General features: G+C 39.2%; 1 protein-coding gene across 1 annotated transcript; it reads left to right on the top strand.

Annotated features, from left to right (window-relative positions):
• Positions 1 to 42442: 42442 nt before the first annotated feature.
• Positions 42443 to 68210, top strand: cdh10a (cadherin 10, type 2a (T2-cadherin)). Its single transcript, XM_073875256.1, has 12 exons — positions 42443 to 42607; positions 49070 to 49426; positions 53017 to 53311; positions 56629 to 56748; positions 58769 to 58936; positions 59129 to 59314; positions 59392 to 59647; positions 60617 to 60753; positions 60870 to 60991; positions 64632 to 64740; positions 64928 to 65179; positions 66389 to 68210. The coding sequence occupies exons 2-12, from the start codon at positions 49205 to 49207 to the stop codon at positions 66877 to 66879; spliced, it is 2358 nt and encodes a 785-aa protein (XP_073731357.1). The 5' UTR covers positions 42443 to 42607; positions 49070 to 49204; the 3' UTR covers positions 66880 to 68210.
• The last annotated feature ends 1291 nt before the right edge of the window (positions 68211 to 69501 follow it).

Raw genomic sequence — 69501 nt, 5'->3', positions numbered from 1 at the left:
GCCTGCATATGCGACCTCCGCAGGCTACAGCCTTCAGATTGAGAAACGGCCAAAGTGAAGTTGATGTGGACATCAGAGATGGAGGATCAGCTTGTTGATTTGTGGCAACAGCACGAATGTTTATACGTGTCTTGTAAAAATTTTTCCAAGCACTATCATTCTAATGTCTTCCTGCATATCGTCCGCCATGCTTATTCTTAAATCTCGTGAGATTTCCTGTGTTCACAGTCGAGACTCTGGTTAAAAATCTGTTTGATTGTGTGTGGTGTGCTGTCTTTGACACATCATGGCAAACCACACACTATAGGAGCAAAACGGTTAAATCTAAGATTTTGTATCCTCATGTTTGTGGTCTATCACATTTTTTAAATCTTATAAGATGTAAAAAATCTTTTGGTGTGTACCCAGCATTAGAGAGAATGGTACTCATGAACTGGAGATATAATAAGGTTTTCTATTACCATTGTGAGGATTGTGGTGTGGAGCAGAGCACTTAACCCCGGGATGCTGCTCATGCAATTAGTGTAATGTAAGTCACTTTAAATGAAAATGTCCTGCTAACAAAGTAATTACGTCACGGCGAGAGTTGTTGGAACGGTTGAGGACAATTCAATGGCTCCAAATTCCTTATAGTTAATAAACATAAAGTAAATAAAAACCAACAAATGGTACGATAATCTCAGACAATTAATTTTTATTGAACTCCAAATGCTTCGCTATCACTAGGGTGCACCTAAAATACATGACTGCCAAAGATCACACTGCATGATGTAAACTTTAATCTAGGGAGACTGAATTGAATAACAATGGAACAATGATGTGAATTATTTGTTGTGTGACCAACCGTTTGCAACCGTATACTATTCTACCGGTATACATTATGTCACAAACAGCAATATGGACTCTTGTTATTGCAATCCTGCCAGACTTCTCAGTATGCCTGCACAGGTCCCTCTGAGCTCCACATATTTTATGTTTGGCTTTTATTATGTTGAAACAGTAAAACTACTTTACATTCACATAATACTTCTTAACATAAGACGGCATTCATCATAAAGGTTTAAATGTTACATTATGATTCCTTGAATAACACACTAACCTTGAGATATACACTGTTTTAAGGAAGCAAGCCATTCATCATCCAGTCTAACCTTGTGTCTCCATGAAGTGAAAAAATCTCATATTTTAGTAAAAATAAATTTAGAGGGTAAAGCAATTGTATTCTCAGCTGAAGTAAGACTGAAATTGTGCGGTTATTGCCGGGGTCATTATGTATCTCGCAATTTGACACAGCATGCGTTATGTGAAACACTGCTGCATCCATGTGCATTAACTGATCTGAATTTGACAGCTCAAATAGGAACAAGAGCAATTTTTAGAGACTCAAGTCATTGTTTAAAGACTGTCTTTCAACCCCTAGTAAGACATTCGGTGTGTCACTTTGATCAGAATGGTGATAATAGCACAGGAATAAGCAGGCATAAGCTATGTCCCAATTCGAAGACTGGGTTCCAAAGCGAGAACTCATTCTTTTGAAGTCGCAGCCTCCGAAGTACGCAAATGAGCCTTAAAGGATTAGTCAAAAATCCAGATAATTTACTTACCACCATGTCATCAAAAATGTTGATGTCTTTCTTTGTTCAGTCCAGAAGAAATTATGTTTTTTGAGGAAAACATTCCAGGATTTTTCTCAATTTAATGGACTTTAATGGACCCCAACACGTAACAGTTTTAATGCAGTTTAAAATTGCAATTTCAACAGAGTTTCAAAGGACTCTAAACAATCCCAAACGAGACATAAGGGTCTTATCTAGCGAAATGATTGTCATTTTTGACAAGAAAAATAAAAAATATGCACTTTTAAACCACAACTTTTCGTCGATCTCCGGTCATGTGACCCGCCAGCGTGACCTCAGGCAATACGTCATCACGTCAAGAGGTCACGGAGGACGTATGCGAAACTACACCCCAGTGTTTACAAGTGTGGAGAAAGAGGACCGTGCGACGTTGTTGTATGTGGAATGATACTAATTAGTATCTTTGTGTCAGTTTATTGTTTAAAATGGTCCGCGAATGTGCGTTTCATATATGTAACACGTGACCTTTCCACAGCATTACACAATTACGTGAGGTCGCCCTGGCGTGTCAAAGGACCGGAGGAAGACGAGAAGTTGTGGTTTAAAAGTGAATTTATTTATTTTTCTTGTCAAAAATGACAATCGTTTCGCTAGATAAGACCCTTATGCCTTGTTTGGGATCGTTTAGAGTCCTTTGAAACTCTGTTGAAGCTGCAATTTAAACTACATTAAAACGTTACGTAACATTATTATGTTACATGTTTCTGTCCATTAAAGTCCATTAAAAGGAGAAAAAATCCTGGAATGTTTTCCTCAAAAAACATAATTTCTTCTGGACTGAACAAAGAAAGACATCATTATTTGGGATGACATGGTGGAGAGTAAATTATCTTGATTTATTAATCCTCTATACTAATCCTTTAAATCGTGCTACTATGATGCAATCGGTCTTAGAATACGTCCTTCAAGGGTCGCAGCCTTTGAATTCGGACACAGCTTTATTTGTCATCTGGCTTAGATTTTAAATTGCCAACCTCTAAGATTCTCTGTAAATGGGGTTTATATGTTGCTAAAGATAAAGGCCCATAAATTACAGCCTCGTAGAATATAACCTGGCTCTACGTCCTGATCCCCAACAACTCGGTTAACCCTGAAGCGTCTCCAAGAAAACATTACAACATTGCAAACATTACAGAACATTTTGAGACTGAAAAGGTCAATAACGAAAGATTTTATTTTATCTCTAAGGAATCACTTATAATAATGGGGCCAAGAATTGCTGGCAGAGCCAGTGGTTCACTTTAAGTAAGGTCAGGCTTTTTATCATCGTACGCAATGACTGACAAAATAACTGAGTATAGCTTTGCAGAAGATCTCTTTCACGGTCAAAGACAATCAGTGTTTATGTTCAAATGAAGAGTATCTTCCCTTCTGTAAAGGTGGGTCCGACCCTGTGACCCTTGTCATAATTGCACAGGGGCAAGTAGTAGGCCCTTTCACGTTCTTCAACTTTCAGGTCAAGTTGTACTTCCTACTGGACAACCACCGTATCTTACACAAGGCACTGTCAGAGCATGGGAAATGAGCAGATGTGCACAATATCCCCTAGAGCTCCTAATGTAAGTGGGCTATACTGTTATCTCCTGGCTGTACCACCCCAGCTTCAACTGAAAGAACAAGAAAATTCCAAAGACTCCTCTATAGATTAAAAGATTGTTCATGGTATTGCGATGAGGGATCTGAGAGAGACCACAGAAGGATTATCCACCTTAGTGCCCTTGGAAGCCTCACAAATATCACCTGTTTACACATGAGCCTTTTTTATACCTCCATATGTGGCCCACCTTAACCTTAAGATGTAACTCAAACCATAATCCCTGACTGTGTAACAACAGCCAGAATTCTGTAAGATCTCACATCAGCATAAGCTTTTAAATGGTTTGTATGCTGGCTCCTGTCTGCCTTCTTATAGATGGTTACTTCGGACGCACGTGATACACGTCTGTATCCGAACCTTACTTCCGGTTTCGTTTTTTTAATGGTCTGACTAGTTGCTAAACTTATCTCTTGAACAAATGCCTCTTCGAAAATAACAAATGTTTTGGTTTCCTAGGTAGTCTATGTGTTTTTTTGCTTGTTATATAAATAAACTATGTTTAAAGAACTTTGTTGTTACGTGCGGACCGCGACAGCCGCTTGTTTATGTCGTTACTGCTGAAACGGTCTATAATTGTACTTATAGATGAAAATCAGTCATGTGACCTTTTACGTCATGCCGCCATCTTGAGTACCTACCGAGTAACAAAGTAACAGTAGGCCACTGATTAGCATTGGCTAGCTTGCTATGATTTACAGATTTCTTATCTTTTACTGTCTATGATTGTAACGGATAGGCTACAGGAAATGGCTATGAAAGACAACATTTCGCACCTCGACTGTCATAAAAAGAAACGCAACTTTAAAATATATATATATATATATTGGTTAGGGTGTGATGCCAACTCAATCCCTGATGCGTTCTTCCAGCCGTTGTCCGCTGCTACCGAACTACGACTATTTTACAACACTAAGGCGCCATGACACAACATAAAACTTTGCTCGAAGTATCACCTGGATCTCTACACATGAACGCGAGCATTGAAAACATTGTTTGTGTACACAGAGTTTACTAAAAGAGATGTTTTGAACAACTGACTTTGGCTGTTATGGTGTCGCTCGTCATCTTTGCCAGACATAAAGAATCGATTTTCGAAATGCGAATGAATGAATCTCATATGAGGCTCCTTTTTCAACTAGATTGTCAAAATTGTATTTCAATTGCGACAAAACAACAAATTATCCGTGCATTTATATGGGACTATGCTTTAGGAGCTATCCATCTTTACTCTCCTCCTTCCTTACGTTGCATTCAGCAAGATAGCAGCGAGCGGACACTAAAACAACCAAAGTAAGTTGTTTAAAACCTTCTTTTTAGTAAACTCTGTGTACACAAACAATGTTCTCAATGCTCGAGTTCATGTGTAGAGACTCAGATGATACTTTAAGCAAAGTATCATGTTGTGTTGAGCCTTCTTAGTGTTGTAAAAATAGCAATTTTGATGCTCACAATATATTGAAGGCATAGCTTCTAGTTTGCGACCACTTCAGGTACTCAAAATGGCGGAAGACAAGTGAGTGACGTCTGCTGATATTCATGTATAGCAAGTGAAATCTTCCCTAAATTTCGAATTAGTCATAAATATGCTAAACATTTTCTTTATTTAACCGTAGCTCTGTAAAAGAACAAATATTTTTGAGCGTATTCTCCCGAGAGTATTTTTCCCAACCAAATTTAATTCCAGCTACAACATTTATTATTTTACCAGGCGTTCTTGTTTAATCAAATGAGTGTCTTTAAAGTTTTATATTCACTTAATGCTCTTCGACAGTGTTTTGCAAAAGAGCTTTGTTCAAGTGGTTCATTTGATAACTAACATAACTAATATATTTCTCAATAAAGGGCATTTTAACATACTGGCCTTGCACAGTCATAAAGTACCTGTAGCTGTAAAAGAAAAATAGAATGTGGAGAGTGAGCAAAATCAATGGACAAAATAAACCATCAGCCTTGTACTATATGATAACAGCTGTCGACATTATCTTCCAAAAATAGCCATTAGCATCAGATTCAAGGATGGATGAAAAAGAGGATTGATCGCCAGCAAGAATAGAATAGAAATGCTTGATTTAATCACTCACATTTTATCACTACACGCAGCTCATATTACCCTATAACACCAGTGCAAAAAAACTACCTTGAAACACTACTTTTACATTTTATTGCACCCTGCTTGAATACAGTACCTTCAGTCACAATACTTTACGTTGGTGGGAATGCTTTTGCAATTAACCTCATTAAATACCACACAAAAGTCTCATACAAATTTTGCTTCTGTATTAAATCCTAATAAGCTCCAGACAGTATTCATTTTTTTTTATACCGCACTTATGCTACTAGTCTCTGAACTGTCATATACTGTATTTTAATGCAATCTCTTTGACATATAAGTTCTGTTTCTGTTGCCAGACATTAAAACAAGTAAAAAAAGAAGCAATTAAACGCAACTGAATTTAACTTCCATATTTTCTGATCATCAGCATCGTTGTCTAAGGCAGCCCATCCAGCGCCTCTGTCTGGATAACAAACTATTGTGCATATTTTTACAGAAGTATGTTTTTATGTTTAAACAGTGATTTTGGGAAAGCTATTTGTACTCTTAAAGTCAGATACGGTGAATTGAAGGCGCTGTTTCTCGCTACTGGCATAAACAATTAAGATAAAAAATCTACTGATAAAGAAATGCTTTTTGCAGTTACAAATAATTTTGAGTAGACCTACTAAAATAAAAATTAAACATATACAAATTACACTTCCATTATTTCAACGAGACACTTCTGAACTGCAACTGTGTTTAAGCATGGGGTACAATAATAAGACAGGATACACTGTAAAAAAATTGCTGTAATTATGCAGCTGGTTGCCAGTAGCTTACTGTAAAAGATAAATACTGAAAATATGTCATGTTTATTTAACTTTGAACAAACTGTTGCCAGTAAATAACATAAATGTAAAATCTACAGTAAGTTACTGACAGCTAGTTGCCAGTAATACCCAGGAATACTGTAATTTCTACAGACATTTTTACAGTGTATTCATTTAACTTATTGTGTAATGTTATGCAGCAATGCACTTGCTGTCAACAGCACACCTCCGTGGTACGATAGTATATGTCATACGGCCAATTTAGATGTTGACTGAAATATCCTAATGGTCAATATGACTACCGAACATGCCTGACAATATCTTTATATCATTATCAAGAGTTGCTTGTTCTTGTTCAGTTTGCTCGTGCTAAATTATGTGTTTTCAAGGTCAAGAGGGTGCACACATATACTCTAACTACCCGGCTCCATTCTGGTACGTAAAAACCCATTTTCAAACAAGCCAATAAATGCCAGATGTATAAAAGTCATTAAAAGAATACTCCAATTTTATAATAAAATCCTGATAATTTACTCACCCCATGTCACCCAAGATGTTAATGTCTTTCTGTGTTAAGTCTAGAAGAAATTAGGTTTTTTTTGTTGAGAAAAAACATTAGTTTTTTTGCATATAATAGACTTTAGTGGACCTCAACAATTTACAGTTTCAATGCAGTTTAAATTGCAGTTAAATGCAGCTCCATAGGGCTCTAAATGACCCCAATCGATGCATAAGGGTCTTATCTAGCGAAACATTGTCATTTTTGCCAAAAAAAGTACTTTTACATATTTCATAATCACGCCGAAAGGTCACAGTCACATAAACGCACACGTGCGGACCATTTAAAGGGGACATTCCATGAAAATCAGACTTTTTCCATGTTTAAGTGCTATAATCAGGTCCCCAGTGCTTCTACCATCCCAGAAAACATGAAAAATAGCAATCAGGTCCCCAGTGCTTCTACCAACCCAGAAAACATGAAAAATAGCAACCCTGTAACTTTGTTTTGGTAAGGCTCTCTCTGCAAGCATGTGAATAAATAGGTCATGCGGATTTCGCTCCCCGCATGACGTAGCTAAGGGATCTTATTATAATGATACCGCCCCTTCAACTGCGCTATCCAACCATGAACGGCCTCACGAGTGCGATAGACAGAGAGAAAGAATGACTGACAGCACGACGCGTTTGTATTCCATCAAACACAAACAGTAGCATACAATCTTATAACTTGTTGTTTTAATAATCTTTCTAAAGATTGAATTAACGTTCTAAAGGATTAACATTACCTTAGTGCAAGAGAGAGAGAGAGAGCGAGTGGGCGATCGAACGAGAGATAGAGCAACGCGACGGTTCGCTTTCAAGTAAGTTATGTTGTTTAATATGTTTCTCTGAAGTTTATATAAATGAACACGAGGATTAATGCACTGCACGAGACAGAGTGAGTGAACAACGCGTATTCACTATCATACACAATAAGTAAATATGTTGTTTAATGTTTCTCTGAAGTTTCAAATGAATGAGGAGTTACAAAATAGATGAGAGACTGACAGAAACGCGAATGTGTGCAATATGTGTACACAATAAACTTAAACATGTCATTTGATCTGTTTCTCTAAAGTTTAAGCATTAAACGTGTTGTTTTATTACAGATCATTTAAATGTGCTCGTGTGGTTTGGTCAAAAAGTAAACTTCTGAGTGTTTGTGGAAGTGTAATTTATTGTAACATGCTGAAAATCATTGTGCCTGTTTAAAAGCAGCATGAGAGCTAAAAGTCTTTATTTTTATTCTACAATGTTTCCCATCTGCTGATAAACATGTATTTAGTATGCATAAAACAGATAATTGACTTTTTAAACATGTTCAGATATATAATGCTTAACATCGCTCACTAACTTCTTTCGTGAGAGAATCTTCCTCGATGTTCCGTCTTCTCTACACCGGGAGCGCTTGAGACTCCGCCCACCTGAGCAGCTCGTTTGGATTTAAAGGGATACACACAAAAACGGTGCATTTTTGCTCAGCCCCATAAAGTGCCTATTTTAACATGCCACAATAAGTTACCTATATGGTATTTGAGCTAAAACTTCACAAATGTCAGGGCTAGTGCAAGATAAGTTGTGGTTAAAAATGACAATCGTTTCGCGATATAAGACGCCTATGCCTTGGATGGGATCATTTAGAGGTCTTTGAAGCTGCGTTGAAACTGCAATTTTAAACTGCATTAAAACTGTAAACTGTTAAGGTCCACTAAAGTCCATTATATAGAGAAAAATCCTGGAATGTTTTCCTTAATTTCTTCTGGACTGAACAAAAACAGACAAACATCTTGGATGACATAGGGGTGAGTAAAATATCAGAATTTTTATAATTAAAGAGAAACATTCTATTCTATTTCTTAGAGAAATATTTATATTCTATACGTTTTATTTTGTATTATATATTTGATTGATTGATTGATTGATTGATATATTTATTTAAGTGTCAAACACCATATGGTGCCCAGCCCTCATCGGATTATTAGACACTACAGTATTAATTTCACCATTATCTCCAGATGGCCATAACATAACACAAAACGCATCCCAACACAATTACACCACTAAAAATAAAAACTACACATACAAACAAAGTTGGCTTTTCATATGGGATACAAAATAGTTTGCCGCCGATACCAGGCCTTTTCTATAAATTTTGCCAAAGAAAAGACATCATTTTCAAACAGCCAACATAACATATTTCCAAAATATATCAATTTTTTTTAACTGAGCTGATTCAAACAGAGAGTCCCTTAAATCACAGTATAAAGGACAATAAAAAATTAAATGAAATTCATCTTCCACCACCTGAAGAGCACAAAATTCACATAAACGTAAATGTTCAGATATACCTTGAAATCGACCCACTTCCACTGCCAAAGGTAAAGTACTAGTTCTCAATTGGGCACAGAGAGACCTTTGCCTTCTCTTTAAATTAAGGGAAATATAAGGTTCTGTGACATATTCTTTCTTAAACTGAACATAATTTCTAAGTTCTGGCTACTTCCATATATCCTGCCTCCATTGCTTTTCATATTTACTTAACAATCTTTGTCTGACGACATTTATATTATATTGAAGATTATTTTGATACACTATATGCAAGTCAGACGCAGATAGTTTTAATGAAACCTCTCCTGCCCAAGGATTATACTTTGCTCTGTCCCAATTAAAAAAAAATCTAGTTAACCTTTCCTCTGGCAGACTAACAAGACGATTCCATAATCGCATTATTTCACACCTTTGCTTTTTAATACATAGATCCCAACCTGCATCCCCATTAACAGCCACCTTTGCTTTGTTTTAACCCAACTGCCGGGTTATTGTCAATCAACCATGAGTTAAAACAACCCAGCAGTTGGGTAATTTTCACCCAGCAGTGTCTTCTGTCTAATGGTAACCCAACTCTGGGTAAAAACAACCCAGCATTTGTAGAGTGTGCACCATTTAGGTACAGATATGTGCATTTGAGCTACTAATATGCAACCTTTACATTCAAAGGTGTATGTTTTAATATGGTACAGCCCGAGTGACAGCTTTATTTCCTTTATTTCTATGCTGTGCACTCTTAGAAATTAAAGAATGCATGGTCACCTAACACAAGACCTAATCTGTTGTTGTCGCACCATTACACCGTTTTCAACAATATCAACATGTGTTCGTTTTGGGGTAATATCAAATTGCAGCTAACTACTGTATCCCTCACCAATATCTCCAGACAAAACTGTTTCCTAGAAAGCCACCACTCACGGCACAGTGAGAATTCCTCCAAAGCCCTCCCAATTGGAGGATCCATGATGGCCACTCAGCCTGTGTGGAGGCCAAAGCCATCTGTTGCTCAAGTGTTAGTAATTTCCTCACCAGGTCTGTCAGCTGGAGCTCTGGATTGATTGGGCGATTCCGATGCTCATGGAAAACCAGCAGAATGGCAGAGCACCTGGGCTCTTTCTGTAAACAGACAATTATCATTTCAATCAATGAGGTATTAGGCGCTTAGCGGGGGTCCCTCTATAGTGAAAGAATTGCCTCATATACTTATATGATTAAGCCCCTGTGCAAAATGTCACATTTAAGCGTTATCCGTAAAGCAGCCCGTAGCTCATTAGCCTTATTTATGAATTTACATCTATAATTGGCTGTTCACGCCAAAAATTAAAAAAGCTTTCAAATGGCATACATAACGGCGGCAGAGCATTCAGAATTAGTGTTGGAAAGCCACGGATAGGAGAATCAAGCAAAGGTTTTCCTTCATTCCGTCTATGCACAGCCGCACGTGAAGCCCTGCAGGAGGGAGACACAGGTTGAGACAGACAGAGCCACGGATTCACTGCTAATGTTGTGTTCTGGGGAGAAAGAGGTGCTGTCAGCAAGATACTACAGTGCTGGTGATAAATTGTGATGCGTGACTGAAATTCACTAATAATACCAATCCGTCAACATCTTCTGCAACTATTGCCAGACACAGCACCGCCTTTGTCTTTGCACGTATAACCGAAGGCCTCTTAATTTGCTTATCAATTGGCCATGTCTGTTGAGCTCGGCAATTTATTATGCAAAGCCGGTGCGACCTGTTGAGGAGAAAAATTTGTCGCAAGGGAGCATTCATTTTCATATCTGCTTAAATTTAAATATAAATCAAATTTTAATTTTTAGAAATAGAATAGCAGGAAGATAGATGTACTCCGTTGGTCCTCGGGGGGAAATCAGGGTCCAAAACAACACTGTACCTCCATAGCATCATGAATGACTGATTACCAAGTGAATAAATTATGCTCATCCTTCATGTTCGCAACCGTTCAGCAAAACATCTGGAATGGGTCAGACTGGTAAATGAACAGAGTAATTGCAGAGTTAACAACTCGCCCATTCAGACATCGCTACCTTCAGTCACGTCTGAATCGGAATTACCTTGAAATTATTTATTAATGATCTGCGAGTGAGACGGTTTTCATACCATCATTAGACCCGCAGTGACCTTCATTAGACCTGCATTGTTTACTAAGCACTTGTTGAGCAACGGTTTAGAAAAGAGTGACTATTAATAATGATAGAAAGATAAAGAAGCTGTTAAATATGTTTTATATTAATACTGTACATTTATTAGTTTGGAAAATGAGCTTATTCAAAGCAACATTTGCATTTAAGCATAACAATTTATCAGTACATGCTTTTCCTGGCACTATGGGGCCCAGACACATCTTATCCTAGTTCCAGACCAAATGCATGTTTAGGCTGCCTTAAAGGACAAGTTTGGTATTTTAGCCTTAAAGCCCTGTTTTCAGATTGTTTATGATAAAATAGAACGGTTTTGACTGAAATTTGGACATATGATGCTGACCCAAGAATTTTCTGTTCCTGTTGTATTACCCACTACCTCTGCATTAAACTTTCGTTTACAGAGACGTGAAACTCACCGAGTGGTCAGGGGTGTTCACTGATATGCTCACACAAAAATCGCTGCAAAAGGTGCTTTCCAACAGGTGTTTTAGCATTCGTTGTAACTTGTGGACCTATTTTTCCAAACGCCTCACACCCGTATATTCTTCCGTTGAGAGCTTGAATAATAGACACTCTTGCCCAGTTGGTGGTGATAATCCACCTGCCAATTGCAAGAATACAAACGGGTTCCCGGCGCAGAGTAATACTGTACCTCACAGCACATGTAATACAAGTCAATGGAGTTGGACAAAAACTATGATAAATCCTGCTGGAAAGCATCTTTTGCAGCGATTTTTGTGTGAGCATATCAGTGAACACCCCTGACCACTCGGTGAGTTTCACGTCTTTGTAAACGAAAGTTTAATGCATTTTAGGAAAGATTGTTCCAGTGCACCTATACAGCCATTGTAGAGGTGGGGGCTGATACCACAAACACCCGAAAATTCTTGGGCCAGCATCATATGTCCAAATTACAGTAAAACTGTTCTATTTTATCAAAAACAATCTGAAAACAGGGCTTTAAGTGTAAAATACCGAACTTGTCCTTTAATTAAAAAATATCTTGCACTGATGCATCTTAAGGGGGCCATGTCACAACACTTTTTAAAGATGTAAAATAAATCTTTGGTGTCCCCAGAGTACACATGTTCGCAAACACTGATCGCAATGATGGCGGTTTGCTGCAATTGAAACTTAATTGGTGTTAATTGTTTTCTCTCTCTTTTTATCTGCACTAAATGGCTGTGGCATGGTTGGATAGCGCAGATTAAGGGGCGGTATTATTATAATATGATATCCTTATGACATCATAAGGAGAGCCACATTTCAATTACCTATTTTTTCACGTGCTTGCAGAGAATAGTTTACCAAAACTAAGTTACTGGGTTGATCTTTTTCACATTTTAGGTTGATAGAAGCACTGAGAACCCAAATATAGCACTTAAACATGGAAAAAGTTAGAATTTCATGACATGGCCCGTTAAGAAACTGTATCCGTGCCATTGTTTTGTCAACAACTTAAATTATTTTTGGATTAATCCATATCCTGTCTGGGAAACTGCCCCTAAATATTTACCAAATCAGGTATGAGCAGAAAAGAAAATGCTCAGATGCGGAAGCCACTAAACCGTGCCTCCATCAAATATTACAACAGAATGCTTTCAGCAGGTATTATACATTCCTCAAATACTTTTGCTTTAAATTTTCCTAATCCCAGCCTCAGGCCATTCAGAAATACCTGTTGTTGGCAGAATCTGTAAAAAGCCACATCGGTTTGTCAGCAAACTCCTCAAAGTGCATGAAAGATGACTGTGAAACGACCATGGATCACACTGAAGCTTGGGTTCTTTGTGAATACTTGACACAAATACAACACGAATGTGGCAGCCACCTCACAGAGCCCACTAATGTGTGGTTCAGTTAGTGGTCATTTTTACTTTTTGAATTTTGACTTTTAACATGTGTACTGTTACAAGTTGCATCTTTAGTGATTTTGCTGTTTACTTTGTTTAGGATTTTTTTAGAAGTTGAGGTTTTGCAAAAAAAAACTGCACTTAGAGGGTTTTGCAGCAAAAACAGTCAAATTTGTTAAAAAGTAATGAAATGGTATTATTGACTAATAACATTTTCATTGTCATTAAAGTAGAATTACTGAATATAACATGAGCCTGATAAAAAAGCTAATTTACAAGAAAACATGTCAGACACACTTAGAGAGTTTTGCATTTGAAATGTTTATATAGACGGTTTTATCGGACGCACATGCTTTGTTGTGGTTACGCGTCTGGTCGGAACTTTACTTCAGGTTTTTGTTTGTTTAATGGTCTGACTAGTGGCTAAATGAACTCTGGAGCAAATATCACATCAAAAATAACAAATGTTTGGTTTCCTAAAGACAAGGGGAGACGGCGATCATGAATCATCACTATGTGAAGGGAAGTTTGGCAGCCGGTTTATAGTTTACATTGTACATTATAGTACACATTTTACACAGCAACACTAGCTCTGTGTCATCTTTTATATGCATTAGCTATGAAATATGAACTAAGGTAATCTGATGGTTATCATAAGTAAACTACTCTAAAATTACTTTTTTGTTATTAATTCTTAGAGGAGTTGATCGGAAGTTACGTTTGTTCCACGAAAACTTTGTTGTTACTTTTAAACCGTCTATATATATATATATATTACACAAATTTTTATGTAATTATTTTAAAATATACATTTACATTGTACTTTAAAATCTTACACCCAGAAAGAAAACTTTGAAAATCTACCATACGACTGAACTATGCCTGCATTAGAGAGTACTGATATAAGGTAACAGTTACAGGCATTGCCAGTGAAGCCATTTGCAGACAACACTGTGGTTTCAATAGGCATTGCAGAGCCTTACACAGGGCACAAGAAACAAAAATCACATCCTACAAGTAGCAGCTGAGGAAACTCTTGGAAAAAATCTTTTCTTTTCTACTTCTGCTCTTACACTTACTAGCTAACTCTTGAAACTTGGCAGTGCAACATAATGAAAACTGTTGCTAGTGATCCTCATCACATCATCATGTATAGATACGACCAGGGTATATTTAAGCATTGGCTAGAAAAGCTAACAGGTTTACAAATGTAAAAATGGCCATGTGCAGTGTCGTCAATTTTGGCACGAGTAATGTAAGGGAAGGCATGGAGGATGAGGAGGTGGAGGTGTGTTACTGTCTGGGGAAAAGGAGGCGTTTGTGCAAAATAACACATGCTCCTGTGGAGCTATGCCAAGTGCCAAAATAAGCAGGGATAGTTTTGTTTGTTTTCTCTTACAAACATTTTGTCTTAACTTTGCCTTTTTACTGTGACATTCAATCATCTTTGCAGTTGATGCTTTCACTTTGCTATCTCTGCAATGATGCCCAGACGTGTGGTAAGGAGTTTGAATCCATTAACATTTCATTTACCATCCATCTGTCATCAGTTCTTGGTACCATGTTTCTACTTTGCGATGTTCCAAGTGCAATGAACTAGCTGGAACAAACGCATTAAAAAATGAATTGGCATTTCAATAAATGTGGTATAAATTGAAGGATTAAGGATTAGGACTGTATTGAACTTTAGATTGAATCTATAAATGCAGTTATTTTACAGATTTCGGTTAGACAAGAACATTCGATGCATTATGGTAACATTTCACAGCAGTAGTGTATGCCTTGAGTAGTTGTATTCTCAATTAATAAAAAATATTTTATATATCAGACTGAACTACATACAAATGTGAACTTCAAGTATGTAAACAAGTTCTACAACGTTAATTTTTTTTTTTTTTCAATTCAATTTTATTTATATAGCGCTTTTCACAATACTCAATTGTTTCAAAGCAGCTTTACATTAATAGAAGCAGTAAAAGCACAGAAAAATGACAGATAGCACAACATAATACACAATAGCATAAGCTGTCAAATTTGCTGAGGCTATGACTCGACATTATGAACGAGCGTATTACTATTGTAACGTATAGGAGAAGATGCTAAATTAAGCCCAAGCAGGCTACCTCCCCGGGGTAAAAAACCCCCTAGGATAAAAAAAAACAAAAACCCCGGGTTGTTGAGCCGAGGAAAAAAATAAAAAGTCCTAGGAGGGAAAAACCCTTGGGAGATATATATGTATATAAACACATATAAACGGATAAGGAGATTAAGCGGGGATTAAGCGGGGTTTAAGCGGGTTCTGCCGGTGGTCGTTGGTCAGGCATCAGCTGGGCATCACAGTGATGGACGACCAGTAGATCAGAGGTGAGTCGACTTTCACATCTACCGGAACTGGGTCTGTTTGTCCCATTGTCCTCAGGGTCGAGGACAGGACAGGGAGAGAAAAACAAAATCATATTAGCGTAGGGGCCGTTCACATGTAATGCAAGTGTCACACAGTGTTGTGGTTTAATCAGCTTAGTTTCAGACAGACTAACTATTGCGGCATAATTATATTATACACAGTTGAGGATTTTGCAAATTGGGGGCCCACTGCGACGGTATATATGGTAACTAAGGGTCACCTTCTGATTTTTAAGAGAAAGAGAAAATGAAACCTGTAGACCCGTTTGACTAAGGCCTGTAACCCCACTGTCGTCGTTAATGCAGGTTCAGTGGCAAACGGGTCTATATTGCATGCTATTTACAAGATCATGAGAAAACGCCAACATCGCAACCTGACCATACGTGCCAACCCGTTTGACTAAGGCTGGAGGCCCCACTGTCGTCGTTAATGCAGGTTCAGTGGCAAACGGGTCTGTATGGCATACTATTCACAAGACACAAAAAAGCGCTAAAATCGCAACCCGACCATACGTGCCAACCCGTTTGACTAAGGCCTGTAGCCCCACTGTCGTCGTTAATGCAGGTTCAGTGGCAAACGGGTCTGTATGGCATAGTATTTGCAATATAAAGAAAGCGCCAAAAGCCCAACCCAACCGTACGTGCCAACCCGTTTGACTAAGGCCGGATGCCCCACTGTCGTCGTTAATGCAGGTTCAGTGGCAAACGGGTTTGTATGGCATACTATTCACAAGAACACGAAAGTTCCAAAATCGCAATCCGACTATACGTTAAGATAAGGTTTTTATTTATTTATTTGGTTGGTCTGTTTTATGACCGCGAGTGCTTTGTTCGGTACAAATAACTATTTCGAGTTAAGTACTTTTACTAGACAAATTATGCGAATGCTTTGTTTAAGAGAAAATTTTTAAGTCTAGATTTAAAATTATCGACTGTGTCTGATTCTCGGACATCGGTTGGTAAATCATTCCAGAGCTTAGGGGCTAAGTAGGAAAATGACCTTCCACTTTTAGACACTTTTGATAGTCTAGGGATAATCAAGAGACCAGAATTTTGTGACCGTAGTGTGCGTGATGGATTGTATTCTGATAGTAATTCTCTAAGGTATGAGGGTGCTAGGCCATTTAAAGCTTTGTAGGTGAGTAGTGATATTTTAAATTGTATGCGATATTTAACTGGTAGCCAGTGTAAAGATGCCAGAATTGGGCTTATGTGGTCGTACTTTTTAGATCGAGTAAGTACCCTTGCGGAAGCGTTTTGAACTAGCTGAAGCTTGTTTACTTGATTTGCATGGCATCCCCCGAGTAGCGAGTTACAATAGTCTATTCTAGAGGTCATAAAAGCATGGATAAGCTTCTCTGCGTCAGATGTAGACAGTATATGGCGTATTTTCGAGATATTTCTAAGGTGGAAGAAAGCTGTACGGCAGACGTTGGCGATATGACTATCGAAGGATAAGTTGCTGTCGAACATCACACCTAAGTTCCTTACCGTGGAAGATGGCACCACAGTGCAGCCATCTATGTGCAACGTGTAATCTGACATATTATGTTTGTAGCGATTCGGTTCAATAATAAGTATCTCTGTCTTATTGGAGTTCAGCTTAAGAAAGTTATGTGCCATCCAGTCACTAACATCGCTAAGGCAGTCTGTTAGCTTAGAAAACGTGTGTGTTTCGCTGGGATGTGAGGAGATGTAAAGCTGGGTATCATCCGCATAGCAGTGAAAACTTATGTTATGTTTCCTGATAATGTCTCCTAGAGGTAACATGTATAACGAGAACAGGATAGGACCTAAAACCGATCCCTGCGGTACACCGTATTCAACCAGGGAGTGATATGACTCTTCCTCGTTTACATAAACAAAGTGATAGCGATTGGTTAGATACGACCTAAACCATGCTAGCGCCTGACCACTGATACCAACATAGTTTTCTAGTCTATTGAGTAAGATTGTATGATCTATTGTGTCAAAGGCTGCACTAAGGTCTAATAATATAAGAATTGAGATTTCACCACGATCGGATGTTAATAGGAGGTCATTTGTAACTCTAAGCAACGCTGTCTCTGTGCTATGGTGGGGCCTGAATCCTGATTGGAACTTTTCATATGTACTATTATTTGTCAAAAATGTGCGTAACTGGCTTGCCACTACCTTTTCTAATATTTTCGAAAGAAAAGGGAGATTTGAGATTGGTCTAAAGTTATTAAGCTCTCCCTGATCAAGCTGTGGTTTTTTAATCAGCGGTTTAATAACTGCTAGTTTGAAAGATGTTGGAACGTATCCTATTTCTAGCGATGAGTTAAAGATATTTAGAACCGGGGTTGACACTACAGGAAATACCTCTTTAAGTAGTTTTGTGGGAACGGGGTCTAATATACAGGACGATGATTTGGATGACGTTACTAGTTTAGAGAGCTCTTCTATTGTAGTAGGTTTAAATGAATCAAGATGTTCGTGTGGTAGTCTAGTGTTAAGTGAACTAACGGGTAGAGTGGTGGCTGCCTGTGTAGCTACGATGTTTTCCCTTATAGCCGTAATTTTGTTAGAAAAGAAGTTCATGAAGTCGTTACTATTGTGTTGGAGTTTACTATTGGTTTCTGTTTGTTCTTTGTTTCTAGTCAGTTTTGCAACGGTGCCAAAGAGGAAACGAGGGTTATTATGATTCTCATTTATAAGCTTGCTAAGATAGGTAGATCTGGCGGTTTTAATAGCCTGTCTGTAGTGTTTAACACTATCTTTCTGCTCGGACTCTCGCTTGCTCGCTTGCATGCCTATGTCACTTCCGGTTTCACGCTGAACAGATCGTGCATCGGAGCTCGGAGCTCCGTCGAGTTCTTCATCTAAAAGCCTTTTTTACTATCTTATTCCTATTTATATATTAAGTTTTACCTAGGAATACTTTACCGTGAGGATTATTGAGCAGTACTACCACGTGAAACTATTTATCACTAATAAACACCCACAGTGTTAGCATATAGCCCGCTAGCTTCAACAAACGCTGCCGACTGAAGCTAGCATTTTCCGATCTAATGGCCGATTCATCTGATATATGCTTTTCTGACCTGTCCTCGCCTGAGCGGGAAGCTGCGAAGGAGTTGATCGGTTTGAGCAGATCCAACGCGAGCTACAGCGCCCACTTCACCATGTCTCCGGACGTCCACACGCGACCGAGGAATGCGACAAACGAGTGCTCCACGCGATGCAGCTTTACGGACCGTAAGCGAGTGAACGGAGACGCCATTGCCCAACATGAAAGCGATCGGGAAGCTGTGGAGGAGCCGCTGCCCGGCCTTCGCAGATTCAGCATGCCCAACATCACCCTGGACCCAGACGTTCGCAGGCGACTGAGGCGTACCACAACCAAACCCCCAACGCGATGCAGCTCCGCGGAGCGCGTTCGGGTAAACAAAGACGCCATCGCCCAGCATGAAAGCGGTAAGACTCCGCTTGTTATTGTAACATGTACTACTTGCTACATGTATAGTTTAGCTTCTGCCGTTAGCATAGATGGGTTTACATGCACTAAGTGTATTGAAGTATTAAGATTAACTGAGAAGGTTGCTGAACTAGAATCGCGCATCCGAACGCTAGTTGAGGATAGCAAAACCGCTAATGTTACTGTTGTAAATACTGTATCGAGCGAAAAGACTAATGGCTCGGTTCCGACATCAGATGCTAATGTAAACATTACAAACAATGTATCGAGCGCACATAGTGTTCCGACATCAGATGCTAATGTAAACATTACAAATACTGTATCGAGCGCGCATAGTGTTTATCATAATACACATGGCTCGGTTCCGACATCAGAGTCAAGTCGGCGGTCTAACTGGGTGACTGTCAGGCGGCATAGTCATATACGGCGTCCATCTAAGACCCATAACGTTACGGTACTTTCTAACAGATTCGATCCCCTAAGGAATACACTAGCTGAAACACCTGTTAAAAGTGCCCTGGTCATTGGAGATTCTATACTCAGGAACACTAACATTGAGGCACCAAACACCCTAGTCGACTGTATACCGGGAGCCAGAACGTCTGACATTAGATCCAAACTTAAAGTGCTGGCTAATGCTAAACGGAAGTTTTCTAAGATTGTTATTCACGCCGGAACAAATGACACCAGACTCCGACAGTCGGAAATCACCAAAGATAATATTAAGGAGATGTGTGAAATTGCAAAAACAATGTCAGACAATGTAATATGCTCTGGTCCCCTCCCCGCCTACCGGGGAGATGAAACACATAGTAGATTAGTGTCTCTCAATGGCTGGATGTCAAAGTGGTGCCCTCAGCATAATGTAGGGTTTATAGACAATTGGAAGCATTTCTGGGGTAGACCATTTCTCCTAACCCGAGATGGCCTTCATCCGACATCAGAAGGAAGTGCTATACTCACCAGAAATCTGATTAATATTCTTAATTCTGATATAGTATGACTATCCAGGGCCCAGGTCAGGAAACAGACGGATCAGCTTAACTGTCCGTCTGTTAGCTGGCATGATATGTCTAGATCACATATATCCCAGAACTTCGAGTCGATCTTACCAGAATATCAACACATTTCAACTGTATCTGTTCCCCGAACAAGCAAATACAGAGCACCGCTTGCCACATCACGTACAAATTTGACCAACATAAAATTAGAAAACAATACATTACAAGATGAACCTCGAATGTTAAAATTCGGCCTTCTTAACATTAGATCGCTTACCAATAAAGAACCTATTGTTAATGAAATAATTAATGACCAAAACTTAGATGCACTCTGTTTAACAGAAACCTGGCTTAAAGCAGACGACTACATTAGTTTAAACGAATCCACCCCACAAGACTATTATTATAAACACGAACCTAGGTTAAAGGGGAGAGGGGGTGGTGTAGCTACAATATACAACAAAATTTTTAAAGTAAACCAAAAATCTGAACTAAAATTTAAATCATTTGAACTAATGCTGTTAAATATGGAAATAACTGATCGTAACCACAAACAGCTCTCTTTTGCCTTAGCTACAATCTATAGACCTCCGGGCCACCATGCAGATTTCCTTAAAGAAATAGCAGATTTTCTGTCTGAGCTTGTAGTCACTGTAGATAAAGCTCTTATCGTTGGTGATTTTAATATTCATGTGGATAACCATAAAGATGCATTAGGACGTGCGTTTATGGATGTTCTAAATTCTCTCAATATTAGACAAAACGTGACAGGGCCAACGCATACTCGTAAGCACACATTAGACTTAATTCTGTCACTCGGGCTTAATATTAATGACATCAAAATATCACCTCAGAGTGATGCAGTTTCTGACCATTACCTTGTGTCATACACTGTACTTCTAGATAGGATCACTCAATCCACAACATGCTACAGATTAGCCAGAACAATAATTTCCACCACTAAAGATAGCTTTATTAGCACTCTTCCAGACCTGTCCCAAATTAAACATGCAGATAACTGTGATGATCTAGATATTGTAATAGAAAACCTAAACAATGTCTGTTCTAACACATTGGATGCCGTTGCTCCCATTCGAAAAAAGAGAATCAAAGAAAAACCGCCAGCTCCATGGTATGATCATCACACCGCAGCACTTAAAAAGGCAACTAGGAAAATGGAAAGAAATTATAGAAGCACAAAATTAGAAGTATGGCGTGCAGCATGGAAAGATAGTGTTAAACACTACAGACAGGCTATTAAAACCGCCAGATCTACCTATCTTAGCAAGCTTATAAATGAGAATCATAATAACCCTCGTTTCCTCTTTAGCACCGTTGCAAAACTGACTAGAAACAAAGAACAAACAGAAACCAATAGTAAACTCCAACACAATAGTAACGACTTCATGAACTTCTTTTCTAACAAAATTACGGCTATAAGGGAAAACATCGTAGCTACACAGGCAGCCACCACTCTACCCGTTAGTTCACTTAACACTAGACTACCACACGAACATCTTGATTCATTTAAACCTACTACAATAGAAGAGCTCTCTAAATTAGTAACGTCATCCAAATCATCGTCCTGTATATTAGACCCCGTTCCCACAAAACTACTTAAAGAGGTATTTCCTGTAGTGTCAACCCCGGTTCTAAATATCCTTAACTCATCGCTAGAAATAGGATACGTTCCAACATCTTTCAAACTAGCAGTTATTAAACCGCTGATTAAAAAACCACAGCTTGATCAGGGAGAGCTTAATAACTTTAGACCAATCTCAAATCTCCCTTTTCTTTCGAAAATATTAGAAAAGGTAGTGGCAAGCCAGTTACGCACATTTTTGACAAATAATAGTACATATGAAAAGTTCCAATCAGGATTCAGGCCCCACCATAGCACAGAGACAGCGTTGCTTAGAGTTACAAATGACCTCCTATTAACATCCGATCGTGGTGAAATCTCAATTCTTATATTATTAGACCTTAGTGCAGCCTTTGACACAATAGATCATACAATCTTACTCAATAGACTAGAAAACTATGTTGGTATCAGTGGTCAGGCGCTAGCATGGTTTAGGTCGTATCTAACCAATCGCTATCACTTTGTTTATGTAAACGAGGAAGAGTCATATCACTCCCTGGTTAAATACGGTGTACCGCAGGGATCGGTTTTAGGTCCTATCCTGTTCTCGTTATACATGTTACCTCTAGGAGACATTATCAGGAAACATAACATAAGTTTTCACTGCTATGCGGATGATACCCAGCTTTACATCTCCTCACATCCCAGCGAAACACACACGTTTTCTAAGCTAACAGACTGCCTTAGCGATGTTAGTGACTGGATGGCACATAACTTTCTTAAGCTGAACTCCAATAAGACAGAGATACTTATTATTGAACCGAATCGCTACAAACATAATATGTCAGATTACACGTTGCACATAGATGGCTGCACTGTGGTGCCATCTTCCACGGTAAGGAACTTAGGTGTGATGTTCGACAGCAACTTATCCTTCGATAGTCATATCGCCAACGTCTGCCGTACAGCTTTCTTCCACCTTAGAAATATCTCGAAAATACGCCATATACTGTCTACATCTGACGCAGAGAAGCTTATCCATGCTTTTATGACCTCTAGAATAGACTATTGTAACTCGCTACTCGGGGGATGCCATGCAAATCAAGTAAACAAGCTTCAGCTAGTTCAAAACGCTTCCGCAAGGGTACTTACTCGATCTAAAAAGTACGACCACATAAGCCCAATTCTGGCATCTTTACACTGGCTACCAGTTAAATATCGCATACAATTTAAAATATCACTACTCACCTACAAAGCTTTAAATGGCCTAGCACCCTCATATCTTAGAGAATTACTATCAGAATACAATCCATCACGCACACTACGGTCACAAAATTCTGGTCTCTTGATTATCCCTAGACTATCAAAAGTGTCTAAAAGTGGAAGGTCATTTTCCTACTTAGCCCCTAAGCTCTGGAATGATTTACCAACCGATGTCCGAGAATCAGACACAGTCGATAATTTTAAATCTAGACTTAAAACTTTTCTCTTCAACAAAGCATTCGCATAATTTGTCTAGTAAAAGTACTTAACTCGAAATAGTTATTTGTACCGAACAAAGCACTCGCGGTCATAAAACAGACCAACCAAATAAATAAATAAAAACCTTATCTTAACGTATAGCCGGATTGCGATTTTGGAACTTTCGTGTTCTTGTGAATAGTATGCCATACAAACCCGTTTGCCACTGAACCTGCATTAACGACGACAGTGGGGCATCCGGCCTTAGTCAAACGGGTTGGCACGTACGGTTGGGTTGCGCTTTTGGCGCTTTCTTTATATTGCAAATACTATGCCATACAGACCCGTTTGCCACTGAACCTGCATTAACGACGACAGTGGGGCTTCCAGCCTTAGTCAAACGGGTTGGCACGTATGGTCGGGTTGCGATTTTGGCGCTTTTTTGTGTCTTGTGAATAGTATGCCATACAGACCCGTTTGCCACTGAACCTGCATTAACGACGACAGTGGGGCCTCCAGCCTTAGTCAAACGGGTTGGCACGTATGGTCAGGTTGCGATGTTGGCGTTTTCTCGTGATCTTGTAAATAGCATGCAATAGACCCGTTTGCCACTGAACCTGCATTAACGACGACAGTGGGGTTACAGGCCTTAGTCAAACGGGTCGATAGGTTCCATTTTCTCTTTATATTAAAAATCAGAAGGTGACCCTTAGTTACCATATATACCGTCGCAGTGGGCCCCCAATTTGCAAAGTCCTCAACTGTGGATAATATAATTATGCCGCAATAGTTAGTCTGTCTGAAACTAAGCTGATTAAACCACATCACTGTGTGACACTTGCATTACATGTGAACGGCCCCTACGCTAATATGATTTTGTTTTTCTCTTCCTGTCCTGTCCTCGACCCTGAGGACAATGGGACAAACAGACCCAGTTCCGGTAGATGTGAAAGTCGACTCACCTCTGATCTACTGGTCGTCCATCACTGTGATGCCCAGCTGATGCCTGACCAACGACCACCGGGGCAGAACCCGCTTAATCTCCGCTTAATCCCCGCTTAATCTCCTTATCCGTTTATATGTGTTTATATACATATATATCTCCCAAGGGTTTTTCCCTCCTAGGACTTTTTATTTTTTATTTTTCCTCGGCTAAACAACCAGGGGGTTTTGTTTTTTTTTATCCTATGGGGTTTTTTACCCCCGGGAGGTAGCCTGCTTGGGCTTAATTTAGCTTCTTATACAAGAAGTTACATTAGTAATACGCTCGTTCATAATGTCGAGTCATAGCCTCAGCAAATTTGACAGCTTATGCTATTGTGTATTATGTTGTGCTATCTGTCATTTTTCTGTGCTTTTACTGCTTCTATTAATGTAAAGCTGCTTTGAAACAATTGAGTATTGTGAAAAGCGCTATATAAATAAAATTGAATTGAACTGAATTGAATTGAATCTTTCCATGCTGCACGCCATACTTCTAATTTTGTGCTTCTATAATTTCTTTCCATTTTCCTAGTTGCCTTTTTAAGAGCTGCGGTGTGATGATCATACCATGGAGCTGGCGGCTTTTCTTTGATTCTCTTTTTTCGAATGGGAGCAACGGCATCCAATGTGTTAGAACAGACATTGTTTAGGTTTTCTATTACAATATCTAGATCATCACAGTTATCTGCATGTTTAATTTGGGACAGGTCTGGAAGAGTGCTAATAAAGCTATCTTTAGTGGTGGAAATTATTGTTCTGGCTAATCTGTAGCATGATTGTGGATTGAGTGATCCTATCTAGAAGTACAGTGTATGACACAAGGTAATGGTCAGAAACTGCATCACTCTGAGGTGATATTTTGATGTCATTAATATTAAGCCCGAGTGACAGAATTAAGTCTAATGTGTGCTTACGAGTATGCGTTGGCCCTGTCACGTTTTGTCTAATATTGAGAGAATTTAGAACGTCCATAAACGCACGTCCTAATGCATCTTTATGGTTATCCACATGAATATTAAAATCACCAACGATAAGAGCTTTATCTACAGTGACTACAAGCTCAGACAGAAAATCTGCTATTTCTTTAAGGAAATCTGCATGGTGGCCCGGAGGTCTATAGATTGTAGCTAAGGCAAAAGAGAGCTGTTTGTGGTTACGATCAGTTATTTCCATATTTAACAGCATTAGTTCAAATGATTTAAATTTTAGTTCAGATTTTTGGTTTACTTTAAAAATTTTGTTGTATATTGTAGCTACACCACCCCCTCTCCCCTTTAACCTAGGTTCGTGTTTATAATAATAGTCTTGTGGGGTGGATTCGTTTAAACTAATGTAGTCGTCTGCTTTAAGCCAGGTTTCTGTTAAACAGAGTGCATCTAAGTTTTGGTCATTAATTATTTCATTAACAATAGGTTCTTTATTGGTAAGCGATCTAATGTTAAGAAGGCCGAATTTTAACATTCGAGGTTCATCTTGTAATGTATTGTTTTCTAATTTTATGTTGGTCAAATTTGTACGTGATGTGGCAAGCGGTGCTCTGTATTTGCTTGTTCGGGGAACAGATACAGTTGAAATGTGTTGATATTCTGGTAAGATCGACTCGAAGTTCTGGGATATATGTGATCTAGACATATCATGCCAGCTAACAGACGGACAGTTAAGCTGATCCGTCTGTTTCCTGACCTGGGCCCTGGATAGTCATACTATATCAGAATTAAGAATATTAATCAGATTTCTGGTGAGTATAGCACTTCCTTCTGATGTCGGATGAAGGCCATCTCGGGTTAGGAGAAATGGTCTACCCCAGAAATGCTTCCAATTGTCTATAAACCCTACATTATGCTGAGGGCACCACTTTGACATCCAGCCATTGAGAGACACTAATCTACTATGTGTTTCATCTCCCCGGTAGGCGGGGAGGGGACCAGAGCATATTACATTGTCTGACATTGTTTTTGCAATTTCACACATCTCCTTAATATTATCTTTGGTGATTTCCGAGTGTCGGAGTCTGGTGTCATTTGTTCCGGCGTGAATAACAATCTTAGAAAACTTCCGTTTAGCATTAGCCAGCACTTTAAGTTTGGATCTAATGTCAGACGTTCTGGCTCCCGGTATACAGTCGACTAGGGTGTTTGGTGCCTCAATGTTAGTGTTCCTGAGTATAGAATCTCCAATGACCAGGGCACTTTTAACAGGTGTTTCAGCTAGTGTATTCCTTAGGGGATCGAATCTGTTAGAAAGTACTGTAACGTTATGGGTCTTAGATGGACGCCGTATATGACTATGCCGCCTGACAGTCACCCAGTTAGACCGCCGACTTGACTCTGATGTCGGAACCGAGCCATGTGTATTATGATAAACACTATGCGCGCTCGATACAGTATTTATAATGTTTACATTAGCATCTGATGTCGGAACACTATGTGCGCTCGATACATTGTTTGTAATGTTTACATTAGCATCTGATGTCGGAACCGAGCCATTAGTCTTTTCGCTCGATACAGTATTTACAACAGTAACATTAGCGGTTTTGCTATCCTCAACTAGCGTTCGGATGCGCGATTCTAGTTCAGCAACCTTCTCAGTTAATCTTAATACTTCAATACACTTAGTGCATGTAAACCCATCTATGCTAACGGCAGAAGCTAAACTATACATGTAGCAAGTAGTACATGTTACAATAACAAGCGGAGTCTTACCGCTTTCATGCTGGGCGATGGCGTCTTTGTTTACCCGAACGCGCTCCGCGGAGCTGCATCGCGTTGGGGGTTTGGTTGTGGTACGCCTCAGTCGCCTGCGAACGTCTGGGTCCAGGGTGATGTTGGGCATGCTGAATCTGCGAAGGCCGGGCAGCGGCTCCTCCACAGCTTCCCGATCGCTTTCATGTTGGGCAATGGCGTCTCCGTTCACTCGCTTACGGTCCGTAAAGCTGCATCGCGTGGAGTACTCGTTTGTCGCATTCCTCGGTCGCTTGTGGACGTCCGGAGACATGGTGAAGTGGGCACTGTAGCTCGCGTTGGATCTGCTCAAACCGATCAACTCCTTCGTAGCTTCCCGCTCAGGCGAGGACAGGTCAGAAAAGCATATATCAGATGAATCCGCCATTAGATCGGAAAATGCTAGCTTCAGTCGGCAGCGTTTGTTGAAGCTAGCGGGCTATATGCTAACACTGTGGGTGTTTATTAGTGATAAATAGTTTCACGTGGTAGTACTGCTCAATAATCCTCACGGTAAAGTATTCCTAGGTAAAACTTAATATATAAATAGGAATAAGATAGTAAAAAAGGCTTTTAGACGAAGAACTCGACGGAGCTCCGATGCACGATCTGTTCAGCGTGAAATATTAAAGGCAAGCATGCAAGGTCCATGTGAGTGGATAATATATTTCAACCATACTATTTTTACATTTAATTTCATTAAAATTATTTCCTACAAATAAAGGAAAAACACAGATAGATCTCATAACTTAGAAAGCAAGTCTTAAATGGGTCATAACTATTATGAAGGTTTTGTGCCTCTGAACAGCCAACTTTAGTATATACGATATATACAGTACTGTGCAAAAGTCTTAGGCCACCATGCCACAATTAGATTTGTTGTTTTTGCAATGTAATAGTGATCATATATAATTGTTTCTCAGTTTATTTAATAGAATATATACAGAAAATACAGGAAATGTGTATATAGTATTAAAAACTGTATAAAATGTAAACTTATGTGTGAAGTTTTTAGAGTAAACTCCCCTTCCACTTGAGCAATAGCAGTAAACTGCAGGATCTCTTAAACCTAAATTAAATTAAATCCTAATTTCTAATTTTAAAGAAATTAATCGTTTTACTTCATTTTGCTCAAAAACGCTCAAGATGTGTTTAGTGCCAAGAGAGGTTACACTAAATACCAACAATGCCTAAAGAAGACACTGAAATTTTAATGTTTTTTTGTACACATTTCTTGTATTTTCTGTTTGTATCTTAATAAAATAGATTGAAAAATAAATATGGATGGACATTGAAACTTCTAAAACAACAAGTCTGGTGGTGGCCTAAAAATGTACAAAAATGTACAAAAATGTACAAAAATGACCAGCAACACATTGTCAAGCAGCCATGCTATCAGGTCCAATACAGTATAAGGGTGGGGATGAATCTAAAGTGCACCCGTTTCATTGCTAAAAGACAACATTATTTTGTGCATTTGGTATAATACAATGTGTTCATGTGATTTATGGTAAAAAACATTATTTTCCACATACCATAAATTTTTTTGCTCCAGATATCCTGCCTTCTTCAAACGCTTTGATTTTGTTCAAAGCTCATTGAATTGAAAAGCGCTGTGTACAGCTAATCTGTAAGTTTTGATTGGCCTGAATACCTCTAACATCAGCCGGAAATGTGACGCTTCTTACCATGTTTGAAAGATTCGTTCATAATGCAATGCTGACAGTGTAATGATACGCATGAGGCGGAAGCAAATGCAGGTGAAATATAAACAATGTTTATTAAATGTAAACAAAGAGAGAGTATTCAGAGTCAATGCGGAAGTAATCCAGTCCGGTGTTGTGGTGGGCAATGGTGACGATGACTACGGTGGAAGTTGATGTTTTGAGTGCGACGTTGGTGGAGTGGTGAGCAGTGGTGAAATCCAGGCTGACACGGAACATCCACACGAAGACGACGACGACAATAAACATCCAACTGAAACACGTAATCCAAAGCACACGAAACAACCAAGCAACATGGGGACTGAGCAAACATAAGAATCTGGCAGGGAACAGAAAGTCAGGTGAGTATATATGGAGATGATGTAATGATGAACAGCTGGAGCGAGACAATCAACACACAGGTGAATGGGATTGCTCTAACGAGCACATGGCAGGGGTAAGTGAACAACACACACACACAAACATGACACGGAGGAAAACAATGGATTTTCCTACCGTGACAGTACCCCCTCCCCTAGGAACGCCCCTCGACGTTCCCAGCCTGCTTTACCTGTTGATTGTAATCATCAATAAGGCGGTGATCCAGTATGTCCCGAGCAGGAACCCACCTTCTCTCCTCCGGACCGTAACCTTCCCAATCCACCAAGTACTGAAATCCGCGTCCCCTCCGTCTGGAGTCCAGAATACGGTTAACCGAATATGTGGTCTCCCCATTAACAATACGAGGCGGAGGGGGAACCGGGGCAGGCGGATTAAGACGGGAAAAAATCACCGGTTTAATTTTGGAAACATGAAAGACGGGGTGAACCCTCCTGTACGCAGGAGGAAGGCTAAGAGGCACTGTTACCGGATTAATGATTTTGGTAACAGAAAACGGGCCAATAAATTTGGGAGCAAGCTTATTCGAAACGGAACGCAGCGGAATGTTCTGGGTTGAAAGCCACACTCTTTGACCGACGACGTATCGGGGAGGCTTCGACCGTTGGCGATCGGCCTTGGCCTTGGTGCGCGACCTCGCCTGGAGCAAGGCTCTGCGAGCCCTGGTCCAGGTGCGGTGACACCTCTGGACTAGTGCGTGTGCGGAGGGGACCGACACCTCGGACTCAGTACTGACACAATTAGGTGGTTGGTAACCTAAACTACACTTAAATGGAGACATGCCCGTAGATGACACCGGCAGAGAATTGTGTGCGTACTTCACAATTGAGAGTTGCTGACACCAGGACGAAGGATTCTTGGAAACCAGACATCGCAACACCCTTTCGACGTCCTGATTGGCTCGCTCGGTTTGACCGTTGCTCTGGGGATGAAACCCGGACGAAAGGCTAACAGTCGCCCCTAGCAATTTGCAGAATTCTCGCCAAAATTTGGACACAAACTGGGGACCCCTGTCAGAGACCACGTCTGTCGGGAGGCCATGTATTCGGAAGACGTGGTCAATGACAGCTACCGCTGTTTCCTTGGCTGATGGTAATTTGGGCAAGGGAATGAAATGAGTCGCCTTCGAGAACCGGTCCACTACGGTCAAAATCACCGTATTACCCTTAGAGGGTGGGAGGGCGGTAATGAAATCTAGCGATATGTGGGACCAGGGTCTCGAAGGGACAGACAGCGGTAAAAGTAACCCATCTGGAGGACGATTGGAAGTCTTACCAACAGCGCAAACCGAACAAGCCAAGACGAAGTCGTGGACGTCACGAGCCATACCAGGCCACCAAAATCGTTGCTTGACTAGAAACCTAGTTCTACTAACCCCTGGGTGACAAGCAACACTGGAACCATGACCCCACTGGAGGACGTCTGACCGTAACCCTTCCGGCACAAACAAACGGTTCGGTGGGCAACGAGCCGGGGGCGTTACCCCTTCTAAGGCTGTTAACACCTTTGATTCGACCTCCCATCTGAGCGCGGAGATAATGATTTTCTCCGGTAAAATGGGCTCGGGAGTAGCAGTACGATCGGAACGCTCAAAAAGACGGGATAAAGCATCGGGTTTGATGTTTTTGGAACCCGGCCGGTAAGAAAGTGTAAAATCGAAACGACCGAAAAACAATGCCCACCGAGCCCGCCTGGAGTTAAGTCTTTTGGCGGTTCTAATGTATTCGAGGTTCTTATGGTCCGTCCATACAATGAAAGGTACACCCGACCCTTCAAGCCAGTGACGCCATTCTTCCAGTGCTAGCTTGACTGCCAACAACTCTCGATTGCCAATGTCATAGTTAACTTCCGCAGGAGATAAACAATGAGAATAATACGCGCAAGGATGCACCTTTCCGTCTGAGGATGCGCGCTGGGACAACACTGCTCCTACCCCCACCTCTGACGCGTCGACCTCCACTATGAATTGACGTGAACGATCAGGGGTAACGAGAATGGGAGCTGAAACAAAGCAGCTTTTCAGTTTGGCAAACGCAGCCTCAGCTGCGTCTGACCACCTGAACGTCAAACCAGGGGAAGTCAAAGCAGTCAGAGGTGCGACTAGTTGGCTGAAATTGCGAATGAAACGCCGGTAGAAATTGGCGAACCCCAGAAATCTCTGCAGGGCCTTGCGAGACTCTGGGGATGGCCAATCTACCACAGCCTTAACTTTCTCAGGATCCATGCGAACACCCTCAGTCGAAATGATGTGTCCTAAAAAAGAAACAGACTGTGCATGAAAAACGCATTTTTCCGCCTTGACAAAAAGCCCATTCTCTAGCAACCACAGAAGCACTCGTCATACGTGTTGCAAATGTTCCTGGAGAGACGAAGAAAAAATCAATATGTCATCCAGGTAAACATATATGAACTGATCTACCATGTCTCGCAACACGTCATTAACGAGTGCTTGGAAGACTGCCGGCGAGTTCGTGAGACCGAAAGGCATCACGCAATACTCAAAATGGCCTCTAGGGGTGTTAAATGCAGTCTTCCATTCATCCCTCTTCCTGATGCGAACCAAATGACATGCATTATGTAAGTCCAATTTAGTGAAGATTGACGCTCCCTGCAACCTCTCGAAGGCAGAAGACATCAACGGCAAAGGATACGTATTCTTTACCGTGATGTTGTTCAACCCTCGGTAGTCAATACAAGGTCGCAAGGAACCATCCTTCTTCCCCACAAAAAAGAACCCTGCCCCCGCTGGAGAAGAGGAAGGACGAATGAACCCCGTTGCCAGAGAATCAGAAATATATTTCTCCATGGCCTCCATCTCCGGAACGGACAGAGAGTATAACTTGCCCTTAGGCGGAAACGTACCTGGCAATAAGTCTATCGCACAGTCATAGGGACGATGAGGAGGAAGAGAATCAGCCTGCGACTTACTGAACACCTCCTTCAGGTCATGGTACTCCGCGGGCACGTTAGATAAATCCACTGCTTTCCCCTGAAACACAGACTCAGACACAGAAACACAAGCAGAGACAAGACAGGACTTATGACACTCCTCACTCCAGCTGATAACGGAACCCAATTTCCAGTCGATCCTGGGATTATGGAGATGAAGCCAAGGATGTCCTATGAACTATGGGGGCGAGAGCAGTGTCAGTAATGAAAAATGAAATTGTCTCAGTGTGGTTCCCAGATGAGTGTAATGGGTGCTGTGGTGTGCTTGATAGTGGGTAACGGATGTCCATTGAGGGCGAAGGGCTCAATCTGGTGGGTGAGTGGAATGAACTGTAGCTGAAGCTTACGTGCCAGAGAGCTATCGATGAAGTTGCCCTCCGCCCCCGAATCCAGAAGTACGTGCCCAGTGTGTGACTTCATGGACCACCGTAGTCTCACCGGGAGGAAGGTAGATGTCATAGAGGTCTTCTGTGCAGAGATCCCGCCCGATAGTAGCCTCTGCCTAGCTTTCGGGCGTGGTCCTTTTACCGGGCACCGCTGACATTGGTGACCCGCCTCGCCACAGTACATGCAAAGTCCCAGGGATCTCCACCGCATTCTCTCCTCCCGGGGTAACCGAGCTCGACCCACCTGCATGGGCTCCGGATCTGAGAGACCGCCGGCGGACACTTCACTGGATGGACCTGCATCTTCCCCTCTCAACTGGGACGTGGCGTGAGTCCTTCTTCTGGCTGAAATGGACAGGCGTGCGTCAACCCGGATCGCCAAATCCACCAGCCCATTAAGAGAGGTAGGTAACTCCGCCGTAACAATCTCTTGCTGGATCCGATCCGCCAACCCATGCAGAAAATGATCCCATTGCGCCTCCTCGTTCCACCTGCACTCCGCCGCCAGGGTCCGGAAGTCGATGGCATAGTCCGAGACCGACCACTCCCCCTGCCTGAGTTCTGTGAGGAGACGGGCGGCCTCCTTCCCGACGACGTAGCAATCGAAAACCCTCTTCATCTCTTCGGAAAGCGAGGCGAACGAGGAGCAACAGTTGTCCTTGTTTTCCCATACCGCCGTCCCCCAGAGGGCAGCCTTGCCTGTGAGTAGGGAGAGAGTGAAGGCCACTTTCGTCTCTTCGAGGAGAAATGACTGGGGCTGTTGGGCGAAATGCAAGGAACAATGAGAAAGAAAAGTACGGCAATTGTTGGGCTCACCAGAATACTTCTCCGGGATAGGAAGTCTCGGTTCCGGGTTGAAACTACCCCCTGGAGGTGATGATGATGCGAGCGGTATGGGTGGCGCAGTGAGAGGCGTGATGTTATGAGATCGCTGAGAGAGCTCGGAAACCTTCGCCACCATTGCCTGGACGGCCTTCCGCATGTCTTCAATGGCTATATCCTGATGATCCAAACGGGCCAGAGATCGCTGGAGAAACTCCTCCAAAGCGGACCTTGGTTGATCTCCTGCTGCTTACATGTTGGCCAGATTCTTCTGTAATGATACGCATGAGGCGGAAGCAAATGCAGGTGAAATATAAACAATGTTTATTAAATGTAAACAAAGAGAGAGTATTCAGAGTCAATGCGGAAGTAATCCAGTCCGGTGTTGTGGTGGACAATGGTGACGATGACTACGGTGGAAGTTGATGTTTTGAGTGCGACGTTGGTGGAGTGGTGAGCAGTGGTGAAATCCAGGCTGACACGGAACATCCACACGAAGACGACGATGACAATAAACATCCAACTGAAACACGTAATCCAAACCACACGAAACAACCAAGCAACACGGGGACTGAGCAAACATAAGAATCTGGCAGGGAACAGAAAGTCAGGTGAGTATATATGGAGATGATGTAATGATGAACAGCTGGAGCGAGACAATCAACACACAGGTGAATGGGATTGCTCTAACGAGCACATGGCAGGGGTAAGTGAACAACACACACACACAAACATGACACGGAGGAAAACAATGGATTTTCCTACCGTGACAGACAGGAGTTAACTTACAGGCTATGAGTCAAAGCGGGAGGAATTATGATAATGTATCCACGTCAACAGGCCCAGGAAGGAAACTGTTGCCTACAATCCGTGTGTTTGTTGTAGTCCAAGAAAAGAGATTTACGTTGGAAATGATAACTCGCCTCATTGTTTACTTTGGGGTTTGTAGCTTTTGCATAAATGTTAACATGTACTAATACACACTTACACACCAAAGGAAATGTAAAATTGTGAATCAGACCATAGGTGCTCTTTAAAATTAGCAGATTAACATTCCATATATGTCGCATCCAATGTTATTCCAAAACCCTAAAGTGATGGTGTTTCTAACCACTCACACACATTTAATAGATGTTTTGACAATGATCTTGGCGAAGGCTATCAAGAAAAACCTGGTTACCTGCTGTTACTTCAAAGCTGCCATTGTACAGCCTTAAGTCTACAGCTGTCAATTTGACAGATTTGATAGGAAGGCAGTAGCATGCAGTATTCGTTTGAGGCCTACTGAATTTCATAACCTGTAAAGAATGTATCAATGTTTTAAATCAGAGCAATGGAAATAGACCAAGGTCCATTTGAAGTGAAGATTGAAATATGTTGTAAATTAGCATCCTTGAAGCAACTGATTTATGCCAATTAGTAATTATTTGCCTCAAAAGACACACAAGCGTTCTTGTAAAATATGGACAGATTCAAGAAAATGCATGCAGTTGTAAAGCTATTATGATCAAATTAAATTACCTCTTAAAGGAATAGTTCACCCCCAAAAATAAAAAAACCTTGTATTCAGGCGCGGAGCTATGGGCGGGCCTGGGCGGGCCTGGGCCCGCCCAGATTGACAGCTGGCCCGCCCAATCAGAAATGTAAAAAATACTACTCTGTATAGTTAGACATGTATACTACTTTATGTGGTGTAAAAACAGTAAAATTGTAAGTAAGCCTGATAACTATTTAAAAACTATTAAAGCAGTTGAATGTTGCGTTATAATGAAATATTCCCGAGCAGCTTTCAGCCATGATCACTTTGAGAACTTTTTTTGCAAGCAAGTAGAAAACGTATTTTGAATAACAACACGTTATAAATATGTGCTACGCGCTTTCCTCTCAATAACATAAACACACAACAAATATGACAGCGGGGTAAAAAATAGAAAGAAAACATCTGATCACAGTGATGTTGTTTGATAGCCTACCGAGAGCCATAACTCAGCACTATAAGTCCCGCCACGTTTTTTGCTACACTTTATACAATATAGCCTATTGCTTTTAAGCAACAAATAGCCTATCATAACAACCTATAAGCCTACTGTGTAATTGAGACATTAATTTAAGAAATGCATTAAAGCAGAAAGACGTAGGCTGCGGAAATTCACTTCAATCCACACCACAGACGTTCTTGGTTTGCTTCTTATTTATTAAATCGAGGCAATTGTTTGATCAAACATTGATTAATATTAAGATACAATTTATACAAAACGAAATTCACTTTAAAGAAAGTCTTTCTACTACACAAACCTCGCAAAATCGCTTGCCCGACGTCCATTACGGCTATGGCGAATTCCTGTCGGGCTAAAAAAAAATGATGCGCCTTGGCCGTCGGGCGGAGGAAAAAATATTGTAATGTGTTTGCATTCTCTCAGATTTAGTTAGATAATTATGTTGTATGTAATTCGGCGTCATCTTGTTAGCCATTACTATCCTCACTAACAAGTGAAACTGTCAATGAAGTGAAAGCATTAAATCCATTATTCCTTTCGTTCACGTCTGATATGCGCGCTCCTCGGCTCCACTCTTCACGAGTAGGCTTGCTCTTGTGCTCATCAAAAAGTATATTAAATGTTTATTTATTTGTCATTTCGTTTAACCCCAGAGTCTAACATTATTCTAGCAATTCCCTTTTTCTTTCTTTATTTAGTAAGTTAACTTAAATATGTGAGAACGAAAATATATTTTTAGTGATTTGCATGAAGAGAATATGATGTTAGAAGCTTCATTTTAAGCATGTAGTAGCCGTATTTATTTAAACACTTTAATAGGTTATTTAAAAAAGTATAAGGTTTCTTTTGGGTTCATTTATATTTCCTGTCACTGTGTGCAGGTTCTTTTTTGTAGGCTATGAGAGCCCAATATTTTTTTTTACCAAAAAGGCTTAATAAATGTCACGTTGCATTACAATTTAAAGTATCAATAATGTCAAAAATGTGACGTGCAGTTCGGGTGTGTGTGTATGCTGTTTAAATTAGTGTTCTGAAGTTTTGACGAATTTTATAGACTTGTTATAGTTTCTTATTCAAAAGTGACACCCATAGATTCAGGCCCACCCGGACTTAATCCATGCCCACCCATATGTCACGTTCTGCATCCGCCACTGCTTGTATTAGCTTAACACACATGAAGCTCAAGTAATCAAGCAAGAAAAGGACAGACTGATCTCACGGAAAGTTGTGATATAGTCATAAAAATGTTATTAAAGCAATAAACCCCAAGAGGCGGTGGGTTGCCAGTGCATTTTGTAGCAGCTAGGGGGCGTTGTTAGGCACGACGCGAAGCGGAGTGCCTGGACCCCCTTGGCTGTTGTGGAATGCACTGGTGGCCCAACGCTTCGAGGGGTTTATTGCGTTTATAAAACGGTTACTTCATATGCATACGTTAGCGGGGTTTTATAAAATAAAACACAAATAAATTGTAATTATATTAGTATAAATGTTACTCTTCCGCCAAACAAAGTAGTTCTTCAGAATCAAGTGTGACTGAAACAGAGCGCAGTTCCCAACCAACATAGATGCAGCAAAGACACAATTAAAATATGATTTAAGACTGTCGTGTTTAGTTTTATAAATCAACATTCATCTAATTTATACATTAACATTTATATCGTGCAACTGTTGAAGTGATGATCAAATATGCTTGGAAGCATGCTTAACTTTTTCCCCATCAGCGTTTTTTTAAGTTGCCACCCAGTTTTAGTTGAATGTCTTACAGAAAAATTATCTTCTTTAAATAAACATAATAAAAATAAAATATCAAATGAAAGAACAGTCCATCCGCTTTTCAACAACATCAAAAAACGTTTCATCCTACCTTCATTTGTTGTCTTATCAGTTATCACCTCTCAAATTTTCAGCTAAATGTGGAGATAATTCCATTTTTGTGAAGAACTTTGTAAGAGATCAGATTCAGAGCCTGATCAAAACACACGTCACGCTAAATCCACCACAACGCTGTTGTGTCGAGTGAATGCCTCAGTGTTTAAGTTGGGTAAGATTGCCATCTTGTGGATAATAGCGGAAATATCAATAAGACAAAAAAAACTTCAGAGAATGTTTTCTCTTTATTGACGAAATGTTTTATTTATTGACATTTATCTGGATATCGCCATAATTGTGCAAATGTAGAAAAATTAAAAAATGATTAAAGACTGTGGTGTTTATTTTCATAAATCAGTACACAGCAACAGTGGCGCAATGATACTCGTGATGCGGGCTGAACCGTGGGTTTACCGGGGTATTTTATCATGGCTTAGAACGCGTTTCAACCAATCAGAATGAAGAACCAGAACGAGCCATTTTATAATCATTTTTTTGTGTCTATGGCACAAAATAAATGAGAATAGTTTTTAAAACAGAAAAAAAAAACAATATATAAAAGTACATCCTAACCCAAACCCCAAATCTAACCCCAACCCAAAGCGACAATAATTTAAAAAATAGAAAAAAAAAAACAATATATAAAATGACACAAAAAAGAAAGTCTTGCCACGGACATGAAAAACTTTTTATAGAAATCTTTAGTGACAAAAAAAAACATTTGAGCTCAAGGCATGAAAAAAGCTGAATTTCGACACAAATCAATTTATCACTTTTTTGTGACCATAACACGACTTGCCGTGAGATCATGTTGAAAAAGGGCCAGCTTTGACTTCCATTGTAGGAAAGAAAAAAGTCAAAAAGTGCTCAAAAACTTTTCAAATATCTTACCAACATTGTTCAAAATATCAAATAATTCCCTTGTGTTCAGCAGAACAATTTTTTTACAAGTTTGTAAAAAGCTTGAGGCTGACCAAATGATTTTTATTTTTTGGTTGAACGATCCCTTTAACCCATATGACCACCTTTTCACAATATATCTAAGCTTCGAATCTGTGTAAAGACATATAATATCTAATAATATACATAAATAAATAAAAAACAAATAAATAAATGTACATTTTGGCATGGTGCAAACGTATTTGTTTATTCTTTTCCTTATACATTGACTGGAAGTTCTCCCAATATATGTGCCTTAGGAAAGCTACAGTATATTGGTGTGGTCTTTGATCTACCTCATATAGCACATCAAAGCACGGATGAAATGAAAAGCTGTATTTGCCATCTCCACCTTGGCTCTTTCTAGTTCGGAAAGTCAGAACCTATTGAATACACTCTCATCTTCACCACTTATCCACGGTGACACTTATCCTCACACTGCATACTGTACACACAAGAAGCTCTGTTTGCGAAATGTAAGCAATTTGATATAATAAGTGAATGAAACATATGGGGGTCTATCTTACACCCGGTGCACTGCAGCGCAATTATAATTTACACGTTTAGCGCCACGTCTTTTAAATAGCAAATGCATTTGCACCCCCTTTTGCGCCCATGGGGGTTCTGGTCTGAAAACGAGGTGTGTTCAGGCGCATTGTTGGCGCGTTGCTATTTTGAGGCAACTAAAATAGACGACGCCATTGACCAACAAAAACCTGGTCTAAAGTCTAAAGTCAATGGCACAATATGTTTTTTTTGTTATTTAAAGATCGCATTAGTAATATGCGCCTAAACGGGACGACAACGCGGGTTTGCTTAACTCATACATGAATGCTCAGCAGAACAAAAACGCTTTTAAATATGAAGGATTAAAGGATTGAATGTAAAAGATTATTATTGAGTCTCTTGTATATAAATGAGGACTAATTATAAGACGTTAGAAGGCGTAAAGAGCTGCTTCACCTGCAGCCTGGTAAGTAATTAAATGCTTTCCTTTAAACAAATGCATCTGTCTTTAAATGTTTTTTTTTTAATGCTAGCTCACAGATTTATAGTATATGATGACTGTACCTGTGGATATGGTGAGATGAGAAACATTTTTAAGTAATGCTTAAAAAAACTGATGCTGTCCAAGTGCTGAACCTTGCGGAGAGCCGTTTGTAAATTCTTTATCTCCTGTTTGTTACAAATAAAGTATTTTTTACAGTACAAACCTTTTCTTACATACTTGTAAATTATTTTTTGATGATATTGGATAGCCATACATTTAAAGCAATTAAAAGCCTGCTTTTTTACTTCCATGACTAAAAGAAAACGGGTTTTAATTTCAATACAAGTGAAAAACAACACAATTATTTAATATTAAGCTTAAACTGGGGATTTTCTTCCTCTGCTTAGTTTTTCAGTTTACAAAGTCTGTCACGCCCATTTAGACGTTGTGCTGTGCGCTTTAGACAATGCGCTTAGATTGTTAAAATAGGGCCTATGGACTTAATGGACTGCCGTAGTTCGGCTTGATAATTGCTCAGATTTATGGAAATCGGGCCAGTTGTCACATGGCGGTTAAACTGTGTTCTAAAGACATGACATGACTAGAGCCCGACCGATATGCGTTTTTTGGGGCCGATGCCGATACAGATATTAGGGAGTAAAAAAAGACCGATAACGATATATCGGCCGATATTCTTTATGTGTATATTATAGTTCAGTATATACTACAGTATATTATACTAAAGTACTGTACATAGAATACACTATATACTTTAACATAATATACTGTATATGAATAAATACAATGCAATGCAATGATCACTCACAAATGTGGTGATCACTCACAAATGTGGTGATCCAACACTTATATTGATGTGACAAAGATATGTACTATAGGCAAGAAGTTAACAATAAACTTTATTATCCAAAATTAGTTGGATATCAGTGCACTAAACAGTAAACTTGACTTATTATAAATAACTTTAAAACACAAAGAGAACAAAATACATAAAACTTGCATCATTTGCAGTTTTGACGAGAATAACGTTATAAAGAGAAACTTATGAAGTCATTGATTAATATTAGCTTTACAGTAAGTTGTGTTCTTCACAAATTAGTTAACGTTAGCCACTCACAGTTACGAAGACAATGCTTGACGGAGCACATACTAATGTACACTATGTTTAATGTTGTGCACAACGTTTTTATAACACAAACCCAGGGTTCCGTGCAAACTTTAGACTTTTATAAAAATAAAGCGTCTTCGCTCCGCCTCTTTTATTTAGCAAGGGTGTAGAGTTGCGCGAGCTTATTGAATCAATTGCTCTGAAATGAGCATGTTACCTAACAACACAAGCAGCAGTAATCTCATATAGTGATATATAAGTGCACGGCTGCGCGTAGTTTAAACGTGTCATTTCTCCGTCTCGCGTCATTTCTCCCGCTTGCGTTTTAACTCGCAAGTCGACAAAGAGACGGATTAAAAACACCAAATGTAAGCGGGAATGCGTCTCTCTTGTCCATTTATAATCCAATCGACCAAAGCGCGTCTTAATACCAGGTGTAAAAATGTTGTGAAGAAGACACTGCGTGACTGCAGCCACCTGAACTGAGAGACTGACTGACTGAAGTGAAGGGGGTGGGGGATTGGCTGGTGTCACTACAGTGAGTGATCTGGGTCGCCATTAGCAACCAGTATGGCGCACTCTGCTGGACAAACAAGTACTTACATCTTTCAAATGCATTTAATGTGTTCTGTAACAAACATTCATATTGGCGCATATCTGCGGCTTATACGCCGATACAGATATATCTGCGACATGCTCATATCGGCCGATAAAATCGGCAAAACGATAAATCGGTCGGGCTCTAGACATGACTATTGTTTTGTACATTGTAGACATTTAAACAATTGTGACAATTCTCATAATCGAATATTGAGATTAGGGGCATCAAAGTTTGACTTCAATCATTGATTTTACATTAATTTATCATGTCACAATCTTTGACATGACCTTACTCGGTCAGTATTAAATATATCAAGGATATTTTTCACAGATATTTTATATGAAGTTAAGTAAATCACAAACAATGACTTCATCTGCATTTTCACAGACTCAAGTCTCAATTTATTATTTACAATATGTGTTGGCTAAAACAATGGCTTGCTGTTTGGGTATGCTACCTTTTCTAGTTTGCCGTTCATCATTTGCCAGGTTGTGTTGAATAATGTTAGGTTTCATTGCGACCAATTGCCCTATATTTATTGTGACAACATGACCCAATTTAAAGGTAGGGTATCACATTTTAAAAAATGCTAACAGTAGCCGACAAGCAATGAAATCACGATCCCACCCTCCATTCAAATCTTCATCCAAAGTCACGCCTTTTTCAAAACACATGAACACGCACAGATCAGACGCTCACATCTCATTTCTCATTCACCAGTGAGGAAACTTTGCAGTACAAAGTGAATAACATTGCCAAATTAACCAACATAAACAACATCAGAATTAGTTAAAGCACACTTTTGGTTGTGTAGACGTAGTGACTATATCTTTACGCTAATCCGTAAACGAACACAAGTTGCATAAGCAACACAATGTTTCATCAAAGTATAATATCTGGATTTATCTCAATACAGACACATCGCGTACCTACCTTACCAAAATAGACCCTTTCAGACCCTTTGCCACCTGCAGCTGTTTGCATCTCGTGGTAAAGCAGTAAAGTTTTCTGATGTTAATTTGGGTTTTTGCTCTTTGCTGATCCAGGCAATTTTTGCTGTTGTTGTTTTAATAGTGTCTTTTGTTTTGTGGCTCCTGTGCAGGTTGTCAATTCAGCAAGAAATTTGCCATTCTCCCTCTGTTTACAGACGGGAGGTAAGGGCACATAAACACGCCGATGACGTATGGTGTCTGTGTGAACAGGCTGCGGGGTGGCATTCAAATTACGCTTACGGATGAGGGACAAAAAAGGCAATATCCGTTCAGACCGAGATCTATGATTGGTCAAACATTTTTTTGTCATACACCTTTCACAGATGACATTTCTACAAATACATTTAAACAACTTAACATAGTGATTGCTATCAGAATGTGAGGAGACTTCTAACCAGCATAACTAAAAATGTTTCTGAATCAAAAGAGATACCCTGCCTGTAAGTCAATAAATAGTGCAAAAAAATGGTGTTCAATAGCTCTGTTCAACCAAGACTTTGCAGCATTTACCTATACAGACCTAAACACTCCTATAAAAGTGGCGTGTGACAACTAGCCCCGAACTCCAACATTGCACTGTTTTTCATAATTTTTAATTTAGCAGAATCTATTACCCTTTCAATGTCCTTTCAGCCACATAAAACTCCATCTTTTGTTAAAAAAACCTGCCAGCTCCACTGAGCGATCTGATTTATGAGTTCTGCAGAAAAAACTGACAGTTATATTTGCGCTTATGCGCGCAATGAAAACAATTGTCGCTTCAAAAATGTTGCTATTCTGATTTAGTACTTTTATGTCAGATATTCCTGGGGCTTCTGGCCTTTAACAAAGCTTCAGTCCAAGATTTAATTCTTGAAAGTCACTCGGCCTGCTGTGTTAAACCCACTGTCCTCATTTCAATGCCCTGGTCTGCAGCCAACATTGGTCTCTCTCTTCCCTCCCTCCTCCCCGCAAGTCAACTCCATCCCCAATCACAATCTTATGAATGGCAACCAATCAGAGCTTGCTCCCCTCTGCAAACTGCATCCTTGTCCAGCAGAGCAAGAAAAAAGGATAGAGCTAGAGAGAGAGAGAGAGGGGTTTATGTGTAAGAGAGTGAGTGATCGAGAGAAAGAGAGGGAGGCAGCTGTAGATTCGCACACAACTGTAGTCAGTCTTGGAATCTGAGCGCTGCCAAGAGGCGAGCACAGAAGCCAGCACCGTATTTCCATGAGGATGACATGCTCTGAGAAGAGCACAGGACACCGTTTTGTTCAGGTAAGATTTAAACGCTTTATTATATAGCGTTGTTAAAAAGCATTGTTACTCAATACCTAGTTAACCTTTTGTTGTGGAATAGTGATCGAAACTACATGAACAAATCTAATCTGAAATACTTGAATTGAATCGAACAAAGTTTTATGATATTAACTTCAATAACCTCATGATGGGGTGTTAGGAATTTGTACAGCACTGTATGGCTTTTGCCTGTTGTCATAATGCCACAGACGTGCTACATAATATAACAAATGCCATCTGCTCTTTGATTTATGCTCTGCAATGGTGATGGAGTTTTGCCTCCTTAGTCTGTTTTGGTATAAATATAGGCTCTGGGACTTTTATTGGGAAAGACGAAAAAAGGAAATTAAAGAATACATAAATGCACATTTAAATAATAACAAAATGTGTTTAGTTAAGGCACCCATTGAAACTCTGATATAGCTCTTTGCATTAAGTATATTGTATACACACACTGTTGGGATGTATGCATGCATGCATGTGTATGTAAGACTATTGCACCAATATTTGCACAATAGTTGCAAATATTTATTGACCATGCAGGTTCAATCAAACCTGTATGGTGCAAAATGAACTAAACTTGGTTAATGTATTATACAAAATAAATAAATAGCTTACTAATTATTATACTATCAAACTGGTCCATTTTAAGTTAAATGAGTTGTGCCTGCACCTGTACTTCATAATATCCTTACTCGCTCTCATCTGTACAGTATATCGCACCATAGCTTTGTACAAGAAGGTGTGTACACGTGTCGAGAGATTTGGGTTTGTTTGATCCTCCACAAAAACACATCAGAGCCGAGGAACGAGGCTCGCTCTCATGTGTCACTGTGCCTGTTTGGGATTCCTAACCCAGGGTTTAACTACAGCGGTACAGATTCTGAAGTACACAGGCGAACGCTGTAACACTAAACCTGCATTAAGCGTCTCTCTAATGGTTTGAAAGTGTTCTTGCAGGAATAGATACCCATGTGCTTTCTCCAGCTTTCATTGCAAATGCTTGTACCACTTGTGACTGCGTACAGATGTGAAATTTAAGACTGTGCAGACAAATCAATGTTATCAGAGTACAATGTTGGTCTTTTCCGTGTATGTTTGCAGAAGCTTTAATCCAAAGCGATTTACGGTGCATTCAAAGTGTATATATATATATTTTTTTTAACAGTATGTGTTCTCTGGGGATTCAGCTCACCCTTTTAACCCAATGCTGCACAAACAGATGAGCTACATTATACTGTACGTAAACCTTTCTTTGCGAGTTAATTAGTAGCATAGACTTCAGATGGTTTTCCATCCCATCAGATTTTTTACCTCTGCGCTTCCGAGCCACAGAGCTCGACTCGAGCCATTATACACCGACTGTGATTTATACATCCGATGTGAACACATAATGGCATGACTGTTTCACACAAATTAAAGCGCACACTTCCTCTGAGCCAATGTCACATGTATAATTGGCTTTCAACACAGAGATAAATCATGAGATAAGGCCCCACACGCTTCCTCTCAGTGCAACTCTCTCTCTCGCTGTCATTTTCTCTCTTTTATCTCATAGATGCCTCACCAAGGGTTGGGTCCTATCTACAGTATGTAAGGCAATTTGCCTTATAATGAGACAAAAGATGCGTTCAATTTATTTCATTTGAGGGAGGAAATACTATTTATGCACCGACCTGAGGCACTAACCAAACAATTTCAAGAGGTCCACGATTGATTTAAATAACAATTGCAAGGAGTTTCCATCGAAATGCCAGTTGCAAACCACGGCACTGTTAAAAGCATCTGTGCATTGGGCTCCCCATACTGGTTTTCTACGACACCACACATCATTTTCGTAATTAGACAAGACCTCCATCAGCTTCTACCGAAACTCACTTTTGAATTCATACTGTAATATCCTCGCAGCAATACGAAATCAAAGAAAGTGTTCTGTCTAATAACTCGGGGTGTAAATGATTGCCTTAAGGCACCGAACCTGGTAGAATCAAAGCTAGTCCTCCAGGCAGGCAATCAACATGGTGCATATCTGATCTGTACCAAAGTTTCAAAACAAAGAAGACAGGGCATTAATATTGCAAGAGAGAGACCAGCTGTGAGAGCCGTCCAGCGTGAGGGATGGAATGATGGAGAGATCCATCCTAGGAAGAGAGCGGAGAAAAAGGTCTTGGGCTCCACCAAGTGGTAACTGTTGCATCGGAGGCAAGTTCAGGCACAGATGAGAAGCAGCTCCGTACGTGATTTAGGCTTCTGTGCATATGGCAAGCAAACTAATGGGCATATCTGCATTACATTTGCATATAATGGAAGAAAAGCAGATATTATCTGCCATTAGGGAGCCATGTTTTGACACCACACGAAGGCACAACGTCCTCCGAGCTGTGGCCATTGATGGTAATTCTCTAATTAATAAGTGACATACAGAATCTCCTGTAATGTACAGTATCTAATGGCCATCGCTTTCTCCTTGGCCATATCAGTGACCACTAATAACTTAAAAATTCATGAGGTGTCAAAGGCTGCTTGTAATTCAGCACGCATCTAGGATTAATATTCTAATAAGGCTCGTGGAAAGAGTTTAAATTATAACTGCAGCATTTAATCACAATAATAATCAAAGTGGATTACATGTTACAAAACAGAAATGGTTTCATTCAAGCCCGGGGCAAGAAGGGGAATTAATAAGGAAGTACACAGTACTTTATTAAACGATGTAAAAGGGATATTTACACACAGCCGTTTTTGCAATGTTAAACAGGAAACGCAAAAATTTGATTTCAAATACCCTAGAAGATTGTTAAACCAAACCGTATTTTTGTGAAAATCCCTTCCTACTCTGTGTTGGACGATTTGCAATTACGCATTTGGCAGATGCTTTCATCCAAAGTGACTCACAGTGCGCTCAGTGTATACATTTCATCAGTTTGTGTTTTCTCTGGGATTTGAACCCATGACTTTGGCACCACGCTCTTCCAGCTCAGCTTCCGTCAAAAATGAATCTAGTCATTTCTGGTATGCGAGATAGGTACAAAGAAATAGTTTATTACATCCATCTATCAACACCAAACCAAGAGGAAGATGGTCAGCGCTGGTGGTCACCAATGAAGTTATTTACACCATAATTTATCTATAAACAAACAGCTTAATACGCTCACACTGAATCTTTTGAACAATGATGTTTTCCTTGGACCAGTAATTTAATGGCAGGTTAAATATCTCCCCTGAAAGGCATTCAAACATTTAGGGACATTTAGGTGTTGCATTTAAGGTAATGCCTAGGAAAATTCCTCTTTAAGAGGCGAAAAGAGGTGAAAAATGTTTCACTTAGTCCAAGTTAATTGAATGTATTGCACATCGGCTGTCATGGTTAAACACTCAGGCTGAAAGCTGAGGAATCGACGCAGCGGCAAGCCACTCTGCCAGTAGCAATCACTATTTGAGGCGAGAGCTTTTACATAGTGTGACCAGCATCCAAGCCTACTCATTCTGTGATATATAATCAAGCTCTGCTATTGATCCCTGGGTGTATGTTGATTTCTCTCCTCTCAAATGCAGTTGTAACACCCATACTATAGTACTCTCTTGGGAAATCGATTTGTATGTGGAACATATTAGGTGACAAGGGACAGAAGAAAGCACTGGAATAAGAATCAATTCGCGAATGAGGGTTGTCTGATGACTCCATTTACTCACCGACTTTGTTTTCAGCGTTTAATCATTCTGTGTTGACAAAATGTTATCTTGATTGGTAAAGACTCTTAACTCACCTAGAATCAAATTCTCCTCTTAACTAGGTCTGGCTAAAGCTAGAAGTATAGTTTCGTTTTTACAGATACAGTACGCGGAGGCCCATGTACGGTATGCGCAAATTTTGTAATTGGAATAGTATGTGTACGTTCACTGCCAGATTTTTGTAACCGCACCTAATTTGTATGCATAGGTCGCACATGCGCACACAGGAAAATGTAGTATGTAGCCCAGAAGATGCATAGCATTTTGTTGCAACGCGCATGCGTCGAACGTCTGCGTACACGTACGAGTCAAATAAACTATGCTTTGCAAGGCGGTTCGTTCGACCACGCGCGTACGTTCATATACACATAAAAATGGGATTATACACTGGGTTTAAAGCTAAAAAGTATAATCCTTTTTTTACACAAGGGTCTGCATGCAGTGCACGTGATGCAAATTTTGTCATCAGAATACTACGTGCGCATAAATTTTGTATCCGTGCGTACTTTGTACGCGTAGGTTGCTCATACAGGACAATGTATAATACAGCCCAAAAGATGCATAGCATTTTGTCGCACTGCGTATGCATCGAACATCTGCCTACACGTACGAGCCAAATAAACTATGTTTTGCAAGGCTGTTCGTTCGACCATGCGCGTACGTTCATATACACATAAAAATGGGATTATACGCTGGGTTTAAAGCTAAAAAGTATAATCCTTTTTTTACACAAGGGTCTGCATGCAGTGCACTTGATGCAAATTTTGTCATCAGAATACTACGTGCGCATAATTTTGTATCCGTGTGTACTTTGTACGCGTAGGTTGCTCATACAGGACAATGTATAATACAGCCCAAAAGATGCATAGCATTTTGTCGCACTGCGTATGCATCGAACATCTGCCTACACGTACGAGCCAAATAAACTATGTTTTGCAAGGCTGTTCGTTCGACCATGCGCGTACGTTCATATACACATAAAAATGGGATTATACGCTGGGTTTAAAGCTAAAAAGTATAATCCTTTTTTTACACAAGGGTCTGCATGCAGTGCACTTGATGCAAATTTTGTCATCAGAATACTACGTGCGCATAATTTTGTATCCGTGCGTACTTTGTACGCGTAGGTTGCTCATACAGGACAATGTATAATACAGCCCAAAAGATGCATAGCATTTTGTCGCACTGCGTATGCATCGAACATCTGCCTACACGTACGAGCCAAATAAACTATGTTTTGCAAGGCTGTTCGTTCGACCATGCGCGTACGTTCATATACACATAAAAATGGGATTATACGCTGGGTTTAAAGCTAAAAAGTATAATCCTTTTTTTACACAAGGGTCTGCATGCAGTGCACTTGATGCAAATTTTGTCATCAGAATACTACGTGCGCATAATTTTGTATCCGTGCGTACTTTGTACGCGTAGGTTGCTCATACAGGACAATGTATAATACAGCCCAAAAGATGCATAGCATTTTGTCGCACTGCGTATGCATCGAACATCTGCCTACACGTACGAGCCAAATAAACTATGTTTTGCAAGGCTGTTCGTTCGACCATGCGCGTACGTTCATATACACATAAAAATGGGATTATACGCTGGGTTTAAAGCTAAAAAGTATAATCCTGTTTTAACGCATATGCGAGGGTCTGCATGCAGTGCACGTGATGCAAATTTCGTCATCAGACTACTACGTCCCAGGTAGCAATGAGTCGGTGGACCACCGGCGGTGCTCTGGAGGCAGTAAGCGTCATAAGGGCGTAATCGCAAACAGGTCTGACGGCGGACCGCCGGCGGCAGCCGCTTTTGCATAAATTAAGCAGTCGGTTCGCCGGCTGCATGCTGGCGGCATCTCGCAACAAATGGGAGTGACGTATTCGGCGGCAAAAGTTTCATCCCCGCCAGCGGGACGCACCTATAGCCGACAGCTTGGGGCTGGCGGCATAAAGAAGCCATGCGGATATTTTTTGCTATCTGGGGTGTGCATAAATTTTTGTATCCGTGCGTACTTTGTACGCGTATGTTGCTCGTACAGGACAATGTAAAATACAGCCCAGAAGATGTATAGCATTTTGCCGCACTACGCATGCGTCAAACTTCTGCGTACACGTACAAATCAAATAAACTATGATTTGTAAGGCTAGGCATTCGACCATGCGCATACGTTCACGTACACATAAAAACGGGACTATACTCTCTGCTTAAAGCTAAAAGTATAATTCTGTTTTACGTATACGCGAGGATCTCCGTGCAGTGCACATGATGCAAATTTCGTCATCAGAATAGTACGGATTTTTGTATCCATGCGTACTTTGTACGCGTAGGTTGCTCATACAGGAGAATGTATACAGTAATATGCATTGCGCATGCGTCAAACGTCTGCATACACGTACGAGTCAAATAAACTATGATTCGTGCGTTTGACCGTGCACGTACATTCACATAAAAAAAGACTAAACCCCAGGCTTTAGTATGCCATAGCGCTTACTGATGTCTAGACTTCTGTTAATAACATGTTATACAGTATGCAACTCTTTGAGTGAGGCTACATTTTTGATGTTAAGTGAATAAAATACTGCCTGTGGGATACGCTCGCTGAACAACAAAGGCATTACAGTGTTAGAAACGGATATTGCATCTTGAAACAGGCCGCAATGACCTCCAACAACACTGTAACTTTTTTGCTTTGATTATTTTTTATAGGGAATCAAAGGAGGATCAAAGCCAATTCTACAATGACAGGGTTGCTGATGTTGCCATCTACATCACTTTCGATTCAGCCCCCCCTCTTAGCTTATTCATAAGAATTGCGGTCGACTCGACGATCGATTGGCTACAATGATAATGAATCACTTCCTCTGGCTGCTTCCACTGATCTTTGCCCACCTGAGCTCTCCAGTCATATTGCTGGAGAAGAGTGATGGAAATCTGCTTCGCAACTGGAATCATATGATGGAGGATGATACAATTGTGCTGCGCAGATCCAGAAGGGATTGGATGTGGAGGCAATTCTTCCTGTCGGAGGAATACACAGGAAGCAACTATCAGTATGTCGGCAAGGTGAGAGACTGTGATAACTTACATTGCACTGTAGCTCCCCAATGATCTACCTTGTTTTACAAAACGCCGCTTGGAGAAGATGCAAGAAATGGAAATTTCGCATCGTTTACGTATTATGCTTTCATTTTGCTGAGCTTTATGTGCTTTGACACTGTATTTGAACACGGCGCTGTGTGGCAGGCCCTCGGAAAAACTTGATGCCATCATCAAAGCAAATAAAGCAGATATGAATTACACAGTCACTGAGGCATGAATATTCAGAGAGGAGAGAGAGAGAGAGAGAGAGAGAGAGAGAGAGACAGAGAGCGAAAGTGAATAAGATTGTGGAGACAGAATATACTTTGTAGCAGAGTTTAGTTTCTAACCCTCTCATTTCCAGGATAAAGAGGCTCGCCAGAGACCTGACAGGAATCAACAATTATGGGCTATTTCACTCACTCTTTCTCATTCACCCCATTGACTTTCCACCCATCTGCAGTGGCTGTGTGAAGGAAGGGACTGCAATTCATGTGGCTGCAGTTCACAGGCATGCTATATTTATGCCACATCAAACATGAAAGAAGGGTCCATACTGACATTCAACAGCACAGTCATTAAAGCACTGATTGTGCGGCATACTAACAGAAATGGAAATGTAGAAAGCAACAATTAGGTGCATACTAAATAATAGATCCTTTGCTTTTCGATATTTAAGCTAAAAATGTGAAAATGTGATACTATACCAAAGCATGCCACATTTAACTCATTCCCCGCCAGCCATTTTATGAAAAGTTGCCCACCAGCATTTTTTTGTTATTTTCACAAAAGTTTCACAAAATGCCTTCCGGGAAAATTTTCTTTTAAAAATATATAAATATACAAATATATCAAATGAAAGAACAGACCCTATTAAACAAACAATAAACGAACAAACAAAACGGTAAAAAAACTTGTATCATATCTATATTTTTTCTCTGCTTATAAACTCTTAAATATGGGTATTTTTCTTTAAAAATATTTTTTAGCAAAAAGCTGAAATTATTGCATTTTTGCGAACGAATTTTGTTAGAGATCAGATTCAGAATGATTAATAAAACATACACAGAGTTTAAAATTAGTAAATAACGTTTTTGTTTCATTTTTTATATATATAAATTGGGTAAGTGCAATATTGCAGATTAACATAATAATTCATCAGGAACACATTTTTTATGCAGATGTTTTCTATTAATTGACGATTAATTAACTCGTCAATGATGGGGAAAGAGTTAAACAAGCCTGACTGCATCACATTTGTACATAAGTGACCCATAACTTATTCCCATCATTAGATTATACGATTTTAGCCTGGATTTCACACATAGGGTCACATATAAATAACTCTGTTGTGATGTCATTGCTTGGAGCCTACACTTTTAAAAATAAGGTGCTTAAAGGATTAGTCAATTTTCTTAAAAAAAATCCAGATAATTTTCTCACCACCATGTCATCCAAAATGTTGATATCTTTCTTTGTTCGGTCGAGAAGAAATTATGTTTTTTGAGGAAAACATTCCAGGATTTTTCTCATTTTAATGGAGTTTAATGGACCCCAACACGTAACAGAATTAATGCAGTTTAAACTTGCAGTTTCAAAGGACTCCAAACGATCCCAAACGAGGCATTAGGGTCTTATCTAGCGAAACGATTGTCGTTTTTGACTAGAAAAATAAAAAGTATGCACTTTTAAACCACAACTTCTCGTCTATCTCCGGTCGTGTGACGCGCCAGCTTGACCTCAGCAAAACGTCATCACGTCAAGAGGTCTTGGATGACGAATGCGAAACTACGCCCCAGTGTTTACAAGTGTTACGACGTTGTTGTATGTCGAATGATACTAATTAATGTCTTTGTGTCAGTTTATGGTTTAAAATGGTCTGCAAATGTCGTTTCATATATGTAACACGTGACCTCTCTACGGCATTACGCGATTACGTGAGGTCGCGCTGGGGCGTTACACAGCCGGAGGAAGACGAGAAGTTGTGGTATAAAAGTGCATATTTTTTATTTTTCTTGTCAAAAATGACAATCGTTTTGCTATAAAAGACCCTTATGCCTCGCTTGGGATCGTTTAGAGTCCTTTGAAACTGCAATTTTAAACTGCATTAAAACTGTTATGTGTTGGGGTTCATTAAAGTCCATTAAAATGAGAAAAAATCCTGGAATGTTTTTCTCAAAAAACAAAATTTCTTCTCGACTGAACAAAGAAAGACATCAACATTTTGGATGACATGGTTAGTAAATTATCTGGATTTTTTTTGGAAAATGGACTAATCCTTTTTAAAAGGTTCATAATCTAAAGAATACTTTTCAGTACAAAGAAACTTTTAGGAAACATGATGTTAAAGGCTTTGTTTGAAACCATTCAGCCAAAAATGGTTCATTTATGACATCTTAGAGCACCTTTATTTTTAAGAGTGTACATTATACCTTATGTATAAGTAAATAATAAATCATGTTTAATTAACAATCTGATCGAGCTTTCTGTAGTCTTCCTGCATCAAAGCCTTTTAACGGCTTTCATTTGACCTTCCTGTCAGTCAGTGTGGATGGCAAAAAGCGTAGTTTGTTGTGAGATCCTGCTGAGTTTGTCTGAGCGGTCAGCCGGTGGATTCACCCCTCTGGCTCTTTCTAAAAACAGCCTTTTAGAGCTCAGGATAAACGCATTACATGCCTCCATGACTCTAATGACTTTGTGACCTGATGTTGGACCTACATCTGTACTCACAAACTCATAAAACACCTGCTCGGCTAGATTAAATTAATTTGTGCCTATTACGACAGTCCTAAATGTATCCCATTGGTCAAGCGTCAGGAGGTGACAGTTGGACAGCTTTTGGCCAAATAAACTCAATAAGGCGAAACCGAATGAACCAGTGGAATGTGAAAGACCAATATTTAGTTGGAAACACAGCCTAGTGTACTCCCACTAAATGTATGAATTCATTTAGCAATCAATACTACTTTACATTGTAATTTTAATTACAATTGTAGGATTATTTGCTTGGCTCCGGCAACCATTTAAATGTTATATACTTAAGGAAAATTATAAAACTAGTGAATACACGACAGCAATATTAATTAAAATTATGATTATTACCGTCTTCAGTGAAGTAAATATTTGAAAAATTTAAAACGTTCAAAAGGGCCTGAGTTTTTTTATTTTTTTTTTAGTTAGAAATGCCAATGGCAATGTTGTGAAAAACCTCTGTGGTTAAAGAGCCTAAAAGCTTCATTAGTATTTAATGGAATACATTCTGTAGACTTGTACTTTTATGAATCCGCGGCTTTCATGAGTTTCTATTGTCCCAAGAGGGCTTTGATTCCAAGAGCTGCTTCTTTTAAGTTACTAACCATGATTGAAAATATAACTGCACGCTCGCTGAAAGTCCACTAGTGAATAAAACATGGCAGCGCTCTAGATTAACATTTTACTGCTATAGGAAGGACTTTACGACTCTAGAGTTCGATTAAAGCTCCAGAACACATTATAGTACGTGCCAAATGTCAAATCTGCCTTTTACGACGTGCTTAAACTGGGGTTAAGCTGCCGTCTGCTTTCTGCCCAAACAGCTTCGCTCAGACAAAGACCGAGGCGACGGAACAGCCAGATACGTTCTCTCGGGGGAAGGTGCGGGCACAGTTTTTCGTATCGACGAGAAGTCTGGGGATTTACATGCTACTCAGAGACTGGACAGAGAGGAAAAGGCCTCGTACACACTGCAGGCTCAAGCTTTCAACAAGATCACCGGCCTCCCTTTGGAGCCTGCCACTGAATTCGTTGTCAAGATACATGACATCAATGACAATGAGCCCAAATTTACCAAGGCTGTCTACACTGCCAGCGTACCTGAAATGTCAGACGTCGGTGAGTGAATGAAAATTACTTTCTTTCTCGCGTCGTTGCTGTTTGAAGTGCGTTTACGTGTCATGAGAGGATACTGCAAAGAGGTGTGACATTTTTGTCACTGCAGTATTTTTTCTTCTTGTTCTTGATCCTTATGCAGTAATCGAAAATGGAGTGCACTTTTGTTATTACGAAATAAAAGTCTTTTTCAATTTGCAGATAGCTGGCTTTCTAATTGTTAAATATTTATTTATTTTGCTATGAACCAGAATATTCTGTTTATGTTTTAGTCCCATTTAAGTGATTTCAAAGATCTTTTGTGGTCTGAGAGGACACATTGGAGATGGCAGGGGATCCTAACCATTGAAAACTACAGAATCATTAAAGTGTGTATTGACTTGTTCTTCAGAGAAAGAAAGAGAAATCTTGTCTCAAAGCTATTGCTTCAGTGTGGTGTAACATATATAAAAAGACTGGGTAAAAAATATTGATTCACAGATTTGAACTAATTTTTAAATTAAAGAAACAATACAAATAAGAGAAATCCTTGAATCAATTCCTAATGTGCATGCTTTACTTCAGTGGATGTGATTCTGATCTGTATTTCGCATGTCGTCCTGAAATGTCGTCATCTTTCGAGATGCTCCACAAAAAAAAAAAAACAGAATAATGGCTAAAGGGCACAGTAGCCAATTTGGAACCAGAGATCTCGTGAAAGTCTGAGGCGTAAAGGTAATTCATGTTCAAATGCACTGATGACTGTACAGAAAAATTGTTACATTATGCATTGTCCAGACAAAGGCTTTATGAGCCTGTTTTGAACAATGAATTTTGAAAATCATAATATTTCAAACTGTTTCAAGATATTATTGAATATCAGTTGTGCATTTACATGTTCGTTACATCATTTTTTTTTGTTTTTTTGCAGTAAAGTGCATTGTTTAGTTTGTGCATATTGTATGCGCATATGTAAATTTTCTGTTACAATGTTTGTTACTCAAAGTAAAAGTGAACGTAAAGGTGTATTCCTGTGATATAGCTAGGTGGGATGGTTTCAGTTACTAGCATTTATATTTTTAACATATCTATTTTGATAAAGAATCTATGTCTGCAAAACTAAGATTTTTTTTATAAAATATTAATATTGAATCAAATCGAATTGAATCAAAACCTTATAAAAAAGAATTGAATCAAATTGGTCACAAAACCAAGCCCTATATATTAATAAAAATATACATAACTAAAAACCAGTGGCATTGCCTTATTATTAAAGGAGGGGTGCATGATCTCCGAAAGCCAATGTTGATATTTGAAATCACCTAAACAAACACGCCCCTACCTGAATAGAATCTGGACCTTCTTTTGATAGACCCCCACACACATATGCAACCCAGGCAACGATGTCGGTTAGTAGACATGCCTCTTACTGCTGATTGGCTACAAGTGTGTTTGGTACTTGGCCCGCCTCCCTTTTCCAAAGTGTTTTTCAAAAGTCATGCACCCCAACTTTAACTGGAAACATATGCATACTTAAACATTTTTAAAGGACAATATTTTCACTTAAAGCTCTGTTTTCAGATTGTTAATGATGAAATAGAACGGTTTTGACTGAAATTTGGACATATGATGCTGGCCCGAGAATTTTCGGGTGTTTTTTGTATCACCCCCCACCTCTACAATGGGTGTATAGGTGCACCGGAACAATCCTTCCCAAAATGCACCAAACCTTTGGTTCACAAAGACGTGAAACTCACAGAGTGGTCAGGGGTGTTCTCCGATATGCCCACACAAAAACCGCCGCAAAAGATGCTTTCCAACAGGTTTTATTGTAGTTTTTGTCCAACTCCATTGACTTGTATTAGATGTGCTGTGAAGTATGGTAATACTCGCGCCAGGAACGTTGTTTGTATTCTTGCAATTGGCAAAGGCGGATTATCACCACCAACTGGGCTGGAGTTTCTATTATTCAAGCTCTCAAAGAATGTACGGGTGTGAGGCATTTGGAAAAATAGGTCCACAAGTTTACAACGAATGGGAAAACACCTTTTGGAAAGCATCTTTTGAAGCGATTTTTGTATGAGCATATCAGTGAACACCCCTGACCACTCGGTAAGTTTCACGTCTTTGTAAATGAAAGTTTAATGCATTTTAGGAAGGATTGTTCCAGTGCACCTATACAACCATTGTAGATGTGGGGGGTGATACAACAAACACCCGAAAATTCTCGGGCCAGCATCATATGTTCAAATTTCAGTCAAAACCGTTCTATTTCATCATAAACAATCTGAAAACAGGGCTTTAAGTGTAAAATACCAATCTTGTCCTTTAAGGAATTGTCACAAAAGTCAGTCAAGTTTTACCTTTTATGACTGTTTACCAAGTGCTCTACAGGTAGTCATATGCAAATATATTTAAACACAGATAGCAATGCCCACATTTCATGGCCTCCCTTGAGCTCTGATGTAGCGTCTGATTGAGGAGATTCTATTTGTTCATCTTATCACATTTTCTATTTACATCTAATTCCCATTCCCACATCATCTATCAGCACTGTCTCACACAATCAGTGCCTCTGTTCTAGCGGTGACACGGCACCATACATATTCACACTGCATGAATATTCACGAGCTTCATGCTGCTTCTCAGTAATATCATAATAACCTCTGGTTGTCCTGTTTCCAATCAAGTCAGTCCTCAAGCAGTGCGGCAGTCTGTTTGGCATCATCTCCCCAAAGAAAATATAATTATGCTCTTCCTTTTCTCATACGAGCGCCATCGTTCAACTGAAATCTAATAAAAGGCAATGTACAGATTATTTATGAAATTATATCCCTCAATCAGGGAGAGGGTGTCATCATATTACTTTCTGACACATAACCCTAGGACAAAAGCAATTCCATCTGTGTTTATTAATTTAAGGAATGGAGGTAAATCTGGGTTAGAGGCGCTATAGCCTTTGAACCATATAATGAATGCTAATAACGTAGCTCTAAGAACAAAACAACATGACTATTTGTTTCCTTTTCATAACGGCACCCTTGATAATACATTTATTGAGGGAATGGTTGAGAAATGTAACTGTCACAATATTATATACAGCACAAAACATTTTTTATGTTACATGAATGAAATCCACTCTATTCTAGACAAAAATGCTTAAACAGATTCACATTTACTCACATCATTTTTTATGAGGATGGTTATTTGTAGTTCTTGATTTTAGTTTTATTATTGATTCAGATATTTACATTTTCTCAAACAGTTACAAATAAATACAATTAATAAACTGAATACAATGAATAAGCAGAGAATAAGGAGCCTTTTTATGATTTTTTTAGGTACTTTTGTGTTAGAAGTAAATGCCACTGATGCAGATGATGCCACATATGGGAACAGTGCTAAACTTGTTTACAGCATCCTGCAAGGGCAACCATACTTCTCAGTGGAGCCCGAGACAGGTGAGTCCTCCAAACATATGGCTGAAAATACATTCTCTACCCACAATCTGTTTGGATGTTTTCTTTTGGCTTTTGACGGGTGAAGCAGGTCCAGGCTCCTTTTTATAACCAATGTCTGAAACAAAGAGAATGCATTATATCTCCTTAGTAACTAGATTATTAAAGAAAATCTTACAAGACAATTTTACACATGACTTAACTATATACTGTATGTGACAAAATAAGTGTTATTATTAGTAACAGGTCATGTCCATGTTGATAATAACAAGCATGCTGGAAAAATATGTTCAGTTTGACAAATCTGACAATAAAATATTTCAAATACACCATATTTTAGAAAATTAGATTATGTGACGTTTGTACATTTCTTGCAAATAAGCATGAACTGCATTGTGTGCTTTACGTATATATTTACTTTTACAGCAACTTTAAAGGCACAGCTCACTCAAAAATTTAAGTTCTGTCCTCTGCATAACACAAAAGCTCAGAATTCAATGATTATTTGGTTGGGTGAACCTAATACAATGACAGTATAATAGGACTCATTTTAATGCTTAGTAAAGCATCCACAAGTGTCAGTAAAAGTACTGTATTTGAGGAACTTGGTTGCAAAACTGCTAAATGCCATCTCAGTCAAAAAATTTGATACATGTAATGATATTAACTGAATGCTCTAGGCACGTATTATAAGTTTATCAAATACTTTCGCTTCAAATACACTTAATCCCGGCCCCAAGTCCATTCAGAAATACTAGTTTGTTGGCAAAATTCATTAAGAGTCTGAAAAAAATCCTCATTTACAATAAAACTGATGCACTTATAGGGTTTTACATCTGAGCTCTTCATATGCAGCCTGCTCAGTTTTCATGCATTTTAGTTGGTTATATACTGTAAAATGTGAAAGTGGGATTATCTTAAAATACTTAAATTGGCAACATGAAATATATATATTTTTTTTTTTTTGAAGTGTTACCAATTAAAGTAATTTCTAAATGGTTTTTCAATTTCAATTTAATTGAAAATTTAATTTGACGTTTTATTAAGTGTTACCAGTAAAGTAATTTGTTTAAGTGGATCCAACATTCACTTTTTACATGGTATTAAAGAAAACAACCTGATATGATGTGAATTTTACAACTGAATGTAAACCTTTTACCTCATGACATCATATACGCATCCAGAGAGCCATTTACAACACGGCAGAACTGTTGACCGAAAAAGTGTCATGGTGGTCACATGAACTTTTTGCTGAAACTCTTTGCTACCATGTTAGGCATTAAAGGGATTTAGTTAGGCATTAAGTCATCATGTACCTGCACTGTAGTAAATTCACCCAACTGAATTGATTAAAATATATTCTTCTGAAGAAGTTACATATGTTTCGACCTACCCAGTCTCACGAAATTTTGTGATATAATCACGTAACTTGTTGATAATTTTTTCGTGATATTGTCACGAATTTCTGCATTTTTTTGTGATCTTAAAACAAATTTCTGTTTACCTGTCATTGTCCCGTATTGGTTACTCAACTGCTTTTTCCTATTTTCAAACCATTGTCGCTTCGGTTTAGGGTTAGATTTGGTGTTTGCGTTAGGATGTCACTTTAAGTATTGGTTTATAAAAATTTTCTGAATTTTTTTATATATTTTTTTATTTTTAAACCATTATCACCTGGCATAATGGTAAGAGTTGGGTTTGGGTAAGGATGTCATTTTATGTAAATCTAACCCTAAACCGAGGCGACAATGGTAAGAAAATAGGACAAAACAGTTGAGTAACCAATATGTGCCAATGACACGTAAACGGAAATTCCTGATACGATCAAGGAAAAACACGGAAATTCGTGACAATATCACGAAAAAAGAATAAAGAAAATACGTCACTATATCACGAAATTCCGTGAGACTGGGCTGGTTTTGACCAACATGATGTGAGAAAATATTTCTATTTGGGTTAAAATGTTGCTTTAAATGACCTTGTATGATTATTATGATGCTAACTGATGCACTTTCCTGTGCAGGAATTGTCAGAATAGCCCTGTCTAACATGGATCGGGAAGTGAGAAATGAGTACCAGGTGGTTATACAAGCTAAAGACATGGCAGGACAGATGGGTGGCTTATCTGGAACTGCCATGATCAACATCACCCTTACAGATGTGAATGACAGCCCGCCACGTTTTGCATACAGTAGGAAATCAAATCATTTGCAAGTGAATTAATATGATGTCACTATGTATTCACCCTCATGTGTTGTTCCAAACCCATAAGATTTTTTTTCATGGATCATCAATGCATAAATGACAATGCTGTGAATGGCTTTAGATGGCTTAAAATGTGTGGAAAAAGTTTGAAATCAACATAATTTCTATCATTTTAAAGGTTCTTACCACCTAAGCACTTATGAGTCAGCCAATATTGGGTCAACAGTGGGGCGAATAAGAGCCAATGATGGTGATGAGGGAGAAAACGCTGAAATGAAATACAGAATTATGGATGGAGATGGCAAAGAATACCTTGATATTATTACAGATGAGATAACACAAGAGGGTGTTATTGTTGTCAAAAAGAAACGTGATACTGATGCTTATGATGCTCACGGTGCAAATACTGGACACACAGCCAACTCTTCTTCATCTTTTTCTAGAAACTGGACTATGAAAGCAAGCGAGTATACACTGTGAAAGTTGAGGTGTCTAACACACATCAGGACCCCAACTTCTTACATCTGGGGCCGTTCTCAGACACAGCCATCGTCAAGGTCACAGCCAAAGACGTGGATGAGCCACCGATCTTCAGCAGACCTCAGTATGTCTTTGAAGTCAATGAGGATACACCAAAAGGCACTGCAATCGGAACTATTACAGCCTGGGACCCTGATGCAACAGATTACCCAATCCTGTGAGACTCTTAAATATGCAGTAGTTAAAGTGTTTGGGGAGGGTTATACTCATATGAATTGCACCATACTGATAATGTTGTTTATTTGCATGCTCTGTCTGTATTTTTTAAATACCTGATTCACTAAATTATGCAAATTAGATAACGCTGCAAACAGGCACAAAATTAGTGTTGGATGCAATTTGCACGCATGCAAATCCCCATTTTGCATGATGATTTTAAATTGTAGGCTGGGGAGGATGCATCAGATTACAGCGATCGGGCATAATTTACTGGAACTGTATACCATCTCTTCACTGCTGTATTTGCACCTGAATTGGCTCTTTAAAAAATTCAAAATGTGCTCAACTGCTAAGCGTGTCTGGATATTTTCCCAGCTATGATGCTCTTCTTCATTATTTAATCATCATTTACTGAACTTATGCTGCCATGATTGCTAGAAAAAGTACACAAACGTCTCTTTTAAAGAAGGTTCAGTTGGTAACAGTTTAACGTAAATTGTTTATATGCAATCTCATTTGTAAGTCGCTGTGGATAAAAGCGCCTGTTAAATAAAAAAATGTAAATGTAAAGAAAAAATTGTGACGAATTAAATTGCGCAACCTGAACTAATAAACCAAATCAATATGCATGTGACAACACTAGTCTAGTGCAAAACTGAATTGCAGGTGGTTTGTATATAGACGAATGTATGTGAAATTGTGCAACTGTTTATTATATATACAGACCACCACCCAATGTAAGGTTTGTGCCACTAACAGTATTGGTGATTATAAAAAAATGTGTTTTGTTTCTGTAATGGTTAATCCAGTGTGAGCTCTTTAGTCACAATAGTATTTCTAATGATAACATATAATTGCTGTTATCTATAAATCTATTTATTCAAATTCCTAATACTACTAAACATTTGAAAAGTCAGTGATTATAAAACTACTTCGTATTTCTCATCCTTTTCACACTTGCCCATAGATACGCCATAGATCAGCACACAGACCCTGAGAAGCTTTACCACATCGACCCCAAGAATGGATCCATCACAATTCTGAAGTCTCTTGACAGGGAAGTGTCAAAGTGGCACAACCTATCCATCCTGGCCAGCGAGATGAGTATGTGATAACACAATGTTTCAAATACAGCTTGCCCATGACATATTTAGAAATATAAGAATGAGATTTGCTTTGTGTTTATATTTCCCAGCATATTCTTTGCATTACTTCTTCAGATAACCCTCACCAAAGAAGCCGCGTTCCTGTCTTGATAAAGGTTTTGGACGTAAATGATAATGCTCCAGAGTTTGCCATGATATACGAGACATTTGTGTGCGAGAATGTTAAAGCTGGGCAGGTAACTATATATTCTTGCCTTATGCCTCAGATTAGAAAGATTTAATTTTCTGCATTTGTAAAAAATAGAACTGTTTTTACAAACATTTATGGTTTTTTAGAGATATATTGGAGCATCTGATCCAACCCCAACCCTTAACCCAACCAATTATGGACCATATAAAACACAACACACAAGTAAAAGTACGGACACAGTTATTTATCGCATAAATTTACCAAAAAAACAAAACAACAGTGTAAAAGTATTACAACAAACTCTTGTTGTAAACCTTGCAAACTGAATCCATACAATAACTTTATATTAAGAACTCTGAAGGCAACGCACACATTCAGGTTATTCAAACATGAACCGAAACATTAGGGCATGGCACGGTCTACCCCAAGAGCCAATAACGCCTTACATTTCAAGATGACGTAATGATGCAACCAATCATGAGACACACAAGAGCCATTGGTATTTCTGCTTATGGGAGAATCAGATTATGATATTCACAGCAGATAGTGATCGCTTTCACGTTTTTTCTTCATATAAATCGATCGTTTGACATAGGTACACATGAAATATTGGTAACACTTTACTTGAAGGCGTGTTCATAAGACTAACATGACACCTTTATAATCATGACATGAAACATGGCATTAACATAAATGAGATTTTATGCAGGTTTATGATAACTGTCATGTCATTCGATTAAGAAATGTCACTTTTGATGCAAGGGTGACATTGTTTGAGATGTCTTTGTTATGACAACTTGACATTACCAAGACAACATAACTGACCACTTTTTACCAGCGATACAAATTGAATTTGTCATTAAAATGTCACTAAGTGTTGATGCTCTGTCACAGTTTTGTGGCAGCGTTATGAATATTTTTCTTGACCTCAACTATGGTAGAACAAATAAAATTAAGTGCACTGTAAAAAAACTTTGCTGCCTTAAAATTTTTTGTTAAATCAACTAAGATTTACAAGTCATGTCAACAAAGATGAGTTGTCATAACTTATAAAATATAGTTAAGAAAAGTCAACTTAATTTTATAAGTTATAACAACTCACCTGTAGTAATAACAACTCATCTCTAGTCAAGATAAATAATAGCAAGTTGAAATGACTTGTAAATCTGAGTTGATTCAACAAAAAAGTTTAAGGCAGCAAAGTTTTTTTTACAGTGTGTGAATACTTTGTCAAATAGTTTTATAACAACGTTATACATATTTTTTTGACCTCAACTACGGTGGAACAAATTTAATTTGTCATAAAAATTTCAGAACACTCTGTGTGAGGAAGAACAAGTTAGTTAGTTGTTAGTTTTTTATGCAAAGTATAATCTTTTGATGTGCATGTTGCATTTTGTTAAGGTATTTAAATTATTTGACATAATATTAACACATTTTAATAACATGTTCAATTTGTACCACTGTAGCTGAGGTCAAGAAAAATATTCATTATGATGTTATAAAATTATTTGACAGCATTAAAACACTGACATTTAGATGACAGTGTAATGTAATGTTAACCCATAAAGCTAGGTAGTTTCATAAGTTTGATAATTATTCTGCTATGTCATGTTTATGACAGATTTATGACAAGTTATGATGTATTGGTTTATGTCAGGTTGTCATGACAAGGACATTTCAAACAATGTCATCTTTGCATTGGAAGTTACATAATTGAACGAATGACAATTGTCGTAAACATGCATAAAATCTCCCGGTCACACTTTATTTTACGGTATCACTGTTACAGTGTAATTATACGTTTAAGTACTAAGTAATAATCATTAACAGCATGTACTAACTGTAGGGTTGGGGTTAGGATTAGGGTTTGGTTTAGGGTAGTTGCATGTAATTATGCATAATTAACTGTTATTACTATAACAATTACATGTAGCATGTGTAACAAAGACACCGTAAAATAAAGTGTTACCAATCTCCCTTATATTCCTGACTATGAAGGTGTTATGTCAGTCTTTTGCACACCCCTTTAAGTAAAGTGTTACTGAAATATTGAATTAAAATAATAATATTATAATAAATAAATGGGTATGTTATTGCTCAACATGCCCATACACATAAAAAGTCTAATGTGTAATATGAATACAGTTATCTCTAGAAGTTTAGATAGAAAATCATATCCCAATACATAGAGTTCTCAACGGGTCGGGCCGGCCCGACAAACCCGACGGGACCCGCGAATTCGGTAAAAATATAAGCAACTGAGTCGGGTCGGGTCGGACCTCTGGCTTAATCTTTTACGCTCCGCGAAAAAAATTATTAATCATCACTGCTGTTCACCGTAAAGAAAGTCTGGTCTGGCTGCTGCAACATGCATCACAGAAAGGGGCGGGGGATAGCAATAAGCTCCGGGGTGGATCAGCAACGGATCCAGACTGGAGCTGCCGGCTTCAGAGCGGATCCGTTGCGGATCCGCTTCAGAGCAGATCCGTTGCGGATCCGCCCCAGTGCTTATTGCTATCACTGCGTGCACGCCTGTTGCCTGGAGAAGAAGAGATGGAGAAAAGTAAACTTGCCGCAGGTGAATTCATTTTTAGGCATATTTATATAGCCTATATTTAAAGTTTATTGTTTCAGTTGTTTGTATTGTTATAAGGCGTGAACATTAAAGCTTGGTTTGAGTTTCCGTCTGCTGGTCATGATAATAGCATAACGTTACGTGTATGAGACAAAAAGGGAGGGGGGGGGGTCGGCGGCGTCGGGCCGCGGGTCGGGTTCGGACAGATAATTCACGTTTATGTGTCGGGTTACATCGGGTCCGGGCTTTAAAAGCCACGGGCCGGGTCGGCTCGGGTTGTAATTTTCAGGCCCGTTGAGAACTCTACCAATACATGTCATCATTGCAAAATTGTACTCTAATAAATAATTTCATACTACTGTAAGTTTGACCTGCTGCAAATAGAGGCACTAATTTAGTAAATGCATCTGTGGGTCTTATTTTGGGGGATTGGACAAACGACCGAAAACAATCGTATGGATTAGAGGATAGATCAATATCAACATGATCTCACAAAGTTCCGTGGGATAGTCACGGAATTTTGTGCTCATTTTTCCGTGGCATTCTCACGGATCTCCACATTTTTCGTGGCCCTGCTACGGACTGTCTTTTTCCGTGGCATTCTCACGGATTGGTTACTCAACTGCTTTTTCCTATTTTCAAACCATTTTCGCTTCGGTTTAGGGTTAGATTTGGTGTTTGCGTTAGTATGTCACTTTAAATATTGGTTTATATTATTTTTTTGATTTATTCTTTTATATTTTCTAAACTTTAAACAATTGTTGCCTGGCGTTGGGGTTAGAGTTGGGTTTGGGTAGGGATGTCATTTCATGTAAATCTAACCCTAAACCGAAGCGAAAATGCTAAGAAAATAGGACAAAACAGTTGAGTAACCAATTCGTGAGAATGCCACGGAAAAAGACAGTCCGTAGCAGGGCCACGGAAAAATGCGGAGATCCGTGAGAATGCCACGGAAAAATTAGCACAAAATTCCGTGACTATGCCACGGAAATTCGTGAGATCAGGTTGATCAATATATTTATATGTTATATACTATGGTTTTATATAAAATGTATATAAAGTGCCTAAAACAGTGGGTGTTATTCTGCTTAACTGTCTATCTTTCCAGCTCATACAGACAATCAGTGCAATCGACACGGATGAACCTCTTGTGGGTCACAAATTTGTATTCAGTTTGAGTTCCCCGAATTCAAACTTCACCATCTTTGATAATGAAGGTGAATAAATCTTTCCTTTGACGAATAAATCTTCAAGCTTATGTAAAATTCATGTGCTTTATCTTTTTATTTTTTGGCACTAGGAAGAATAGATTTATATTTTGTTGTTTGAGTCAGCATAAGATCATATCGCCAGCTCTCGCTGTCTGAATGTTTTCTTAACACCCCCCCCCTCACACCCCCATAGATAACACAGCCAGGATTCTGACCAGAAGAAGTGGATTTAACAGGCGTGAAATGAGTGTCTACTATCTGCCAGTTGTTATCTCCGACAGCGACTACCCCATCCAGAGCAGTACGAGCACGTTGACCATACGTGTGTGTAGTTGTGACGCCACTGGCAACATGCGTTCCTGCAGCGTTGATGCATTACTGCTCTCTGCTGGCCTGAGCACTGGAGCTCTAGTGGCAATCCTCCTCTGCATCCTCATCCTCCTCAGTGAGTTTATGTTCGCCATATGCTGGTACACAATAACCATTATCTCAGTGATACCCCAGATTTGTTTTTATAACCCATATCACATCAATTTGTAATGAGACAACAAAACTATAAGCCTGGTGACAGCCACAGCAAACGGCAATATCAGCAGTCATTTATGTCAGACTGCATAATACATTTTGAAATTTGGCCAAAATCATGTGTGAGCCCTGCTTTATACAGGGTACTGGTAGATATTTTAGGTTGGTTTCTGGCCTTAACCACTAGATAATATTTTAACACCTATAAAAAAGGCTGCAAAAACAAATCAATACAATTGTTGTCAATTGATTTCATTATGGATTAGTTGGTCTGTCCAAGTCACAGGGGGAATTTATGTACAATTCAATACTTGTGTTTTTATTTTTATTTAAAGAAGTTTTACTGTTTAAAATCTGGACTAACGTTTGTTGTTTATTTTTGTTTTAAAATGTTAACATCAAGATTATATTAGTAAAACTTAATTCAAAGCTATTTCATTAAACTCTTTCCTGTAAATCCCCTGATTTGACAATATACAGTATGTGCTATATACAATTAAGGAAAAAATTAAAAGACCACATTTCAGTCTTGCCTTTAATCAGCATTTTTACATGTATTATTATGGGCATTTCAGTCCATTGTCTGTTAAATTTCAACAAAACCAAAACTCAGAAGTGGGATGAAGTCACCCATCAGCAATGTAAAAGACAGATATGATGGTAGGACACATCTTTTATAGGGGACATATCATGAAAATCTGACTTTTCCATATTTAAGTGCTATAATTGGGTCCCCAGTGCTTCTATCAACCTAGAAAATGTGAAAAAGATCAACCCAGTAACTTAGTTTTGGTAAACCATTCTCTGCAGGCATGTAAAAAAATAGGTAATTGAAATTTTGCTCCCATTGTGATGTCAGAAGATGATCATATTAAAATAATACCACCCCTTAATCTGCACTATGGCACTGCCATTTAGGAGAGATCAGCTCATTTGCATTTTAAAGGACACACCCCAAAGCAGCAAATTTTTGCTCACACCTACAAAGTGGCAAATTTAACATGCTATAATAAATTATCTATATGCTATTTTAAGCTAGAACCTCACATACTTACTCACATACATCTTAAAATGGTTTTGTGAAATGTCCCCTTTAACAAGGTAGGCATATCTGTTTACTCTTTTTCAGTGATCGTGGTCCTGTTCTCGGCTCTAAAGAAGCAGAGGCGGAAGGAACCGCTGATCATCTCCAAAGAGGACGTAAGAGACAACGTGGTCAGCTATAACGATGAGGGCGGTGGTGAGGAGGACACGCAGGCATTTGACATCGGCACACTGCGCCACCCAGAGGTGATCGAAAGCAACAAGCTAAGGCGTGACATCATCCCGGAAATGCTGTTTCCGTATCACAGACCTTCAACCATGAAGGAGTGCGCAGATGTCAGGGACTTCATTATTAGCAGACTGCAAGAAAATGACACAGACCCTTTTGCACCTCCCTACGACTCCCTCGCCACTTATGCTTATGAGGGCAGTGGATCCATCGCAGAGTCACTGAGTTCTCTCGAAACTTCCGTGACTGAAGGAGACCATGAATATGATTACCTCTCTAACTGGGGTCCGCAGTTTAAAAAGCTTGCTGACATGTACATTGGGAAGGATACAGGAACGGCCAATTAAGATGCCATTCAATGACCCTTCATGTGCTCTTTATGTAAACTTGCTGGGCTACGAGACATAAAGGAAACAGAAAGAAGACACAAAGGATATGCTTCAATTGTTTTTTTTCACAGTTGTTTTCTAACAACACAAGCTGAATTTCACTTCTATGATGGATTTTTGTGGATGGTGTTGTGGTAAGGTGATTTAGTGATGATATTGTTTTTTGTTCACTTGCAGAAAAACATGACTAAAAGCAAAATGAATGGATGATTTTGTGAATATAAACATGACAAGACTGCCTTCATCTTATGACAGATTATATAGGACTCCCTGTTCCTCCACCTTTATGGTACAATATCTGGGAATTACATATCAGTACTACAGATACAAGTATGGTGTCTTTCATGGTCCTATGGTGTTATGACAAGTAAACATTTTGAAATAAATCAAAAGAAAAAGCGTGTGTGTGAGAGAGAAAGAGAGAGAGAGAGAGAGAGAGAGAGACCACATACAGTACAAATGCTTTAAAGGGGTCATCGGATTAATTTTTCACTTTTTTAGCTTTTTATATGCATTTAATTATGTTTTGGCATGTCTGTCAGCTCAGTAAAGCTAAAGTAAAACACGCAGCCAGTTAGTCATAAGCTGTCTGAGTCTAAAAAAACTGTGTCTTTCAGCGAGCCGTTCCAAATTGTCTCCGCTTGTTACGTAGGTAGCTAGTTCTTTAACCTGATATGGAACACTGTGCCGTACACGGTACACCCCCTCCCTTGCACGTGAGGCTGCATTACGTCATTGTAACTTTGAAGCATTAAATCTTCAAAATATACGGTCATGCGGCCCATCGTTGTAAAGCTTAGACTTTCGGGATTCCATTAAGCGCAAACACAAAGCATAATATGATTTTTAGCAGTCATAAAACTTAGCAGTCTAGTTGTTAGTTACCTGAACCGGGCGTCACCGATTTAGGATATTTACTTACCTTCAAAATCTTCCCTTTATCCGCTTCTGTGAAATTGTCTAAAACAAATTGTTCATAAATCCCCAAAAGTCCAAGGAGTCAATCTTGACGTTTCTGACCGAATTAAGATATAAATAATGTATACAATTAGTTCACTAACGGACATTCGTTCAAATCTCACTTTTCATTCACGATTTATAATGAATATATTCGGATGTCACGTTTATTGTGCAACGTCTGAGGAACAAATACGCCCCCTTGTGGAATTTCAGCTGTTCCATAAGAGGCTACAGCATTATGAAACACTAACCAACACTTTTTTAGATGTTAACAGAGTTAGTTGTGTTGGACATCATAGAAGACAATGGTAGTATCTTTTAATTTTAACATTAGTGTAAACGTCACGGGCTGTGACGTGGCAAAGCACTGTAGTACATTTTTACAGTCGGTGTCTCATTATTGTTTATAAGATAGTGTGTTCTTATCCAATGCAGAGACGTTTCGCTTTTGTGTGTGCGCGCGTGCATGTGCTCCGTGCGGCCAGGTCAGCCGGGGGAGGTGTGTCTGGGGCTCAGGATAATCGCACATGGATAACAGTTCTGTATAGTAAAGTAAATGTGACTTCGCCATTACGCACACTCTGTAAATACGTTGAATGATTTTCCCCGCGTTGCTGTCAGGGCTAGACTAACCATCAACTGAATTTGCTCGGGAAAGCTACGGGAGGCAGCTGGACTTTGATCTGTCCTGAGGTACCATGAGGACTTTTCCTTATCTTCAACAATTTAACTTGACCTTTGTTTAAATTAAATATTATATTCAGTTTATTTTTTTCTGTAATATTGCTATTCTTAGTAAATCTTAATATTTGTTACACTAGCTTATATCAGTTGCCCCGCCCATTCCTCGCCGTTCTTCTCACAGCATCCACGCCCATTTAAGTTGCATTTTTTAAAATGATAGTGAGGTAGACTGGTGTTGAAACAACAGGGTTTCATGACGCCATATACGGAGCCTTCTTGTATGCACCGCGCCTTCCCATTTATTTTGTACACAGCTAGCGAAGCTAAGCTAGTTAATGAAGCTACATTGTAGAAAACCTTGGGCGATAAAGCGATCATGGCATGCAACTTGTTCCGTATTTGGTAGTAGATGCTCACATGCAAACTACTTGCATTCACAAACATACAAAAGTGCTAGAAATTCTCAGTTTCTTAGAAATTCCTCCTTTAGAAATGTCCGCCAGAAAATGGCCCAATCTGAACAACGGATACATATCTCACCCCCCCCACACTCTCGTTCAATTCCTTCCCCTTCAAAATAATTTGCATACATCCGCCTCTCGCCTCCAACGGGAAGTAAATTGCAGCAGTGTTCGTGAAGTTCAAGGCAAAATGGTGCGTTCCGATGTGTGCTCTTCTATCTGTGTATATCTATAGACATTCTATCTATATTTTGGTCTGTCCATGTTCTGAAGACTGCAAAGTATACATTCTTTTGAGGGGCAGCAAAGGCAGCCAATCAGCGCCAAGTGCTTGCATTTTATAACGAGGTTGCCAGTTAAGCCCAAACGGACGCCAAATAGGTGCAAAACAACCCTAATATAGCTTTCTGAGAGAGGTATTTAGGAAGCTTCTAAGGCATTACAGACCCAATCAAAATTGGTTGTCTACATGTAT

This window comes from Misgurnus anguillicaudatus, chromosome 2, assembly GCF_027580225.2.
Source record: "Misgurnus anguillicaudatus chromosome 2, ASM2758022v2, whole genome shotgun sequence".
Lineage (NCBI taxonomy): Eukaryota > Metazoa > Chordata > Actinopteri > Cypriniformes > Cobitidae > Misgurnus > Misgurnus anguillicaudatus.
The sequence above is the reverse complement of the archived record's forward strand: the minus strand, read 5'-3'. Positions and strand labels throughout refer to the sequence as shown.

Bases quoted from the DNA above. Each gene is read 5' to 3' on its own strand.
- cdh10a (XM_073875256.1), top strand. From the start codon at position 49,205: ATGATAATGAATCACTTCCTCTGGCTGCTTCCACTGATCTTTGCCCAC. The intron at 49,427-53,016 runs GTGAGAGACTGT...CTGCCCAAACAG, and splicing joins ACTATCAGTATGTCGGCAAG to CTTCGCTCAGACAAAGACCG. The intron at 53,312-56,628 runs GTGAGTGAATGA...TGATTTTTTTAG, and splicing joins ACCTGAAATGTCAGACGTCG to GTACTTTTGTGTTAGAAGTA.